Source organism: Myotis daubentonii, chromosome 16, assembly GCF_963259705.1.
Source record: "Myotis daubentonii chromosome 16, mMyoDau2.1, whole genome shotgun sequence".
Lineage (NCBI taxonomy): Eukaryota > Metazoa > Chordata > Mammalia > Chiroptera > Vespertilionidae > Myotis > Myotis daubentonii.
Genome location: NC_081855.1, coordinates 55,164,007 through 55,219,079, shown reverse-complemented (window position 1 = coordinate 55,219,079; position 55,073 = coordinate 55,164,007). Strand labels below are relative to the sequence as shown.

The 55,073-nt window shown below is 62.5% G+C and overlaps 1 protein-coding gene across 1 annotated transcript; it reads right to left on the bottom strand.

The window, feature by feature from the left end:
• Positions 1 to 9,903: 9,903 nt before the first annotated feature.
• Positions 9,904 to 45,259, bottom strand: MGAT5B (alpha-1,6-mannosylglycoprotein 6-beta-N-acetylglucosaminyltransferase B). The gene is given in 18 exon segments (XM_059671356.1): positions 9,904 to 11,212; positions 11,762 to 12,018; positions 12,464 to 12,538; positions 13,508 to 13,624; positions 13,774 to 13,920; positions 14,663 to 14,818; positions 15,412 to 15,542; positions 18,979 to 19,112; positions 20,266 to 20,397; positions 27,804 to 27,973; positions 28,983 to 29,147; positions 29,843 to 29,908; positions 29,910 to 30,014; positions 30,898 to 30,971; positions 31,989 to 32,104; positions 37,650 to 37,797; positions 41,424 to 41,536; positions 44,537 to 45,259. Coding segments are annotated over 18 exon segments (2,373 nt in total). The 5' UTR covers positions 44,605 to 45,259; the 3' UTR covers positions 9,904 to 11,013.
• Between the last annotated feature and the right edge of the window lie 9,814 nt (positions 45,260 to 55,073).

Sequence of the window (55,073 nt, the reverse complement as noted above, 5' to 3'; positions counted from 1 at the left end):
CTCTACACGCCCGCACACACGCACGCGCGCACACACACACACACACACGCCCAGGACACTGGGAACCATCAGAGTTACAGGGTTTACCTCTGAGGAGGAGACGGCCTCGCTGGGGAAGGGGAGCAGGAAGAGACACTTTTCCTGCGGAATGTTTGTACCTTTGGAATTTTGTGACATTTGCATGTCTTACTGAGCCCAACAAGCTAATTAATACAAGGTAAGTAGACACTGAGGGGAAAGGGCGCCCAGGACGGAAGGCAGTATTCCAGGTGAAACAGGGCAGGGCAAAGGGCTTGAGGCCCAGCCCCCAGGACCGGATTTCTCTAGACCAGTGGTTCTCACCCTTGGCTGCACATGAGAATCACCTGGGAATCCTTTTAAAATCCCGATTTCTGGGCCTCGTCCTCCGGAAATTCTGTTTCTTTGTGATGGGGAGGGGCCACAAACATTAGTAACAAAGAAACAGAATTTCTGGAGGATGAGGCCCGGAAATCAGGATTTTAAAAAGATTCCCAGGTGGTTCTCATGTGCAGCCAAGGTTGAGAACCGCTGCTCTAAAGGTTGGCCTAAGTCTCTGATGGCCCTTTTTCTAACCCTGATTGACGAGAATTAGATACAGTTCAAGCCACACTTTTTCTTTGTTGTTAATCCTCACCTGAGGCTATTTTTTCCATTGCTCTGCAGGGAGAGTAGAAGGGAGGGAGGGCAGGGAAGACAGAGAGAGAGTCACATCGATGTGAGAGAGACACCTCAAATGGTTGCCTCCCGCACATGCTCCGACCAGGGCTGAGCATCCAACCTGCAACCCAGGTAGGTGCCCTTGACTGGGAACCAAACCCCAGTGCGCAGGCCGGCGCTCTAACCACTGAGCCCACCAGCCAGGGCAAACTCACCCTTTTCACGTGTGCTGTTTCTTACGTTTCGACAAGTGTATGCAGTGCTGTAACCGCTATCAGGACACAGATATAGAGCGTGCGCGTCGGGGTTCACCCGTGTCACCGCGTGCACCGAGCGCACCCGTCTTCAGCGCAGACCGGACTCGCCTCCGCTGCCGGACGCAGCCGAGCTGGGCCCGCCCTTCGCCAGGATGGCATGCGAGTCGTTTCCAGTTTCGGGTGATTACGAGCAAAGCTGCCACAAGCCTCCTCCTCTAAGCCCCCTCCCATGTTTATCAGCTGCCCTCAGTGACGCCCCTGGGGACCCCCCTGCTCTGGTGGCCACTGGCGGGGAAGGTGAGAGGCTCCTGGCGGGGCAGGGACACCTGAGCCGGAGGCGGAGCCGCTCCTCACCCCGACCTGGTCTGCAGCTGCTGCCGGTGAGCCTGCCCGGCACGTGCGCTCAGTCCAGCGTCTCCGGTTCCCAGTGGCCTCCAGGGAGGGCGACCACCTCCGTGCTCACGGGGACGCTGAGGCTCGGGGGTTAAGAAACTTGTGAGCCCGGCCGGCGTGGCTCGGTGGTTGAGCGTCAGCCTGTGAACCAGGAGGTCGGGGTTGGATTCCCACTCAGGGCACGTGCGCGGGTTGCGGGCTCCATCCCTGGTGGGGGGCGTGCGGGAGGCAGCCGATCCATGAGTCTCTCTCATCATTGATGTTTCTCTCTCTCTCCTTCTCCCTTCCTCTCTGAAACCAATAAAAATATATATAAAAATTAAACTTGTGAGACAACCCGCTCGTCAGTGGCAGGGCTGGACTTTAGCTCGGGTCTGGAAGGTGCTCACAACAGCATCCCACCCACATGACGGGCTCCCACCTTCCCGAGGGCCAGCCACCCGCAAAGCCTGAGCCCAGGGCCTCTGGGCTGTGCTGCTCCCTTACCTGTCAGGGAGAAACAGCCAGCGTTGTCGGTCACGATCCTGGATCCTCCATCACCTGCCTGGCCCCTCGGCCTTGACCCCGAGCTGCTGCCCGGCCAGGGGTGTGGCCGCCAGCCCTCGCAGCCAGCTGGGCGTGATTCAGCGATTAATCACATTTGCAGAGCAGGAGGTGGGAAACATAACAAGCAAGGAAAGGGGGAAGGTGTGATGGGAAGGCAAAAACATAAACGGGAAGTAATGGCCCAGTTTTAAAGGGGAATTGTCCCCAGAATTGGGAGTCAGAGAGAGAACTTTTGAATAGCATTTAGCTCAGTGGTTCTCAACCTTCTGGCCCTTTAAATACAGTTCCTCATGTTGTGGCCCAACCATAACATTATTTTCGTGGCTACTTCATCACTGTCATGTTGCTACTGTTATGCATCGTCATGTAAATATCTGATATGCAGGATGGTCTTAGGCGACCCCTGTGAAAGGGTCGTTCGACCGCCAAAGGGGCCGTGACCCACAGGTTGAGAACGGCTGATTTTAGTTCAATGCCCGCTCCACCGCTTTCCCAGCAAAAGTGTGAGCCCCAGCGGGTCCCCGAGTCCAGAGTAGACACTGTGGGGCTGCAGGAAGGGGGCTGGGGTGCCGGGGGTTTCTGGGCGGGTAGATGGAAGCTGAAAGCTCCTGCTCCTGCCAGGCTGGGTGCCAGGCTGGGTGCCAGGCTGGGTGCCGGGTTCGGTGTCAGGCTGGGTGCCAGGCTGGGTGCCAGGCTGGGTGCCGGGTTCGGTGTCAGGCACCTGCAGGCCCAGCCCAGTAAACTCACCTCCGACCCCGGACCAGGCCTTCAGCCTCCACTTTACAGAGGAGGAGGGGCCCTCGCTTCAGGAAATTTCCATTCTCACCATCAAGGGGTGGTGTGGGCCTGGCGACGACCCTGCCCCCTGGGAAACCTGGTCTGGGAAGAAGAGAAGCAGAGGGCGGGAGTCTGCCTGCTGGCCCCCGGGGTCTCCTGGCCTCCCCGGCTTCCCCTGGCTTCTCTGGGCACCCCCTGGCGCCCCGTCCAGCTCCTCATGCATAAAACATGAGGGACCTTTTCCTCCGCAGCAGCTAATCCAAACCTCCAGCCATGCAGGCCCCCTCGTCATTTCCCTTGCAAATGCGGCCCCTGCTCCCCTGCTTCCCTGGCTAACACCTCCTCAGCTCAGCGGGGGGGGCCCCCAGGAGGGAGCCGGCTGCTCCCGCTGCTGCTCGCAGGCTCAGGCAGCACTTTGGCAAACAGAAGAGGCCTCCGGTGGGCACCTCCTCTCCCCCTCGCTGAGGCCGGGGCACTGGCGCTCCCGCCTCCCACGGTGGTTAGATTTTCCAGGCCCCAGAGCTCAGCCCAGCTGCAGAGGTCAGGGAGAGGTCAGCTGAGCGGGCGAGGCTGGGCCCACACCAGCCTCTCGGGTCCAGGGACTGAGCCTTCGTGGCAGGGGTGGGAACCCTGGGAGTGGGGTGAGGGCTGGGGAGCCCAGGGCACACACCCCAGATCTTTTTTTTCATGTATTTTTTTTAAAAATATATTTTATTGATTTTCCACAGAGAGGAAGGGAGAGAGACAGAGAGCTAGAAACATCGATGAGAGAGAAACATCGATCAGCCGCCTCCTGCACATCTCCCACTGGGGATATGCCCGCAACCCAGGCACATGCCCCCGACCGGAATCGAACCTGGGACCCTTCAGTCCGCAGGCCGACGCTCCATCCACTGAGCCAAACCGGTCCCGGCCTTTTTTCATGTATTTTTATTGATTTCAGAGAGGAAGGGAGAGGGAGAGATAAACATCAATGATGAGAGAGAATCATTGATCGGCTGCCTCCTGCACGCCCCACACTGGGGATCCAGTCCGCAACCTGGGCGTGTGCCCTGACCGTGACCGCCTGGTTCACAGGTCGATGCTCAACCACTGAGCCACACCAGATCTTTAGAAAGAGCCCTTGGGGGTGGGAGCGCTGATGGAGACACCTCAGCTTGCAGGGCTCAACTCCAAACAAACCAAGAGACGATGCGAGGCCCTGCGGTGCCTCCAGGGCCCGTCTATGGGCCCTGGTGAGGAGTGAATGAGATGACCCGGGTGTGACTGGCACCCAGGAAGCCACGTCTATGTTCACATTCTACCAGCGCCTCCCGCTGTGGGATCCGCAGCTTACCCGCAACCGGGGAGCTGGGCCAGTGCCCCAATCTCCCCATGCCTCCCAGGCCCCTCCCTAAGTACCGCCCCGATGTCATGAGGTTAGATAACAGGTCATAGAGCTCAAGTCCTCTTAGAACAGTGGTTCTCAACCTTGGCTGCACATGAGAATCACCTGGGAATCCTTTTAAAATCCTGATTTCTGGGCCTCATCCTCCGGAAATTCCGTTTCTTTGTCATGGGGTGGGGCCATAACATTAGTAACAAAGAAACAGAATTTCCGGAGGATGAGGCCCGGAAATCAGGATTTTAAAATGATTCCCAGGTGATTCTCATGTGCAGCCAAGGTTGAGAACCACCGTGTTAGAGGCTCTGGGACTCCAGAGCCAGTTCCCGGGTCCAAATCCTGGCCCCAGCCAGCTGTGTGACGTCAGCCAATGGCTTACCCTCTCTGTGCCTCCTGCTCTTCCCCTGTCGCAGGAGGGATGATCGCTGTGCCTGCCTCAGGGACTCAGACCTGCTAAAGAGGCTTTCATCAGGGTGAGACCACGGCTCCATCAGATATAAAGGGAACACGTGCGAAGGGGTCTTGCATTCACTAATTCGTGAGGGAACCAGCAGGGGTGACCAGCGGCTCGAAGGAGACGGCAGAGAGCACAGGTGCTCGGGTGGTCGGGATGCTGACATGAATGGTGGCCCGACGCAGGCCTGGCCTCCAGGTAACCGGTGCCGTCCTCCGGGCTCCATCACGTGCATGGCCATGGACAGGGACTGTGTGCCTCCTCTCACTTCTCTACCTTACAAAGTCGTAAACAACTCAAAGACAACAAAAGCAGCGATCATGGTGGGGGGGTCGGGGCGGGTGTGCTGGCAGGACACGTGGCGATAGCCTTTTGTGGGGCTTTTTGCCCGTGTCCAGGCCTTTCCCGCAAAATGAGTTCATCCACCCGCAGTGCCTGGCACAGAGCAAGTGCTACATAAGCTTTTGTAAAAGACAATGTGGAAATAATGAAATAGGCTAAGACTATTCAAGCGTGCTGTCCCCCCCTTCCCCCCCCCACACCTTTCCTTTGGCAGACTCTCAGGCAGGTGGAAAGCTTACCAGACCCGGGCAGGCTCTGGGTGGGTCGGTGCAGGAGGCTCCCTGCCCTGGGAAGCGCAGAGCCTGGCTGGGGGTGGGAGCAGGGTGGGGCCTTGGCCTTTCCGTTCACCCCCCCTCTCCTAGGCTCCACGTGATGCAGCTCTCCTGCCTTCCCCGCCCCTGCTGCTTAGAAAGGCTCCCGTGAGGTTCCTCTTACATTTTCATTAATTTCTATTGAATAATTAAAACCAGGAAATTAATACTTTCAACCTAAACCCAAATTGCAACATGTGCACTTTTCATAATCGTCATTCCGCTGGGGCATTAAACATGCGAGGGAGCCCTCCTTCTCCAGAGACAGAGGGGACGAAGCAATGTTCTGGGGCTCAGAGCCAGTGCTTGGCTCGGTTGTGCACTCTGTCGGGCTTTTGGATGGATGGGTGGTGGGTGGGTGGGTGGGTGGGTGGTGGGTAGATGGGTGGATGGGTGGTGGATGGATGGGTGGATGGATGGATGGATGGATGGATGGGTGGATGGGTGGGTTGGTGGGTGGGTGGGTGGATGGATGGGTGGGTGGGTGGGTTGGTGGGTGGGTGGGTGGATGGATGGGTGGGTGGGTGGTGGGTAGATGGGTGGATGGGTGGTGGATGGATGGGTAGATGGATGGGTGGATGGGTGGTGGGTGGATGGGTGGGTTGGTGGATGGGTGGGTGGATGGATGGGTGGGTGGGTGGTGGGTGGATGGTGGGTGGGTGGATGGTGGGTGGATGGATGGGTGGGTGGATGGATGGATGATGGGTGGATGGATGGATGGATGGATGGGTGGTTGGATGGATGGGTGGTGGGTGGTGGGTGGATGGTGGGTGGGTGGATGGGTGGATGGATGGATGGGTGGGTGGATGGGTGGATGGGTGGATGGGTGGATGGATGGGTGAATGGATGGGTGGATGGATGGATGGATGGATGGATGGGTGGGTGGATGGATGGATGAATGGATGGGTGGATGGATGGGTGGATGGGTGAATGGATGGGTGGATGGATGGATGGATGGATGGATGGGTGGGTGGATGGATGGATGAATGGATGGGTGGATGGATGGGTGGATGGGTGGGTGGATGGATGGGTGGATGGATGGATGGGTGGGTGGATGGATGGATGAATGGATGGGTGGGTGGATGGATGGATGGGTGGATGGATGGGTGGTGGATGGATGGGTGGATGGATGGGTAGATGGATGGGTGGGTGGGTGGGTGGGTGGATGGATGGGTGGTGGATGGATGCACAGGTAGGTGGGTGATCTTGGGCTGCACCCTAAGCCCCACGATGAGGCCCCTCTTCCCACCTTCCCAGGCCCCACCCGCAAAGTGGGGGTCAGAGGAAGGTGCGGGGAGGGGGGAGCCCTGCCCTGGGCCACAGCTTTGCGCTTCAAAGTTTAAAATGTGCCACTTTTAATTACGTCTGAGTGCCCTGTACCCTGAGGCTTTCTGTGTAAATGGCTCTCAATAAACACAGCTTATTCATTAATTATTATTAATTATTTCCTTGAGCAGCAGCGAGGGGAGGCAGGGCCCGCACAGCCCCAGTCCCAGTCAGCTGCCAAACCCAGGATGAGAGGGGCGCTGAGGGCCCGGGAGGGGGCGCAGAAAGGAAGCAGAGGGCGGGGTGAGGGCCACACTGTCAAACAGCAAGCCCTCCAGCGGGTGAGACGCCCCTGCGGAGGGCCCCCCATCGGTGGCAGGTCTCCCCAAAACACAATGCACATGAGGCATCAAAAGCCTGGATTTGTTGCACAGGCCAATTTCTGAGGCCCAAACACTCCCCCCACCCCCGTTCAAGACACCAACACTGTAACCCCCACTTATCAAAACTGGGAATCTAACGCGGGGCCTTGGGCCTGAGGTGGGAGCTGGACTCCTGCCTGGAGCCAGGCCTGTTCTGGACCCTGGCCTCGGGGACAGGATGGGGCAGGAAACACCCTTTGGCACAGAGACGAGAAGTACGAGGGGATCCTGGCTGGGCCGGTTCCAGGGTTGATGAAAAGCAAGCGTCACCAGACCCGGGAAGCCGGGGGTTCCCCACAGGCTCAGGCCCTGGACACTGGTGTTCAGGACACGGGCACCGGGGTGGGGGCGGGGGATTGAGACTGTGTACCTCGGCCAAGCGCTGCACCACGCGCTGTGCTGTGCGAGGGTTTGTGGGATGGACGAGGGGCCGTGGGGGAACACGATGGGACATGGGGAGCCCTGAATCCAGCTTTAGCCGAGGTCAGAGTTTGCCATCTGCCCCCCTCCACCTCCCCTGCTGAGGTCCCCGCAATGCACAGGCACGGGGAGCGGTTCTGAGGGACTAGGCGGGTCTAGGGTCAGAGGACAGAGCCTCCGGGTGTCTCATGCAGCCCCCAGCCGGAAGCACTCCCAGCGCTCCAAAACCCAAAGCCCAGCCCCCCCCAGCCCTGGGACCCCCACTGGAAAAGACCCCCCCCCTAAGGCTCTTGAAGGAAGAGGTGGCGGATGGTCAGGCTGGGCGGCCAGGGCAGCGGGGGAGCGGGGAATGACCCCAGGAGGGCAAGTGTCCTCTGTTGGGTTTGCTGCACAAACAAGTCAGCTGCCCTGTTTCTCCATATTCATGAGTCTCAAGCCCAATATGCAAATATATGCAGAAGTCAAGCCGGGGCTGGGCTATTTTTAGCAGAGGCAGAGGCGGTGATCAAGGCTGAATCCAGCGGGAGGTGTGTGGGGACCACCCCCTTCTGCTGGGAGCACCCCCTTCTCCTGGGATCACCTGGTGCTGTTCCCGGGTACCCCGAGGGCCCGTGCCTGGGAGGATATTTGGGGGGCAGGGGTGGGGTTACCGATGTGATCTCCAGTGGGTCTGAATCCCTGGGACCCAGCGTTCTGTCTCCTTGGGGGTTTTATTGAGAAGGCTCCACGTTTTTCTGGGAAAAGGTGGACTGAGCTGCGTGCAGGCCGGTGGCCTGGCCGGGGGCCACTGGGCTCTGGACTCCCTGGACACAGCTGCGCCCTGTGGGCTATTATCTTTAAAGGCAGGCGGCCCATGACCCCTGCATTAGTTCCTGTGGCTCCTGCAACAAACCATCACAAATCAGAGGGCTCGAAGTTACAGCTATGATTCTCTCACAGCTCTGGAGGCCAGACGTCTGAGATGGAGGGCGGGCCGTCTGAGCTCCCCAGTCTAGGGGAGGGGAGGCCCCTTCCCCCCAATTCCAGCTCCTGGTGCTGCCGGCATCCTTCCTGACCCCTGCCTGTGGCTGCACCCCTCCAAGCTCGGCCCGCGTCTCCACGTGGCCTCCTCCGCGTGTCTGTGCCCCACTTCCTCTCTTACCAGGACGCCAGTCATCGGGCTCCGGGTCCGCCCACACCCAGCGGCCCATCTTCACTGCGCCTGCAAAGGCTCTTCCATATCAGGTCACCGCAGGGGACACAGTTCAACCCGCAACCCCTGCCACCTCTGCTGCCCAAGGATAAGCCGCCCACCAGCCGCTCGGCTGGCGACGACCTCCGGCCCAGGGGTCAGGATGTCTGGTGTCCCGTCTGGGCAGCGACAGGCTGGGAACTGCTCTCCCCGGAGCCTCACTGTCCTCACCCACCAGGAAGGGCCAGGAGCCCTGGACCTAGAGGCACCCGGAGGCCACCTGGAGGCCCCTGGGGGCAGACCTGAGGTCCGCGGCCCGTAGCTCCATTACTGAACACTCACATCCCAGCTCACCACACTTCACACCTGACCTCGATGCACCCTCAGCCCCCGCGTGCCGGGATCACCTTCCTTATTTCACAGGAGAAACACAAGAACCACAGGGCGGGTCCCGCGGAGCAGGTTGGGGTTCTGAGGGGCCTTTGGAGTCAACCAAAGGGAGGGGCAGCTGCGGTGCCAGGCGGGAGGGAGGGCAAGTCGGCCAGGCCCAGCCCCAGCTAAGAGACAAAGCAGAGTTCGTCCGGCCGGCCGCCCAGCCTCCCAGCCTCCCGGCCTCCCAGGAGGCCCCGCGCCTCTGCAGCCCTCCCTCCCACCTCCCGGTTCTGGGAAGGGCGCTTGTCCACAGCCCCCGAAACCTCTCCTGCCCGTGAGCTCCCACAGAGCTGTGTGTGCGCGCGTGTTCCTTGCCCCAGGCCCAGCCAGCGCCCGCCTCTTCCCTCCTCATCCCCAGGCTCATCAGCAGCTGCGGCCTCCCCGCCTGGGCTGTGGGAGCAGCGCCTCTGGCCTGGGGCCTGAGTGGGAGTGGGAGGGACAGGCCTCAAAGGCCCCTGCAGCCGGTCCCCAGATCCCTGGGGTCAGAGGTGCTGCCAGGCGCTGCCCCTAGAGACCCCGGCGCCGTGCTTTTCAGAGCCTCTGATGCCCGGGCCCACGTGGACGCTGGCTGGACGGGTCAGGGCAGCGGGTGGGGGTGGCCGAGGCTCCCAGGTGTTTGCCATGGCTGTTCCCTCACCTGTAAGGGGGAGGGGGAGGCGCCTGGGCCTGTGGTTTCCTCGGTTTGCAGGGGTGGGGTGGGGGGGTGGTGCTGAAGTGAGGCGGCCGCTTGCGTTTCGGGAGGAAGGGCTGGAGGACCGCTCCCGCCACCCTCTGGCCTTGTATCTGGGCGCGGGTCAGACTCCTCTCTCTCCTGCTACCAGCCTGCTTCTGCCCCCTCCGCCCCTGCACCCCACTCACCTCATTAAGAGTCTAAGACAGGAGGCAGGGCCCTCCTCCGGGCAGCCTGAGGCGGAGCCCCAGCCTCGACGATGTGGAGCAGGGACCGTTCCCAGCCCCTCGCTTCCCCCCCCCCCCCGCCCCTCGCTCCCCCCGCCCCTCGCTCCCCCCGCCTCTCGGGTCCCAGAAAAGATGAGAAACAGCAGGCTCCTCCTCTGCACCTCACATCCCAATAAAATATTTATTATTTCAAGAAATAAATCTTTAAAAAAGAGAGAGAAGAGAGTCTCTATTGCTTTCCCCCGAAGGTCAGGTCCTTGGTGACTGGAGTGTCTGCGGCTGCAGGGCGGCCAGGCCGGGAGAGGGTCTGGACCGGAGGTACCAGCGGCAGCGGAGGCCGCTCCTCCCGACTCTCAGGGCTCCGGCCGCCTCCATGGCCGGTGGCGGGCAGCCCAGGAGGGCGGCCGGGTGGCCCAGGGAGGCAGGGGGCTATACACAGGATGGGGTGGCAGTGTTTCTGGGGGCCTGGGCGGGGGCAGGCATGCTGCACGGGGTGCACAGTTGATCCGAGATGGCTGGAAGCTGGAGGGACACGGACACAGCACTGATGGGTGGGGCCGGGGGCCGGGGGCCAGGGGCCTGGGCCAGGGGTGTGATGGGCAGTAGCTCGGCCCGGACCTGCGCCTGCAGTGGATGCTGGGAAGGGGCCAGCACCGTGCTCAGAGGCTGGGGGGGTGGGGAACAGGCCGGGGCCGGAATGGCAGTCATGCCAGGGGGGCTCAGGAGAAGCCCCAAGTGAAGAGAACAGAACAAGCAGGAGGGGGACGCCGTTCCACCCGCCCGAGGGGTCCCTGCGCCTCCAACGGTGGCCCGTGCAGCAGGGACAGGTGTGGGAGAGGGGAGGGGCAAGGACTGGGTCCCTCCGCCTGGCCTCCCCAGTCCCCTGCCCCTTCTGGCCACACCCCAAACTCCTCCACAGGGACAAGGCCGACGCCCCTCCCGGGACCCCTGCTCCCGACCTTGTGCAGCGAGGGCCCGTCCTGGGCCCAGGGCCCTCTCTCCACCTGTCAGGTCTGGCCTTGCACTCAGCGAGGGGCCCCTGCCCCTGCTCCTGGCCAGGGACCCTCTGGCAGCCCCACAGCCGGTTGGCCTCGCTGCCGCCATGAGCCCCTGGATGAGGAGGAGGGGCCGCCCGCCCTGCAGCCTGGCACTCGCCTGCTCTGCCCACTCCAGGCCAAGGGAGGAAGCCCAGCTTGGGGGGGGGGGGGCGGTCGCTGGAGCTCGGAATCTGCTGGTGCTTCTCGGCGAGGGGCCGCGGCGCCCTCACAGGCAGTCCCGGCACAGGGCCACCTGGCCCTTGCGGAAGTCCCGGCAGGGGCAGAGCCGCTGGTACTTGGCGCTGGCGCCCGCGCAGCTGAAGAGCAGCGGCTCCTTCTGCAGGAGGCACTCCTGGCCGGGCTGGGCGAAGGCCGGGTACAGGTGGTTCATCTCCCACTCGGTGCTGTCGCAGGGCACCTGCAGCCTGGTGGGCACCAGGGTGGCAGCACTCAGAGGGCAGGAGCAGAACGCCCAGCGGGTCCTGCCCACCTCCCCACCCCCGGCTGGCCCAGCCCAAACTGGGGAAGAATTTTCTAGGAGGTGCCAGGACAGACCTTGGCCCTCGGCTCCTTCTCCCACCTGCTCGGAGAGAGGAGGAGCGGGGCCAGGAGGGTGGGCCTGGCTGATCCATCAGGGAGAACCTGGGAAGATGCTGGGGGGGGGCGGGGGGGACTGGACAGGGAGCTTCCATCAGTGTCTTGGGGCTGAGGCTCTGCCAGGAGTGTGGGGCTTTGATGGACACCTGCCTGGAAAGTCCCTTGGGATCCTCCCTGACTCACTGAAGGTGTCCCCTTCACCCACTGCTGCCAGCTGGGCAGGACAGGGGTTCTGGGAGTGAGCCTGGCTGGGAGAGGGGGGTTCTGGGAGTGAGCCTGGCTGGGAGAGGGGGGTTCTGGGAGTGAGCCTGGCTGGGAGAGGGGGGTTCTGGGAGTGAGCCTGGCTGGGTGGAAGAAGGGGCTGGTGGCTCACTCACTTCTGGAAGGCGTCCTGGCTGTTGAGGAAGGGGAAGAAGGAGGGCTCGCAGACCAGCCCGCGGTCCAGGCAGGCGTCCGTGCAGGCCCTGCCCGCGGCAGCCAGCCAGGCCCGGAGGGAGTGCGCTGGGGGCCAGGCCCCGGGGGCCAGGCTGGAGTTCCGGGCCCATTCGAGGTGGGTGGCATTGGGGGCCAGGACCAAGGGGCTCTTCGGGACTCCAGCCCCTGCTGGGGCGGGGCCTGGGGCTGCACAGAAGTCCTGTCAGGAGAGAGCAGTGTGAGAGGGCAGCAGGCCACAGCGGCCACGGGAGCCACGGGCTGACACGTGGGTGCTGGCAAACCCATCATCATGCTCGCATCACCATCGGGGCTAGCTAATGCCGGTGGCCTTCCGGGCGTCATTTCATTTACCCGCGCAGCAGCCCCACTGGGTGGGCACTGATCTGTCTCCAGGGAGGGTGGGAGGGAGGCCCCAGAGGTCAGGGAACCCACCTGGGGCCTCAGGCCTGGCCTCTGACAGTAATACTGACCCCACCCCTCGGCCCCCCACCCCCACCGGCTGTGCCGGGAAGGAAGGAGACAGATGGATGGACTGGGGAAGGACAGGGAGTTAAATGGACGCAGCACCCTGGATGGGCGGCCTCCTCAGGCAGTGCTGGCCGGCGCCCTCCTCTGGTCGGGCGGAGAGAGCAGAGGCCCCCTACCTGGTGCTGGATGTAGGCGTGGATCCGCTCCAGCATCCCCTCACAGGTGTACTCATAGGGCAGGTAAGGGTCTACCTGTGGGATGGACAGGCAGACAGGGGGCAGGAGACCTGGTGCCAGGGCCCGGCCATGCTCAGCACTGGGAGCGGAGACCTGGCCCCTCTGCTCGGACTCCCTGCTCCTCAGGGCACCTCCCGGGGCTCCGGACCTAGGAGACCCAGGCCAGGCCCTCCCTCCCACGCTGGTCCCAGCCTCACTGAGCTTCCCCCTTCCAGTCATGCCAACGCTCCATCCGGTCACGGGCCCTGACGCCTCTTTCCAGGGCCAACCCAGCCCGTCCACCCTCCCCTCAGGCGACACCGCCTCCAGGAAGCCACCGAGCGCCACCCCACCTGGGACAGGCCCAGACCCACTGTCCTTCGTGACCCCCAGACCCCCAGCGCCTGGGTCCTCGTTTCTCTTCTTTCCTTTTTGGTTTGTTACTCCTCACCCACGGCTGTTTTTCCATTGATTTTTAGAGAAGGGATTCCCCCCCCACATGCTCTGCCTGCTCCCGGCAAACCCGGGCCACGTGGTGATGCAAAGGCCCCTGACAGCCGAGTCCCACCGGCCGCGGACCTCCCGCCAGGGGCGGCAACAGCCGGGGAGGGTCACCCATGGGGTGTAATTACAGGCGTGGCCGGCGCCGGTCCTGCCGGGAATATCGGCTGCAACAGTGAGAGGGGAGGCAGCAGGAGGCAGGCGCCCACACGGCTTCCCGTCCCCTCACCTTGAATGGCCTCATCTGGACGGACAGGTGCCAACGGGCAAACCCACTGAGGCCGAGAGGTGACTGAAGGGCCCCCCCCGGAGTGGGGGCCAGCGGGCTGGGGCCTCAGGTCTCCCTCACCCGTGCTCCTCACCCTCACACACGCCGGTGAGGGGGGCTCCGCGGTCACACCCGCCAACCCCGGCCTGGGAGTCGGAATTCACCAGGAGGGCATCGCTTCCCAATGACAGCGAAGACGGGCACGCGCTGGCGGTGCCGATGGGCCTGAGGCTCACCTGGGTCCTCATGATGGCCTTGAGGGCGGCCTCGAACTCCTCCGAGTTGTTGTAGTCCACGGTCCACACGTGGGGCCTGCCGATGAAGCTCTCGGCGTACGGGTGCTGCGAGAACACCTGGCGGGCAGGGGCAGCGGGTGTGCGGTGCCAGCGCCCCGCCCACCGGTCCCAGCGCCCCTTTGCTCCACGCCTCGGTCTCCCTCTTCCAGGACCTGCAGGCTCCCCATCTCAGACCCTCAGATGGGGGCCTGGGTCCCCCCACTCACCTCCCTGGAGGTGGGCTTGCCTCGGAAGAACTCGTGGTTGAGGGAGCTGTGGGGCGGGCTGAAGCGGGACTGCAGGAAGACACAGCCGTTGGCAATGGCCTCCAGGGGGGCGGGGCCCTCGTAGGGGAAGCCGAACCCGATGAAGAGCTGAAGAGCGAGGTGGTGCGGCGGTCAGGGAAGGCCAGGACCACACGCGGCCCGTTCACTCACTCTCAGGAGGCAATGGGGTGGGGACGGGGCGGGGGGGGCGGGGGGGAAGAGAGCTCAGCCCAGCAGGTGTGGCTCAGGGGCTGAGCATCGAAGGTCACGGTTCCATTCCTGGTCAGGGCACGTGCCCAGGTTACGGGTCTGATCCCGAGTGGAGCGTGCAGGAGGCAGCCGATCCATGATTCTCTCTCATCATTGATGCTTCTCTCTCTCTCCCTCTCCCTTCCTCTCTGAATTAAAAAAAAAGGACAGCCCAGCCCAGCTGGGTGCCGCCCCCCCCCCAGGCCTCGGTTTCCCCATCTGTGAAGCGAGGAGGCAGGTGAGGCAGTATCGGTGGCTCCGCTGCTCTGACAGCTGCTTCTGCAGGGAGGGGAAATGGCCCCGAGTCTAGGAGGCGTCAGACCCCACCTCAGCTGCCCCCAAAGGACCGTGACCATTCACCCCGCAAACAGGAACCCCGCACTCACTCCTCCTGCCAGGAGCGTGCCAGGCTGAGTCCCGCAGGCGCCGGAGGATGACTGAACCCACGGGGCTGCCCCGCGAGGCTGTCCAGGCTGCTCGCTGCACAAAGGCGCCCTTCCCCCAACAACACGTGTGCCCCCCGTGAGCACAGCCAGCTGGGCCCGTCCACGCTGGGGCCCCGCGGGGGGCCGGCACCTCCGGTGCCCGCGGCCGGGCTCACCTTCGCCTTGCGCAGCAGCTGCTGGAACTCGGGCTGCGGCAAGAGGCCGTGGTTCTTGACGAAGGCGGGGACCTCGGGGGGCCGCTGGCTCTCGTAGAACACGGTGCCATGGACCTCCATGTGCTCGCTCAGGATGCTCAGGACCTTCTCCTTCCCCTGGGGGGCGAGGGGGAGGTGGGGGCCCCGCCCTGCCCCCGGGAGGCGGGGCAGCAGGAGGGAGAGCCCTGGTCTAGCAGCAGGAGGTGTGGGCCAGTCTTCGGTCGGCGCTCACCAGCTGTGCGGCCCTGGCACAGCCCCTCTCCTCTCTGCCCTCAGCCCTCTGAGTCACTGTTCGCTGAACCTCATCCCAACCACCACCGTGTGAGGGTCGTCCCACAAAACAACCACGTGATACGCGGGAGGAGGAGGGAGCACGCGGCGCACAGTCCTACCTGGAGCTGCCTCACGGCCAGGGGGGCAGAGAAAAGAGGAGAGAGAGCAGGTCAGTGACGGGCGGGCAGGCAGCGCTTCTCCGGGACCCCGCCCTGAAAGTGGGGTGCCAATCCCTGGACCTCTCCCACCTTCTCCACGGCCTCCCGTCCCACAGCACCCCCGAGTCTCGCCTAAGCCCCCTTCGCCATCCCAGGGAGGGGGGAGGGGGAAGTTACAGGCCTCGGTCTGAGTTTGGGGCAGAGCAGGGACGGGGAGGGGGGCAAGGGGCCAGCCCCAGCCAGGCGGGGGCAGGTGGGAGCGGGTCCGGGGGGGCGCACCTTCCAGATGCTGGCCTCCTTGCCGTACACCACGGCCATGTTGCTGGCCTTGCCGGCCTTGATGAGCTGCTTCTCCGTCTCGTTCAGCTCCTCGGACACGAAGCCCATGAAGGAGTTGTCGGGGGTGTGAGCTGCAGTCAGAGCGCGGCCAGGAGGGCGTCACAGACGGCCAGGGACACGCCAGGGTCTCCCAGGGCCGCCCACGTGGCAGGGGTGGGAGGGGCTGGGGGTGGAAGGTCTTGTGGGGAGAGGGGGGAGGTCACCCATCCGCTGTCCCTCTGCCTGGGGTGCCCGCCTCCCCTTTCTGGGGTGAGGAATCCTACTCAGCCTTCAGGGCCCCACTCCCAGGAGCCTTCGTGGGGCCCTCCCTTCGAGGCCCGCTCCCTGGTCAGGTCTGTTAGAGCGAGGAGCGTGCTCTGACTTCCTTGTCCCCAAGCCCAGAGCCCAGAGCCCAGAGCCCAGGGCAGGCGACACGCTTGAGCTCCCGCCGCAATTCCTCGCCGCTGGAGCACATCCCTGACTGTGTCTGCGGCCAGGGGTGGCCATGTAGGCACAGCACCATGGTCCGCAAGGGCACGGCCCCTCCCTCCCGCACAGGGGAGCTTGAGCGGAACAGCTATGGAGCCCGTGAAATCCATGCTGCCCTCCAGGGCGGGGCTGTGGCCTCCCCACAACCCTGATGCCAAACACCCCATGTCGTAGTTTCAGATGCATGTTGGCACATGCTGGCCTGTCATCAAACGTGTAGATTGAATGTAGTGTTTCTAACCTCACCCCCGGCCCCACAAAAAGCCGTCATCAGCATCTGGTGCATCTGAGAGGAGGGGATGGTTTGCTGTCGAAGGGCCCAGAAAGCCCACGGACCCTGGGCTGACGCCCCGACCACTGTCCGGTGAGGCGCTTGCTGGTTACAGGACAACACAGCTGTCCCGGAGCGTCAGCCGCTACAAGGTGGGGTCTGGAGTCATTTCTGTGATGTCTCAGGAGGCTCTGCCCAATCAGGGAGAGGTCCCGGGAGGGTGGACCAGACCCTCCCCGGCCCCATTGGCCTGCCCAGCCCCCTCCTCTCTCCTTCCCCTCTGGCTCCAGCCGGGGCTGCCACCCAGGCCTCTCCCTGATCCACTCCTCCCTATTCTCTGAGCTGAAGACTCAATCCCTCATTCCGCCCCCTGCCCCAGGAGGGGCAGGTTTAGGACCCACGGGGCATGGGACAGGAAGTACTGCAACCAATGAAAATAACAGGGAGCTGTGGGGCGGGCAGGGGTGAGGCCAGGGCAAGGGGCAGGCGGGAAAGGGGGGGGGGGGGCAGCCAGCCTCCCAGCTAGCTCAGGGGGAACTGACCGGCCTGATGGGGAAGGAGGGAGGCTTGTGACTTGCTTCCTGCACTTGGTATGTCATTAAAGCCGCACGCCTCTCTGGTTTTTGTTTTTTTCTCTCTTTAATTTATTCAACCAATTAACATTTTTCTGAGGACCTCACAGGCTTTAGGGAAATAAAGATAAATTAGCCAGTGGCCCCTTTTTTAGTGATTCATAATCTATCAGCGGAAGTAAATGCATTTGCAAATAACTCTCATATAATTCAATAAAGGCTTTAACTGAATTAGGTGTATTTAAGAGTTCTAAAAACATTCTGCCTGGAATAGGAGACCAGGGGATCACTGAAAGTGATGGCAAAGAGGAAACATTTGACTTGGGGTTTTGGAGGATGAGTAGGAGTTTGCCAGGTCTGGACCTCCACATCCAGAGGGCTCCACCCCAGGACAAGTCCTTACTTTGTCCATGTAGGTTATGACAGAAGCCTCTTAACCCATCTCCTGCTTCCCTCTTGTGTGCCATGCTCCTCTGGTCATCGGAAGTCAGCCAGAATAATAATGTGCCTCAAAAAAACCTTTTCTCGCCCGGCCGGTGTGGCTCAGTGGTTGAGCACCGACTTATGAATCAGGAGGTCATGGTTCAATTCTGGTCAGGGCACATGCCAGGATTGTGGGCTCCATCCCCAGTGGGGGGTTGGGGGCGGCGTGCAGAAGGCAGCTGATCCATGATTCTCGCTCATCACTAATGTTCCTATCTCTCCCTCTCCCTTCCTCTCTCTGAATCAATTTTTAAAATTACTTCAATTTTTTTTTAATTAACAAAACCCAAAAACCTTTTCTCCAGGACATTTCCTAGCTCAAGAACCCGCAGTGAACCTGGGATTACAGGACCCAATGTGAACTAGGAACCTGTGCTCAAAGGCCCTCCCCTCCGCCCCCCGCCTCCCGGCCTCTTACCGGCCTCATGGCTCACAGCTCCCTTCGAAGGGAGGACAGGGCCCAGGGGTCTCCTTTCCCTCCAGCATCTGCTCCTCGGTCCCGCCCCACCCCCGTCACTCCCTCTCCTGGGAGCCCCCGTGCCCAGGTGGCCTGTGAGGACAGTCCCCCTCCTCTCGGGTGAGCCTTGCGACGGGCCTGGGGAGGCGTCTGTGTGCCCTCAGCTGGCACGCTCTGCCTCTCCCGGCCTCAGTTTCCTCATCGGGGCCCCAAGGAACATTCCTGCCTTCCAACCGCGTGGGATCCAATCAAACCAAGACATAGGGGCCCAGAAGCCACGCCTGCTCTGACAGCACAGCCTGGGACCCGGGGGCACGGCCCCGGAAGAGACGCGTGTGGACAGGAGAAATAAAGACCAGCTGCTTTCCTTCTGGCAACTTCCTCGGGACCCTGCTCAGAACCCGCCTGCTCTTAACTGAGACCAGTCCTGGCGAGGGCACTGCCGGGCTCTGACCCGGAGCCCCCACCGAGCCGCAAATCAGACTCGTGAGATGCTGCTGGAGGCAGGTACCCGCGCCCATTCCAGCGACAGCCAGTAGCCTCTGGACAAGAAGGAAGCGCCCCTTCCACAGCGCGGGAGGGGCCACACACACACACACACACACACACACACACACACACACACACACCCGGCCTGGGCAGGCAGAGAGCTGCCCTGAACTGCCAGGAACAGGTTCATTCGCTCCCACGCGCTGCGGTGAAGAGGGCAGTCAGGGCGTCCATGGCTTAGTCTCACTGAAAACAGCTCAGCTCAGCTCTCAGCGCCTTGGTTGCCTGACGCGCAGATCCGAGGGTTTCCACACACGGGGGGCCCCGCCGCTACCCACAGCCTCGCTGCCCATTGTGCCCTGGGCGGAGCTCTTGCATTCCAGAGCCTGCCAGTCCCTTCCACGTCCCTCTCAGTCCGTTTCACCACATCCGTTCCCTCCGCTGAGGGAAGCCTGGCGGTCCCGCCCGTCGCCGCCCAGGCCGCCCGTGGCCGAGCTCTGGAAGGCCCCGGAGGGCAAGGCCAGGCCCTGCTGGTGTCAGAAAAGTCCCCACGCTTCCCCAAATCCGGCTGCTCCCTCCCCGCTCCGTCTCTGGCTCACACATTTGCTGGAAGGGGAGCGAGGCTCTCCTGGAGGAGGCCGAGGCCTGGCATGTGCCCTGGCACCGGGGAAGGAGGAGAGCCCGCCCCCCGGATGCCACGGCAGGAACCGCGAGGGCCCCATCTCCCCCCACCCCCCGCACCGCCCCGCGGCCGGACGGACACTCACGGAACATGGTCATGAACTGCTTGGGGTTGAGGTTCCAGTAGCCCCAGTTGGTCCGGTAGCCGTGCAGCGTGGCGTACTCCTCGTGGTTGTACGCAGGTTCCGTTCCGAAGGTGTCGATGACCCGGATCCGGCACCTGCCCGGGGAGGGGGACCCAGAATCAGCAACCTCAGGCTCTCCCTGGGCCGGGGGTGCCCCAGCCCTGGGTGGTACCGTGTGAGGTGAGAGCCTGGGCTCAGACACAGAGCTGTGTGACCACGGGCAGGCCCCCTAACCTCTCTGGCCGCTTCCCCATCTGTCAAGTGGGGCTAACAACAGCCCAGTGCTCTCAGGGCCGCTGGACCGCTAACTCAGATTGTCACCTGTTACGGCTGCCCCTACGGGGCCTACAAGGGGAGGCACTGCCGGGGGTGGGGTCCCCCCACGGTCCCAGGGGTGCCCTGTACAATTTGCACTTTCCAGGGAGTTTGAGTCCACAGCCCTCTGCCCAGGAGCCTGCACCCCCAGGCTGTGCCTGGCCTATCCCAGCTGAGGTGCAGAGGGCGGGCCGGGACCAGCCGCTGGGGGCACGCCGTGGGGCAGGCAGCGCCGCAGGTCCCCCCTCCAGTCTGGCCGCGTCAGGGGGCCCTCCCAGCTGAACAGAGGCTCTGTCCCCACCTGAGGCTGCGCCCAGTGGCCGCAGCCCCTTTCCCTCTGGCCCCCCCCAGGAGTGGGCACCTGGGATTCACAGGCCTCCTTCCCGGGACCCAGGGTGGGCCACGGACTGCTGAGGCCGGCACTCCTCCCGGAGAAGGTGAGGGGGGCGGAGGAGCGGGTGTGTGGAGGGCACATTTATAATAAAAGCAATAACGCTGCCTGTCACTTTTTTCCCTAATGAAACCATGAGGGACCGTCCATGAGCCGGGAGCAGGCGTCATGCCTAGCCGGCTCCTGCGCTAAATTAAACCCGAGCCCACTGTCTGCAAGACGGAGCATGGACTGGCCTTCCTGCCGGGCAGGGGGTGCTGAGAGCCCCCCCTACAGAGGGCCCAGCACAGGGCACTGTCCCCTTCCCCGCCCCTCCCTGCACTTCCTCTCTGCCCCTCCCTCGGCCTGCCACGCAGCAGAGGGCCACCAGCCACGCGCGTGGTTCCGTGTCACTCGGGCAGCCAGGGCAGGGGGGGGGGTGGCAGGGCTCCTTGGAGAAGGGAGGGAGGAGGGGAGGACAGAGACAGGGAGACCAGGCCCAGGCGCTCCCCAGGGCGTGGAGGGGGTGCCGTGCAGGGGGTGCCGCCCCTCTCGCCCCTCACCGGTACTTCCTGAAGGACAGCCCCATGTGCTGCCTCATCTGCTGCAGGCCGTGGTAGTCGGTGTAGATGAGGTCGAAGGGCAGGGGCACGGTGAGCGGGCAGTTCCCGCGGCCCGGCGGCACCCCTAAGTTACTGAGAGAAGAGCCGGTCAGCGTCTGAGCCCCAGGGGACCCCCAGGCCGCAGAAACCCACCTTCCCAACCGGCCCTGTGTCTGCAGTACCTGAGCCCGCCCCCCCCAGATCCCACAGCCCAGGACAGGTGCGGGCAGGGAGGGCAGGGAGGGCGCCGCAGGAGACACGCTGGCACAGGGAGGGGGCAGGGCGGCCTGCACGGCCTGCAGGTTCTTCACCCCAACGAGGGGCAGGTGGGCCTGAGGAAGGGGCGCCTTGGCTAATTCCCACACGCGTGCTCCCTGCAGGCCTGTCCGCCAGAGCGGGCCTTCTCCTTCCCTAGGAGCCACCGCGCAGCCACAGGGTTTGGAGCCCTGCGGGCACCCGGCTGCCAGCTCGTTCACGTGAGCGTTTCCATCCGGGACGGAGCTGCCTCCGGGGCCGGAGCCTTGGGGTCGTCTCACTGGAGCCCGAAGGACATGGGCACAGCTGCCAGTGAAACTCCTGCCAGGACCCCCCTTGCCCACCATGCAGGGCCCCTGCCCAGCCTGCTGTCGCCCCCACCCTGCAGGGTGACAGGCTGAGACCCTCACTCAGAGTCTGTGCTGAGCCCTGAGCCAGGGGAGCGGTGTCTGCCCCTTGTGAAGCCCCCTCTCTCCTCCCCCCACAGCAGCTGCCCCCCCCCCCACAGCAGCTGCCCCCACGCCCCGTTCTGTGGTCCAGAAGCCTCGCTGGAAGGCGCATGAGAACCCCCAGAGCCCCTTTGGGGACCCGTGAGAAGCATTCCTGGGCCCAAGGGCCGGCGCGGACCTGCTGGCGGCCTTGACCGACCCCGAATGTCCCGTGTCCGCCTCCTCCCCGACGCGGTGCTCGGGCGGATCCCCCGGACCTCTCCCGGCTAAAAATCCTCGGGTTTATTTCTCCCTGGGCCTCTGGTCCGAGGCTGGAAATAACCTCTCCAGGCAGCGCTCCAAACTAGAACAAACGAGTCATCGCCCTCCCTCCGCTGTGGGAAGGACCTCATGGAAAAGCATTCTTACAAAGTGCGCCAGGATCGTCCGCTCCGGGTGCTCGCACGCCGAGGCCGGATCCATCTCATTTCGGGAGCCCATGGCGGACCCTCTGCCCCGCCCAGGCCCCCTGAGCACCAGGGCACCACCTGGCTCTCTCCCACGGCCGTGAGGACAGCAGGCCACTGCCTCTCCCCAAGCGGCCGCGGGGCTAACTGGGCATCCAACGAGCTGCTCTGGGAAGGGGGTGGGATCACCAACGAGGCCCTGAAATGCTGCCTAGGATTTTCCTATCCCTCGGCAATTTCACCGACACTTGAATTCCATTCTAAGTCCTGGGCCCATCACCCAGCCGCCTCCACGTGGGCACCTCTAATTCATCCTGGTCTGAGCCCAAATTCAAGGCCTTCCCCAGGCTTTCCTCTCTCCCGCCCTCAGAGAACGGCCGCCCGGCGCCCGGCGGCTGCTTGGGGCTGGCTCGTGCGACCTGGTTCCGGCCTGGTGAGCTGGTCCCGGCCACATCTGAGTGGGTTCAAACCCCAGGCCCGGCCCCGGCTGGCTCCTCAGAGAGTCTACCCGGAGGCGGCTCCGTCAAGCCGGGCTGGGCGGGATGGGGTCCCTGCCTTCGTCATTCTCTGGGGACTCCCATCGGGACTTCCCTTGGACAAACACGGAGCAACAAAAAGGCAGGACGCCGATTTCCACTGAGGCCGCGAGCGTGACAGCCCAGTTTCCGCTCCGTCCCCCTTCCTTCGACACCCTCCCCTCCAGGCCCATCGTCTGCCAGTTAAGTCAGCTAATTTCCCACTCAACCCAATCTCCCTCATGGGTGGAGGAAGAGCCTGGTAATTTTTCCTCGTGCCATGTCCTGTTAATGATGCTTGAAATTATGCAAATGAAATTGATGAGCACAGCCAATTCCGGGCAGGCGGGAAAGGGAAAGCTTCCTTTAAAATGCCCGCTGTGGCCCGGCCCGCGTGGCTCCGTGGTTGAGCGTCAACCCATGAACCAGGAGGTCACAGTTCCATTCCCGGTCAGGGCACAGGCCCGGGTTGCGGGCTCGATCCCCAGTAGGGGGCGTGCAGGAGGCAGCCCATCAATGATTCTCGTCATTGATGTTTCCAATTCATGAGGATAACTTGGGGTGCTGCCCAGGAGGGCTCTGGCTTCTCCCTCCTCCCCAGCGAGAGCGGGCGGCTCATGGGAGGGGCTGTCTGACATCACCTCTCTCGCCCCGGAAACCAGGTGCGGACTCTGCGTACTGCCCCCACCATCACTGCGATGAGCCGGTTAATTAAAACACCAGAGCGCGGGGAGCGGAGAACGCGGCTCGTCCCGCTGCTCGGCCGCGGCCAGACATCTGCCGTGAACATCTGTGCATGAGCTGCAGCGCATGTCCCCGCAGCGTCTGTCCCCGCGTCCCCGCACAGGCCATCTCCCAGCCCAGGGAGAGGCCTCTGTCGCAGGAGCCGAGCCGCAACGCTCAGAATTCAGATGACCTCACATCCCGCTGACCTATTTTCAAATTAACTCGGCGCCGCTCGCATGGAATGGCTCCCCGAGGCCGGGAGGCAAGGCTGCGGGGAAGCCCCCCTCCTCCTGCAGAACCCGCGGCAACGCCACGCATGTAGCCCACGCTATCTCCGTCCCAAACCTCTTTCCGCTCAAACGGTCACCATCTTGCTATGGGCTGCATTGTGCCCCCCCAAATCCATATGTTGGAGTCCTAACCCCCAGCACCCAGAAGGTGACCTTATGTGGAGGCAGGTCTTTACAGAGGTCACCAAGTTGACATGCGGTCACCAGGGTGGGCCCTCATCCGCCGTGACCGGCATCCTTATAAGGCACAGAAATCTGTCCGGCCGGCGCGGCTCAGTTGGTTGAGCGTCAACCCAGGCACCAGGAGGTCACCAGTTCGATTCCCGGGCAGGGCACATGCCTGGGTTGCGGCTCGATCCCCAGTGTGGGGCGTGCAGGAGACAGCTGATAAATGTTTCTCTCTCATCAACGTTTCTACCTCTCTCTCCCTTTCCCTTCCTCTCTGAAGTCAATTTTTTAAAAAAACGTATTTGTTTTTAAAAAAGAGGAAATTTGGATAGAGACACCGGCACAGGGAGAAGGCCATGTGAGGATGAAGGCAGAGTTCTCGGCGATGCTTCTACAAACCAGTGAACACCAAGGGCCCCGAAGCAGGGGAGAGGCCTGAGGCAGACCCCAGACCCCGCACAGCCCGGGAAGGACCCGCCCTGCCGACACCGGGGCGCTACACCCTCGTCGGGACTTCCCCTCCAGACGGAGACAATAAATGCTGCTGTTGGGTCCTCCAGCAACTCAGCAAACCTCCGCGTCTGTCCCGGAGTCCCCACGGGAGGAAAGGGCTGGCCCTGTACCTGAGGGTGGTCCTGGCCAAAATGAGCCTGAGGGGCTCACAGCCCCGGCCCACACCTGTCACAGGAAAAACGTACGACCAAGAGAGGGCGTGGCACAAAGCACAGGCTCCCACCTGATGCCCCCACCCCCACGATCCGGGCCACCTCCCAGGGTGCCTCCTCGGCCTGCCCCCTCCGCCTGGCTCCACCCCTGCGACCACAGGGATGGGGATCGGGAATGCTTTCGGGTGCAAACATGGGCGCGGAGGAATCTGCACTCTTTCTACACATCTTCTAGGACCTGAGCCCCCACGCCCACCCTGGGGACAGAGGACAGCTCTTTGCATAAGCCATGGGACTAGTTCACGCCTGTCAGTGTCCCAACCCCACAGCTATCCCCCCACTGACCGGGTATGGGGGGGGGTGCTTAGAGGAGCCACAGCCTGGACTTCCCCCATCTCAACCCTCACCGCTCACGAGGTCACCGGGTGCTTTGTAACTTGGTCCCCCCCAGACCCATGAAGTCAGGGGCACCAGGAGTGGGCCCCACCGCCGTGTTTTTCCGCAAGGCTCTGCTGCAGCTGGGCTGACTCCCCACGGAAACTGGCTCCGCCCCCAGCCCGGCTGTGACTCCTGCAGACATGACTGTCTAACGGCCTCTGGGGCCGTGGTTTTCTTTCTTTTTATTATTTGAGTTGTTTAAAAATGATATCTGATAACATATTCCAAAAACACCGTCCTGAGGCCGATTCCCGAGGGCGCTGAGCTGTTCACGCAACCCTGCCCTGTGTGAGCAAGGCGTGCGTTCGCACCTACACCCGCGAGGACCGGGCAGAGCCGCCCGGGTCAGCCCTGCGCCTGCCCGTCTCACAGACTGCGCGTCGGAGGCGGGAGCACCTCTCCCTGCAGCCCCTGCTTCTGGGAATTTCCGACCCACAAAAGGCCGGCAGGAAGCGATGCGACGGTGGGAAGATACGGATCTTCTGTGGGGTGTGCATGTGGGGGTGCCTGTGGGGGTGCGCACAGGCGCAGTGTGGTGCCTGTCATGCACAGGGGGTTGCATGTGTGTGGAGGTGTGCAGATGCATGTAGAAGTGTGCATGGGTGTGCCTGTGTGCACAAGCACAGGGTATGCACAGCATATACATACACACGTGAGCACATACATGGGTGTGTGTGGGTGTGCACAGTGGTATGCATGTGCACATGTGTGCGCACGTGGGTGCACGTGTGTAGAGGAAGAAATGGCGGCAGGGGCGTATTTCAGATCGTGGGACTTTTCAGCAGGGCCTCGCTGTCAGGGGCTCCCCATCTTCACGCTCTGGCCCTGTGATGGGCGGTGGCAGCCTGGCCCATGGCTGCCCACAGCTGCTGGCTGTGCCATCCATGGCTTCCTGGGCTGCCCACACACCGGTCCCTCTTCTCCCTCCTCCCCTCACGGTCGCCCATCTGACTCCCTGCAGGAGCGTCGAGGGCAGGGAAATGCCTCCTCTCAGGCCATTTCGCAGGGAGCTGGGCAGGCGTTAGCTGCCCTGCAGCGCTCGGCTCCAGAGGGAGGGGGTGGGCACAGCACTGAGCAGCACAGCATGCTGATGGGCGGCGAGTGGGCACGCCCGGCTCTGAAGTGGCCTACACGGTGTGAACAGCTTGGTATGGCAACAAAACGCCACCGGGGCAGGAGCCAGAGGGAGCGACGGGCTGGCTCCCTCTCCCAGCACCGGCCCTGGGGACAGCTCCCTGCCCAGTTCCTTCCAGCTCAGGTGTGTTCGGCCAGACGGGGCGGAGGTGCTATTTCAGGCGGCACCCTGTGCCCCAGAACCTGGGATGGTGCACCCCAGCGCTGGTCAGTCCCCTTCACCACCCTCACTTACATGTGCCTCCTGGCGCACACAGCCCCACTCTCTAACCACCAGTCTCCCGCCTCCCACTGCATCAGAGCAACCTGGAAAGGCAAGACCAGGGAAGGAGTGGGCGTCGCCAGCCCAGCTCACACCCTCCAGGGCTTACTGGCCTCCAGCCCCCAGACAGGCCCAGGAAGGAGCCCGGTTCCGGAAGAGAAACTGCATCTCCCCAAGACCAGCGGGCAGAGGGGACCCCACTTCCACGACACGGCTCCATCCCACCGGCCAGTATTAGTCCGCCCCTGAGCACAAACACCGGGCACCGGCCGGCCCAGAGATGGAGAACTCAACCGGAGAACTCAGCAGCGTGAGCAGCACAGCAAGAGCAGCGCAGTGTGAGCAGCACAGTGAGAGCAGCACCGTGTGAGCAGCAGCGTGAGCAGCACAGCGTGAGCAGCACAGTGAGAGCAGCACAGTGAGAGCAGCACAGTGTGAGCAGCAGCGTGAGCAGCACAGCGTGAGCAGCACAGTGAGAGCAGCACAGTGTGAGCAGCACAGTGTGAGCAGCAGCGTGAGCAGCACAGCGTGAGCAGCGCAGTGTGAGCAGCACAGTGAGAGCAGCACAGTGTGAGCAGCACAGTGAGAGCAGCACAGTGAGAGCAGCACAGTGTGAGCAGCACAGTGAGAGCAGCACAGTGTGAGCAGCACAGTGAGAGCAGCACAGTGTGAGCAGCAGTGTGAGCAGCACAGCGAGAGCAGCACAGTGTGAGCAGCACAGTGTGAGCAGCACAGCGTGAGCAGCACAGTGAGAGCAGCACAGTGAGAGCAGCACAGCGTGAGCAGCACAGTGAGAGCAGCACAGTGAGAGCAGCGCAGTGTGAGCAGCACAGTGAGAGCAGCACAGTGAGAGCAGCACAGTGTGAGCAGCACAGTGAGAGCAGCACAGTGTGAGCAGCACAGTGAGAGCAGCACAGTGAGAGCAGCACAGTGTGAGCAGCACAGTGAGAGCAGCACAGTGTGAGCAGCAGTGTGAGCAGCGCAGGGTGAGCAGCACCGTGTGAGCAGCGAAGCATGAGCAGTGCAGCGTGAGCAGCGCAGCGTGAGCAGTGCAGCGTGAGCAGCGCAGTGAGAGCAGCACAGCGTGAGCAGCAGTGAGAGCAGCGCAGTGAGAGCAGCACAGCGTGAGCAGCGCAGTGTGAGCAGCACAGCGTGAGCAGCAGTGAGAGCAGCACAGCGTGAGCAGCGCAGTGTGAGCAGCACAGCGTGAGCAGCAGTGAGAGCAGCACAGCGTGAGCAGCAGTGAGAGCAGCACAGTGTGAGCAGCACAGTGTGAGCAGCACAGCATGAGCAGCGTGAGCAGTGCAGTGAGAGCAGCACAGCGTGAGCAGCAGTGAGAGCAGCGCAGTGAGAGCAGCACAGCGTGAGCAGCGCAGTGAGAGCAGCACAGCGTGAGCAGCGCAGTGTGAGCAGCACAGCGTGAGCAGCAGTGAGAGCAGCACAGCGTGAGCAGCGCAGTGTGAGCAGCACAGCGTGAGCAGCGCAGTGTGAGCAGCACAGCGTGAGCAGCAGTGAGAGCAGCACAGCGTGAGCAGCACAGTGAGAGCAGCACAGCGTGAGCAGCACAGTGAGAGCAGCACAGCGTGAGCAGCACAGCGTGAGCAGCACAGTGTGAGCAGCAGTGAGAGCAGCACAGTGTGAGCAGCACAGTGTGAGCAGCACAGCGTGAGCAGCACAGCGTGAGCAGCACAGCGTGAGCAGTGCAGTGAGAGCAGCACAGTGTGAGCAGCGCAGCGTGAGCAGCGCAGCGAGAGCAGCGCAGCGTGAGCAGCGCAGCGTGAGCAGCGCAGCGTGAGCAGCGCAGCGAGAGCAGCGCAGCGTGAGCAGCGCAGCGTGAGCAGCGCAGCGTGAGCAGCGCAGCGTGAGCAGCGCAGCGAGAGCAGCGCAGCGTGAGCAGCGCAGCGAGAGCAGCGCAGCGAGAGCAGCACAGTGTGAGCAGCACAGTGAGAGCAGCACAGTGAGAGCAGCGCAGCGTGAGCAGCGCAGTGTGAGCAGCACAGTGTGAGCAGCGCAGTGAGAGCAGTGCAGTGTGAATACGCTTCCCTGGCGCATCCCAAACGTGGCCAGGGGCCCCGTCGGGAGGAGGAGGTGGGTGAGACTGAGCACGTGGAGGAGGGCTCTGGGGGACGGGCTCCCCTTCCAGGCACTCACCTCTGCAGCTCCTTCAGGGACACTGTGACCCTCAGGCCGTGGCCCAGGACGTAGAGAGCGGCCAGGATGTCCGCCCACTGCACCATCTCCCCCAGAGGCCCGCCCTTCAGCACCCTCGGGCTGAACACGTCCCCAGACTCCTCCGTCAGGAAGCCGATGTGGACGAGGATCTGGGGGGACACAGAGGGTCAGCATGGAGGAGAGACAGCCCTGCCACCCAGGGAGACCCAGCCAGCAGCAGACACCGTCTCCAAGCTGGGCCTGGGCACGTGGGGGAGCCAACGGGCAGAGTGACCGTGCTGGGCACTGGGGCTACAGTGAACAAGACAGTCACATCCTGCCCTCACGGCGCTTACGTTCCAGATGGAAGAGGAGACAACAGTGAACACAGACAAGAGAGAATTTCATGAAATGATAGGGACTCTGAAAGAAACAGACAGGATGATGGGAGTCAGGTAAGTATTTATTGGATGGATGATGGATGGATGGATGGATGGATGGATGGATGGATGATGGATGGTGGATGGATGGATGGATGGATGATGGATGGATGGATAATGGATGGTGGATGGATGGATGGACAATGGATGGTGGATGGATGGATGGATGGATGATGGATGGTGGATGGATGGATGGATAATGGATGGGTGATGGATAGATGGATGATGGATGGTGGATGGATGCATGCATGGATGATGGATGCATGGATGGATGGATGATAGATGGTGGATGGTGGATGGATAGATGGATGGGTGATGGATGGATGGATGGATGCATGGATGATGGGTGATGGATTCATGGATGATGGATAGATGGGTGATGGATGGATGGGTGATGGATGGATGGATGAACCAATGAACCCTCCCAAAACAGGCTACATCCTTCCCAACCTTCCAGACAAAGGCCACGACATTTCTGCCCAAAAGAACCAGATGTCTACAGAATGTAGGGCCTTCAAGGGGTAGGATCTTGACTTTCCCAAACCTGAAAAGGCCTCAGGCCACAATGTGCCTCTAACCTGCCTTTGCCTCCCCCTCCCCTTTCCGGCTCAAATTCAAATAAATTCTATAAAACTCTTTCGAGGGCACACCCAGTGTCCCCTTGGAGCCCTGGGGCCCTGTGCTCACTTCCTAAGCGCTCTGGGCTCAGCCCCCTGGACACGGACAGGGGGTCAGGTACCTGCTTCTGGTCCCTCTGGGCACCCCCCAACTTCCGCGCCAGGCGCTGGGCGGCCAGTGCCCACTGGGCCGTGAGCCGCCGGGTCCGTTTCTTCATGAAGATCAGAGACTCCTTCCCGCTGCCCATCAGGCCCAGGAGGTGGGACAGGTCGCTCCGGAAAACTGCCTGGAGGGGAGGCCAGTCCTCAGCTCTCACTCTCAGGCCCGCAGCCGCGCCATCACCAACCCCTGCTGCCCCGGGGACAGGGCTGGCACCTCCCGCAGGCTGGGCCTGCTCTGGCTTCTCCCGCCCTTTCGCCCTTCCGCCCTTTCTTAGCGGCCCACTAGCCTCACAGTGGGGGCCCCTGCTCCCCCTCCCCAGCCACGCAGGCCTGTCCGGAGCCTCAGGAGCTGCTTGGCTGTCACAGTCCCCAGGGACCCAGGCGCTGCCAGGAGGCAGGAAGGGCAGTGGTCAGGGCAGGGCCCGAAGGCCAGGGAGGCCGGGCTGCCTTCCCAGGGAACCAGATAACCGTGCCTTGAACTAGCTCAACTCTCTGGACCTCCGATCCATCATCTGCTAAACTCATCACATCAGGGCCCCGGAAGGTTCAAGTACAGAGTACCTGGCACACAGGAGGCCCTCAAGGAGGGCAGCTACTGTTACTGTTATTCTAGTCCATTAAGGGGGAGCCTCCAGGGCCCCAGGTTTGCGGCATCCCCAGAAGGTGGGCGGGCACTGTCAGGCTGGCTTCCCGTCCGGCAGGGCGAGCTGGGACCTGCCCACCCACCGGGCAGGGCACCAGGGGCCAAGGGTGTCCGGCCTAGAGAGGCCAGATGACCCCGCCACCAGGCCCTCACGAGCCCACCCACTCGCGGGCCTACCTGGGCCTTGGGGAGGGGCTTGGGGGCCGCCTGCGTGGCCGTCTGGTTCCTCCAGGGCAGCGGGGGGGCAGAACCACTCGACCTCGCTGAGGTAGATGAGGAAGGAGCACTCGGTGCCGTCCACCCCGAAGAAGGCGTAGCAGGGGTCAGACGTCCAGCGGGCGCGCATCCACTGCGAAGAGGCCAGCCTGGGTCCGGGAGCCGGGGGCCGCCCGCCCGCGCCCTCGCGCGCCCCCCTGCACACACGGCCCTGGGGATCCCGAGGGTCCCCCGGGCGGGGACGGGCCTCTGGGGCCCACCCTACAGATGCAGCGACGGGCAGAGCAGGGAAGAGAGGCTGAACCAGGCCCCCAGGGGCCTGGCCTGGCCCGGGAACCTCAGGGAGGGCCAGGCCAGACGGCCACCCTCCAGGTCCAGAGGGAGACCCCGGGGAAACAAAGCCAGGCCGGACACGGCGGGAGGGGCGGCAGCTGGGCCTCGCTGCGTCCACTGGGCCAAGGTCGGGAGCAGCCAAGGGCCGGGGCTGGGCAGGACACCCACAGTGCTCCCCGGGGAAGGGTCCGCGGTGCCGCCCCCACCCTCTCAGGGAGCCCAGAACCCGTGAGGAGCTGCTTTTACGGCCACACGCTGCCCCATGGACAGACTTCCTGCAGCCGTCGGTCCCGGGAGGTGGCCCCCGTGAGGGAGTCTCGGTGCAGCTGGTTAAACCCCGAGGGGTGAGGAGAGACCACGTCCACTCCTCGCGTGAATTTGCTGGGAATCGGGCTGCTGGAGGAGCACCCGTATATTTAACAGCTCGTTTGCTATAAAAAGGGCTAGAACGTGGCTCAGCCTGGGACTGGGGGGTGGGCCAGGCCGATGGCCCTCACAGAGACGCAGTTACCCCGAGGTTGGCCCTGCCCGCCAGCGCCAGGGTCAGGGCGGGGGCCTGGGCAGGGAGGCCCTAGCTAGCGGACAGCCCTGCCAGCGGATCCCAGAGCTCGTCTGGGGGCGGCCCCCTCGGAGGAGCCCCCTTCCTGGCCACCCCCACCCCCGGCCTCAGCCCCAGGCCTCACCTCCACCTTCCCCGAGCAGTCAGGAAACTTGGGGTCACTGGGCGCCTCACACTGGTCCCGCCGGCCTTCAGACACTGGGGAGGGAAGGCATCTTGCTGAGGACCCGGGCCTGGGCCTGAGCCGAGGGGAGAGGCGTGAGGAGCGGAGGGTCTGGGCGGGGAGGGGGGGCAGGAGCTGGCACAGCCTTCAGTCTGCGTTTTCTCACCTGAAGGCCACCCGCCAGGAGGCCCCCAGGCCTGGGCTGCCCCCTCCTTAGGGGGTTCAGACCCAGTGAGGAGCTGGCTATGCATCAGCCGCCTGGATGGGCAGACCTCATGCATCCAAATGTACCCCCACTTTTCTCAGGGGCAGAGGTGGGGCCTACAGCCCCCAATTGCTGCTCCCACATCGAGGGGAATGGAGGGGCCACCTGAGTCTCCAGGGACCTGTCCTCAGCACCCTCATGGCAGGTCAGGGGTGGGGACCCCATGTTGCCCTGCGGAGAACCTAGGGTGCCCTGCGGGAGAAGGCAGGGACCCCGAGGCCATCCCGGCCAGGTACACTGGCCCCGGGGAAGGGGTGCCCGGGCCCATCCTTGCTGTGCAGGACCAGGCTGTACGGCCCTGAGGGGAGGGGAGGGGAGGGATGGGGAGGAGAGGGGAGGGGGAGGAGAGGGGAGGGGGAGGAGAGGGGAGGGGGAGGAGAGGGGAGGGGGAGGTGAGGGGAAGGGGGAGGGGAGGAGAGGGGAGGGGGAAGGGAGGAGAGGGGAGGGGAGGGCGGGGCTCACCCTTGCTGTGCAGGACCAGGCTGTACGGCCCTGAGGGGAGGGGGAGGTGAGGAGAGTGAGAGGGGAGGAGAAGGCAGGGGATAGGGAGGGGTGGGGGGAGAGGGAGGGGAGGGAGGAGGGGGAGGGGGGGAGGGGGAGGGGAGGGGAGGGGGAGAGGGAGGGGAGGGAGGGGGAGGGGAGGGGGAGGGGGAGGGGAGGGGGCGGGGAGGGGGGAGGGGGGGAGGGGGAGGGGAGGGGCGGGGAGGGGGGAGGGGAGGGGGAGGGGAGGGGGAGAGGGAGGGGAGGGGGAGGGGGAGGGGAGGGGGAGTGGGGAGGGCGGGCTCACCCTTGCTGTGCAGGGCCAGGCTGTGTTGCAGGATCTGGTCCACTTTCACGGCGATGTGGGAGACGTTCTGCGCGATGGCCTGGATCCGCTCCATGAGGCCGGCCCCCGGGGGCAGCCTGCGGGGAGAAGCCAGGGCTGAGCGGGGAGCCTGCCGGGGTCCTGCCGGGACTCCCGGCTCCCGGCTCCCGGCTCCTGGCTCAGTCAGCGAGCACGGGGCACGGCTGCAGGCTGCCAGGCCGCCACCCCGCCATGCACGGAAAGGCAGTGACGGCAAAGCCGGGCCAGGACACGAAGGGGCCTCTGAGCACGCAGCGCGCAGACACCGTCACACGCCGAGCCCACCTGGCCAGGGTGTCTGCACGGGTGTCAGAGGGCAGTGCCCGAGGCCCAAGCAGCCTGAGAAATTCCTTCAAAAACCAGGAGGGTCAACCTATGAACCAGGAGGTCAAGGCCCGATTCCCGGTCAGGGCACAGGCCTGGGCTGCGGGCTCGATCCCCAGTGTGGGGCGTGCAGGAGGCAGTCGGTCCATGACCCTCTCTCATCATGAGGTCTCTCTCTCCCTCTCCCTCCTTTTCTCTCTCCCTCTCCCTTCCTCTCTCTCCCTCTCCTTCTCCCTTCCTCTCCCTCTCCCTCCCCCACCCCTCCCCCCCCATCCCTCTCTCTCCCTCTCCCTTCCTCTCTCTCCTTCCCCCTCTCTCTCCCTCTCTCTGAAATCAATGAAAACATATTTTAAAACAAACTAGGACAGCAGCAGTCCAGGGGCCTCCTGGGGGCACCCCCCCCCAGCACCCGCTGCCCTGAGTCTTCCCGCAGCTCCTCCCGGAAGGAAGGATGGTCTCCCACGATAAATCCCCCAAAGCAGCCGCGGCCTTGCCTGCTGTTAACCCTCCCGGAGGTCATTGTCAGGTTCCAGGAACGAACACTTCCCAGGGTCTGAGATGTATTTCCTGCCACAAACATCACGGCCCTCCACCCACCACCAAGACTTGTGTGGCCTGATCTGGGAGAGAATTTACTCCCTCGTGCTGATGACGACTGTGCTGTGAGGAGGGCGGACTGTGCTGTGAGGAGGGCGCTGGCCAGGGCGCAGTGTGTATCTCAGGGCCAGCGCTCCCGGGGGACAGCCCTCGCTCTGCCGGCCCGCCGGCCGCCTCGGTGCGGGGAGACCCCAGCCTCTCCCGGGGCGGCCTGCCACTCTGAGCCCATTAACTCCGCTCCCTTGGATTCTCGCCTTGTCCTCTGGCTCTGCAGGCCCCGCAGTTAAGCTCCTGTTTATCCTTTTACAGGAACTGGGTCTTTATTGCCCCACATAATGGAATTACCTGCGTCCATGAAGGAGGATTTGTCCGCCTGGGTAAACCCCCTCCCCTCCTCCTCTGGGCTGGAGACCTGCCTGGGTTGCAGGCTCGATCCTCAGTGCGGGGCATGCAGGAGGCAGCCAATCAATCATTCCCTCTCATCATTGATGTTTCTCTCTCTCTCCCTCTTCCTTCCTCTCTGAAATCAATAAAAATATAAAAACAAAAACAAAAATAAAAGAAATAAAGTGGTTTCTAATCCGTCACAAAAAGTGAGTTCAGGTTCCCCCTCCCACTCCCTCAGGATCTGCTCTCTGACCTGTGCCCCCCTCGTTGGAGAGAAATAACAGCTGGGGGGTGGGTGCCCTTGACTGCCAAGCCCTCGGTCAGTGACTCGCACGTTATCCGGGATGTACTGGAAAGAATGAGGGTCTCAGAGTCAGAGGTCCTGGATTCAAATCCTGGCTCCACCGGACAGCTGTGTGACCTTGGGCAAGTTACCTAACCTCTCTGAACTCAGGGGCCGGCTCCTATAAAACCTGAACAACCTCAACGACCTCGCAGGGCGGTGGTAAGGCTTAGCCCTCGGGCGGAATGTAAGATGCTCCGCATGCAGCAGGCACTCAATAGATGCTGCCTCGCCCGGCCTACAGCCCCCACCCCACCCCCGAGAGGCAGTGGCATAAATCCAGCCGCAGAGCCGAGCACTTTACTTTTTGGGGGGATTCAGCAGTTTTCCTTCGACAAGCGCCTCTGCATAAAGCACACCAGTGGCTCGGCTTTAAATAGTGCAGATGGCAGCTGTCTGCTTTAACAAGTTCAGCCCGTTCGACACAGAGCTCTCGGCGTGACTATTATTACACTGGCCTGAGCACGCAGGCAGCTTTCTATTTCCAAATACAGTAAGATTAGGCTCCGTCTCAGAGAAGCTTTAAAAAAAAAAAAAAAGAATAAAAGTCGATGCCGTGAGACCTGGGCCCTTCCGCTGCTGGAGCCCCGTCCTTCCTCTGGGAACGCAGACCTGGGTAGGGCCCTCGCTCCCCTAAAGGTGCCCCCCGTGGCCCAAATCAGACTGAGAGACGGCGGCCCACACACAGCCCGGGCTGGGTGCGAGGGGGAGCGCCACGGCTGGCACCTGCTGAGGAGGCCACCCCGCCCTGCCCCACCCCTCGCTGTGCCCGAACCCTTCCCATTGCCCTCCGTGGGGCACGGGAGAGAGCCCGCCCAAACCCCAGGAGCTCTGAGCTGGACGGGACCTCAGTACCTGCAGGCCCCGCCGCCCCTTCTTTGAGGAGGGAACTGGCCCGAGAAGGCGGAAGCCAGCCCCACTGGGCCTGCCTTGCTCCGTCCACTGCAGCTGCACCACACGCAGTTCTGTGTTCTCGGCGCACGAGGCCTGGCCTGCCCACCTACCAAGCACCAGAAATCCCCCCGCCAGGATCCCTTCTTACTTGGAAAGTAAAGAAAGCCAGCAGGCCAGGCTCTGGCCAGCCCGCGAGGCAATCAGCAAGCCAGCCGGCCTTCCCCTGGCCCCTGAGGAGCTGGCGCCCAGGACGCCCGGGGAAGGAGGGTTCATCTCCAGCTCCTCCCATGATGTGTGAGGGTTACATTCAATTAACTGGGGATCGATTTTTGCACAGCTGGCCACCGTGCTTGCTGGGAGTTATTTTATTATGAAACTGAGCGCTTTCCTTTAAAAACACGGAGACTCCCGCACCAGGTGCCCACAGACACAGGAACCCCCTCCCTATGTTTTCACTGCTCCCTTCTCGGCCCACCTTCACCCCCATCCAGAGCCCCCAGTGCTGTGGGGGCTCCGAACAGATGACCACGGGCCTGCCAGCCCTTCCTCCAGCGAGAACCCAGATGACTCCTCTGTCCGCACCAGGAAATATACATACACACATGCCTACATGTGCCAGGTAGATAGATAGATCATAGACAGATAATAGATAGATAATAGATAGGTGATAGATAATAAATGATAGATAGGTGATAGATGATAAATGATAGATGATAGACAGGTAATAGATAGTTGATAGATAGATGATAGATGATAAATGATAGATAGATGATAGATGATAAATGATAAATAGATGATAGACAGGTAATAGATAGTTGATAGATAGATGATAGATAATAAATGATAGATGATAGATAATAGATAGTTGATAGATAAATGATAGATAGATGATAGATGATAGGTAATAGATAGTTGATAAATGATAGATGATAAATGATAGGTAGATAATAGGTGATAGATTATAGACAATAAATAACAGATAGATAGATGAGAGATGATAGATAATAGATAGATGATAGATATCTTCCCACTTTTGATGGGAACAGAGCTGGAGTTGGGCTGGGGGTGTTTAGAAGCATTTTCTAGTTTTTAAATAAAGCTTCTTTTCAGAACAAAATTTTTTTGGGGGGAAACGCCTGATCTCATTCTCCTCAGACAGGAATTCTGACATGTCCACTTTCTGCTGTCTTTTCTGCGTGTTTATTTTTATTCAGTTTTACACACTACGTAACCCAACCCTATAATTGCTAGGTACGTAACTGCTTTCTTCACATTTTCCCTCCCATTAAAATCCCCGCATCTCTGCCCTGGCCGGTGGCTCAGCTGGTTGGAGCATCGTCCCCGTACACCAACAGGTTGAGGGTTCGGTTCCCAGTCAGGGCACATACGTAGGTTGCAGGTTTGATCCCCGGACGGGCACTTACAGAGGCAACCGATCGATGTTTCTCTCTCACATCAATGTTTCTCTCTCTCTCCCTTACCCTCTCTCTACCGTAAAATCAACAAAAACATGTCCTCTGGTGAGGATTAAAAAAGGAAAAAGTCCCTGCATTTCCCCATCAACACGCTTGTCTGCGGATGGCTGCCCACTGAGCTGAGCGGAGGTGCCGTCCGTCCGTGTCTCACCGCCCCCTCACCACGGGCACTGAAATCGCGGCTCGCACTTCCTGACTCTATTGAAAACGCCACAGTGAGCACCAGGGAAAGAACTGGCCCTGAGGGGAAGAGTCTTCCTAAGACGGAGTCCCGGGTGAACTGCCAGGTCAGGGGGTGACCGTGTTTCCGAGTCTGGCCCACAGCAGCGGGCGCCCGGGTGGAGGCGCCCAGGATCCCAGAGGCAGCCCAGCAACAACATGGGGAGGAGGGAGCAAGCCCGGGACACTCCCGCTGTCTCTCCGGAGCCAGAAGCAACCGTCCCTGAAATCATGGCTCTGCAGGTGGGCGCCATGGGCTCTGTTGGTCATAATGGACGGTCGCTATTTCCCCGGACTGGAGCTGGGAGGTGGTGTGTGCTCCCCGCCCCCCAGGAGAGGGAGGGCAGGGCAGGGAGGGAGGGGCAGGCCAGCCAGGAAGAAACCCAGAGACACACTGAATGTGCCTCTACACAAACTTCTAAGATTCTGGCGGGCCTGTCAGCGTGGCTCAGTGGTTGAGCATCGACCTATGAACCAGGAGGTCACGGTTCGATTCCCGGTCAGGGCACAGGCCCGGGTTGCGGGCTCCATCCCTGTAGGGGGGCGAGCAGGAGGCAGATGTTTCTGTCTCCCTCTCCCTTCCCGCCTCTCTCTTCGGAAAGGCCTGGGGCTTTGGCTTTTACATCACACGCGCTGGCCGTTGGCCGAGACAGAGCTTTGCTGCAAATTGCCTCCAAGTGCGGATTTCAAACAGTGTCAGCAGATCACCCTGGCTGAGGGACAGCCTTTCCCAAAGGGCGTCCAGGGCAGGTGAGAACGCACAGCGAACCACCTCCCAAGGGGCCCCAGGGTCCGAAAGGTCGGGCGCAGCTCATCTCCCGGGGTGGTGGGGCCCAGTACCTCCCCGACAGCCCCGCCGGGGGGAGGGAGGGCAGGACTCCCAGTCGTGATGTTTCTCTCTCTCCCTCTCTCTCTCTCTCTCCCTCTCTCTCTCTCTCTCTCTCTCTCTCTCCCCCTTCCCCTCTGAAATCAATAAAACACTTAAAAAAAGGAAAAAACGGACAGAGCTCCAAACTGCCACGCTGGGGGGAAAGCGCAGGTGGGACGCCGCCTGTGGCCTGCGACCCTGCGAAGGCGAGGTGTTGGAAACGCAGGTGTGACGCACTGAGAAGGCCCTGGAAGCCTTGCTCCAAGGCCAGGAAAGGGCCCTGCAGCTTCCACCCGGGATGTTTTATTAAAAAGGAGGAAAGACGGGCCACCGACCTGACAGTGTTAACGCTGTCGAACCCGGGGACGCAGAAGGCGCTCGGGGTTGCATGACCGTGAGGCTCTCGGTATTCTTACAGTTTCCCCCGCTGAGCTCTAGGAGTGCGCTTCGAGGCTGCCCACCTGGGCCCACCCCTCCCCCGCTCCGTGCCCCCTCACCTGTCCAGGGCCGAGTGCCCGTGCCCGGGAGCGCGGTGCAGCTCGCTGCTGTTCTCCAGCCTGGCCAGCGCGTCCATGCGCTTCACCATCAGCTCCAGCAGGTCGCTCATCTTGCGGAGGGCACCGCGGGACTCCAGCCCGCCCGTCACTGCGGGCAGAGGGTGGTCAGTCAGAGGAGGCCGCCTGGTCTCTGGGCTGGGGTGGCTCAGACCCCAGCCCCACTCCTGTCTCCCCAGGAAGAGGAGGGGTCAGGGAAGGGAGCCTGCCGCGCCCGTCACCTGCAGGGCTGGCGCCCTCCCTGCTGTGTGGCACTGGGAAAATCTCTACCTCTCTGGGCCTGTTTGGCCTCAGCAGAATCGAGCTGTAGACGTAACCTCAGGCCCAGTAGTGGGACAGGTACCTCCAAGGCCCCCGGCGGCCAGCTCCGGACAGAACTTCTGGATCCGGCCTCCATGCGCCCCGCACCTGAACCTCCTGGCCGGACTCGGAGCCCACGTTCCCGGGCCTGGTCCTGACCTGCCATCGAATCTCCAGGACGTGGAGCCCAGGACCTGCACTTCCCTTGCTGCCCACGTGCCTCAGATGCACAGGAGAGGTTGCGAACCCGGGTTCGAGGGCTCCAGGGCCCTGGTCTCCTGCCGGCCTCGGCCGACCGCATCCCTCCCCGACCCCTGCTCCCTGACCCCCTGTAGAAACCATCGAGAACGAGTCCTGACTCTCAGGCTGGTCTCCAGGTTCCCAAAGACCAAGTCCAAGGCCGAGGGGCAGGGAGACCGTGCGAAGAATAAAGTGAATGAAAACGAGGTGCTTCAGCCAAGATCGCATCGACCAGCCCAGCCGGACATTCTCCGCACTTTCCTTTCTGATCACCCCGTCGCCAGCGCCACACGGCCCGGGAGCACAGTCCTCGCCTCCTTTCCAGTGAAATCTCCCGGAGGTTTGAAACCGCCCCTCCACGCGGCCCACAGGCGCCCATTCCAGGCACGGCTCCCAGCTCGGCTCCCTGCGGCCCCACGGACCCAGCTCTGAATCTCTCAAGAAAAATGAGCTGTCAGGAACTCCCCAAAGCTTCTGGGGTTTCCGGGGAGGGGTGGGGGCACCTCAGGCTGGGGTCCTCAGAAGGAGACCCCAAAACAAAGGTCATTTATTTGGGGGTGAAGGAAACCCGGTTGGGGAGTGGGGAGGTGACACAGGGCAGGGGAGACAGCCCAGAGAGGGTGTGTCACCAAGCCGGGTGAACCAGCAGGTGTAGACCCCGGCTCAGAGTGCCCCCCTGGCAGGCGAGGGAGCTGGGCCACGTGCACCCCATCTCCACCGGTCACTGCTCCAGGGCTGCTCCAGGACAGCCATGTTCTGGTCCTTCCCAGCAGGAAAGGCCCCAAGAGCCGCAGGGCCGCCCACGGGAGGGCAGAGGGGCGTGAGCACCAACAGCCTCTGCTTCTCTGGAAGAGCGTGGCCCAGCAGGCCCGGAGGAGCTGGGAGGCCTTGGGGTCGGGACTGCCCCTCCGAGGAGGGATTCAGCCAGTTCTTAAACATGCCAACAGCGCAAAGACTGGGGGGCTGTGGGTGAGAGAGGAGACAGGCCCCCTCTCCTGCCGCTGGGTCCGCCAGGCCACTTCCATCAACAACGGGACCAAGACCCAAGACCCCTCCCCAGCTGCTGGGGCCCAGGGGCCGCCCGCCGCCCGCTGATGGTGCAGGACCCCAGGAACTCCAGAGACCTCAGAAGGCAGCCAGGGGGAGCCAGCTTCATGCAGCCGGGCCCGGCGCCCTCCCCGCCCACGTGGTCGCTCCCTGGACGCCAGCACCAGGGGACCAGCAGAGCGAGCCCTGCCACGCGGGCCTGGAGTCGCCTCGCTGCGCTTGGCGTCAGTTAAATTGAAACGTTTAACGTGAGGCCCCAGGACACAGCGCAGAGCCCACACATGGTCCCCCCACATTTCCATGTAAATGAGCAGCTGGGATGCGAGGTACACACGGCCCCTCGCACTTACACACGGAGTTCACGGCCCACACGGCCCTCTCCTCTCCAGACACGAGCTCTGTTCCTGTCTCTCCCGTCCTCCCTCGCCCTCCCTTCCCGTCCCCCACCCTTCCCCAGTGCCCCCTGGAAACTGAAGGAGCCCCCCCACCCCCATCAGCAGGTAAGACAAGGGCCTCAGACACAGAAGCGAATTCCTTAGGAGGGGAGAAGCGGGGAGGCAGGAGGCAGGGAGGAGGGCTGGCCAGGCAGGGAGCACACGCCCTGGGCCCCAGCCAGGCCCGGCTGCGGAGGGAATTAGGTTAGACTCCTCCTCCCTGTGCTCCCGCAGCCTCCTCCCTGCGTCCGGACAGGCGTGCGGAACATGGGATGAGGCGTCTGTCACATTCTGCCCCGGACAAAAGAACGTGTCAACAGCACGAGGGACTCTGTGTATTAGAGTCGGGGTCCTGGGGGGGGTGGATGAGCGGGAGGAGGCATGAGGGCCCTTCTGGGGGGACCCGGTGACCTCCAGTGTCCCCCCACGCGCCCCCCCAGGGCACCCTCACAACTGGCCCAGCGCCCTTCCGCCCGGATCCTGGCATCTCCTACATAGAAACCCCGCACCCCCTGGGTCCCTCGTCTGCACTGTCCCACCTCGCACTCAGCACCACCCAGTGTTCACGGAGCTGCTGCTGGTGCAGCGGCCGCGCTGGGCCGTGTCCTCTGACGGTCCCGGTCCTGGGAAGCGGACGTGTCACCCGCCTACCGCCTATCAGGGGAGGGAAGGCGGCCGGGGGCTCGGAGGCGGGATGAACTCACTGCCCGCGGCTTGGATGGCCGACACCCTGACCTTCCTGCCGGGCCTGGGGCCTCTGCAGGTTTAAAGAGGTGGATGTGAAGGCGAGGGGGTGAGTGTAACGGGGCACAGACGGCACAGTGAGTGCCCCCCAGAGCACCCCCTCGATGACAGGACAGGGAGCCAGTCAGCTGAGCCGGGGGGTGGGGGGTCTTGAGAGGATGCACTTCAAAGAGAGACGTCCGAGAGGGGCAGGGAAAGCCCACTTGCCTCAGTTTCCCCCCCGGCTCTGCTCCCCTTTCCCATGACTGAGCGGAGGCCGCCGTGGCGCACTGAGCCAGCGGCACTGCCTGCACCTCCCCCACCCCCCCCACCCCCGGGCGGGAGGAAGGAGCAGCCCCCACATGGGAGGAGGCCGCCGGGCCACCACCCAGCGCACCATGGGCGAGCTCTCCCACCCACCCGAACACGGCCATGGCTCTCCTCCTCCAGCGGCAGACAGCTGGCCGACGGGGGAGCCGGTACAAGCGGGGCCGCCCGTCCCCCAGGCCCATGCTCTGAACCTCCGTCCACTGCCTTGCAAGCAGCACGCAGGCAAAGCCGTGAGACCCTGACTGTGCCCGGGAGCTCAGAGATCGGCCTGCCCTCTGCCCCTGCTGTGGCCACAGCCTGGGCCACAGGCACAGAGAGCCTGGATCTCCGACGCAGGGGTCACATTCAGACCCCCCCACCCCCCACTAACGAAGCGACACCGGTAGCTTCTCCGGCCACGTGGCTCAGAGCCCCTCCCCTGCTGAGAGCCCAGGCGAGAGGAACGGGGTGACCACAGCCAGGACCAGGTCCAGGCGGCAGAGGGTCCCACAGCCCAAGCCGAGGCCCCTCTGCCCCCACGTCCACGCGCGAGGCAGGATGCCTGGAACAGGGCTCCGGGCCGCCCTCCGCGCTGCTGGCTCGCAGGCCTCCGTCCTCACCCACAGACACGCACTCCGACCCCACACCCTCCCCCCAGCGATACCTTCTGTGCGGATGGTGAACGGGGAGTCCCCCGGGCGCCGCGCGGAGAGCTGGCCGCCCAGCGACGTCATCAGGAAGCAGAGCGAGAAGAAGCCGATGCCCAGGACGAAGAGCCTGCGGGGGGCAACGGGGTCACGGGGGGCAACGGGGTCACGGGGGCAACGGGGTCACGGGGGGCAACGGGGTCACGGGGGGCAACGGGGTCACGGCGGCCAACACGCCCGCCCTCCCTGAGGCCCGCCACTGGCTGCGTGACAGTGAAAGGGGGTGGTGGCCGGGAGAGGGGACGGTCAGGGGCCGAGCTCGGCCAGGCCTCCCATCGGCACAGGAGGAGCGCTGAGCGGCCACACGGCCGTGCGGGGCGAGATGCCCACCGAGGCCTGAGCTCTGGCCCCTCAGCAAAGGCCCTCTGAGCGTGGCCCCCAGACCACGGCCGCGGCCTGGAGATGTGGGAGGCACAGTTCCTGAGCCCACCCTGGGGTTACTGAGTCAGACATTCCGGGGGGGGGGGCGGGGAGCACTGAGCTTTCTGAGCTCTCGGCAACGCTGAGACCCGCTGACGTTTGAGAACCGTTCGTGTAGACGGTTCAGCAGGGCCGAGGCCGAAACCCACCCGCTCGGCCCTGTGCACAGGCCCGGCCGCAGCCGTCTGTCCTGGGTGTGCGACCACCTCCTTATCCCGTTCAAGGGTTTGGGTGTGCTCCCCCCGCCCCCCCCCCCCGTCACTACCGAACGGTAAGATCTAGAAGGGCAGGGCCGTGTGGCTGCCTTCTGTGCCCAGACTCTCCCTAACCCGCATCTTCACCAGGCAGGCACGCGGTCGGTGGTCAGCCTGTGCCGTGGCCTGGTCAGTGAACTGGGCCACGTTGACCGGGCTGCTCTGGGGCTTTCAATCGATCCAAGAACTGGATGAACCAACAGAGCTGAAAGGGGATCCCTCCCCGCCCCTCAGGTCAGGCTGAGGAACCCCATCTCACATGGAGCCATGCTCACCATGCGGAGCTCCCCAATCACCCCAGAGGCCTCCAGCCCTCTCACTGCCCCCCCATCCTCAAGCCCCACTTTGTCTGTCTCTCCGTGCAGGACTGGCGTCATGCATTTGAATCTTCATTGTCGGAAGCTGGCAGAGCAGTATTTAATTAAAACCTGGCCCATTAAAGAAAACACATCGTTGCCGAAGAAAATAAAAGCACCACAAGATCCCCACCCGTGTTGAAAGGAAGGCACCAAATCGGAGAAGGGGCGGGACCCGAAAGCCGAGAGGGGCCGGGGGCTTCCTCCCGGAGACAACGGCACAGGACGCGGCTCCCCCACTGTCCACCCCCCGGCCCCGGGGGGGCCAGGCCCTGGGATCCCACAGACGAGAGCCGAGAGCCGGCTGGTCTCAGGCCAGCAGCCAGAGGGACCGTGTGAGAGGACGTGGTCACACACCCAGGAAGGTCCTCCCAGCCTGAGGACTAGATTGGAGTTCCTCGGCCCTCCCCCCCTCCCTCCCCCTCCCTCCCCCAGCCATGGGGCTGCCCTGAGAGCTGGGGGCCTGAGCTGCCAGGGCCCCAAGACCGGCATGAGCAGGTGTCTAGCCTGGAGCCCAGAACCTGAAGTGCCCACACACCCCACCTGCCTCTCTCCCCGCTGGACCGTCCTGAGGCCAGTGCCGCCTGCCCGTGAGGACTGCAGGAGGGACATGGCTGGAGGCTGCCCCCATCTTTAGGGACACAGAGACCCACTGAGACCCTGAGGTGAAGGCACACATCTTGGGGGGAGGGAAGCCTGTGCACCCCCAGAGTTTGAAAGAACCAGGGCAGGACCCCAGGGATGCAACGGGGAGATGGGGTTCCTCAGCCTGGCCTGGGGGTGGGGAGGGATCCCCTTTCAGCTCTGCCAGCTCAAGCTCGGGTCAGCGGCTGGGCTCCTGCAGCCTGGACGGCAGGGCGGGGGGTGGGGGGGCAGGTTGAGACAGGGTGAGGACCCTCCCAACAGCCCGGGTCAGCTGGAGGTCAGAGGGTGTCCTGAGGAGCAAGACCCCTTCCCCAGGCACCCGCTTCCCTTGGAAACCTATGTCGGGGCACCTGAATCTCTCCCCTTTGCCCGCTCAGGCCCTGCCTCTGAGTCCCCCAGCCTCATGGTCCTCCCGCACCCCGGGACAGTGGGGTACCGCATGGCTCCTGCCTTCCCGGGGGCTGTCTCTGGGATGGAGGGAAACCTGCAGGAGAGGCGGGAGCCCCAAGAAGCAAGGTCTCCTCCTCACAGGAGGCCTCAGGGGAGGGGCTCAAACTCGGCCCCTCCCAGAGCCCAAGCCTCAGGCTCCTGTACCCTCTCCAGTGGCCGAGGCCAGAGTGCGTGCCCCCCTGACCGCCTCTCCTCTGCCGGCATTGGGGGTTGAATCCCCATTAGAGAGGGTCCTTGCCCCAACCTCGGGGCCCCTGTTGGAGACTGCCCGCACCCCACTTGGAGAAGGGGCGTGCTCGCTGAAGGGGGAGGGGAGGGGGGCCCAGGAGGAGGGGGAGCGCGGACCCAGGGCTGCAGGGCCAGGGAGGTGCAGGGCCAAGAACTTTGACGCCAGGGTGGGGTCTGCCAGGAGGGGTGGGACCCAGAGGGGAGGGAGGGGCGCCCAGCTGGGCGCTCACAGAGGCCAGGACCACAACCCGGTGCTCCCGGCCCCATCCCCGCCCTCGCATCTGGAGTCCTCTCCAAACCAGACCCACTCGGGACACATCTCAGAATTGCACACCCCTCCCCGCCGGAGCCGGAACCCCAGCGCCACCGGCCGCCTCCAGGGGGGACGCACAGACCGCCCCTCTGCCACCGGCACGCACCCCTGCGGGGACTGACCCTGTGCCCCAGGCCCGGGCACTGCTACCCCGCACGACCCTACCCCGCGCACCGCCACCCCGCGCACCCCTACCCCGCGCACCGCCACCCCGCGCACCCCTACCCCGCGCACCCCTACCCCGCGCACCGCCACCCCGCGCACCGCCACCCTGCGCACCCCTACCCCGCGCACCCCTACCCCGCGCACCGCTACCCCGCGCACCCCTACCCCGCGCACCGCCACCCCGCGCACCCCTACCCTCGGGGAAAAGCCCCCCCCCCTCCCGCCACCGAGAACTTTACCGAAACGGTCTCAGGGTGACCAGGCATCGCCTGACCATTATCTTCCCCTCGGCGTTGACTGCGATCATCGTTCAAACCGTCCGGCGGGGAGCGAGGAGCCCAGGCGAGGCCGCGCGCCCCGTCCCGGGCCTGTCCCGCCGCGTCCGGGCCGCGAACCCGCTGCGGCCGAAGCCGAGTCCGAGCGAGGCGGGGCCGGGGGCGCTGGGGCCGGGGGCGCGGGGCTGCGCTGCGGCGCGGCGGGGAAGGGGAAGGGGAGCGCGGCTGCCGGGGCGGCGAGGGCGCCCGGCCGGGCGTCTCTGCGTCTCCGCTCTCCCCGCTTCACATCTTGGGAGCCGGGAGGCGGCGCGCCCCCAGACCGCCGGCCGCGCGTGTGCCCGCTCGGGCTCGCTCGCTGGGCGGGACGGCGCCGCGCGCAGACGGGCTCCCCGCCGCGGGCGCCCTCATCCCGGGCCCGCGCCCTCGGTGCCGGCTACAGGCGGCCCCCGGCCCGCGCCCCGGCGCCCCGCGCCGCCGGCCCGCGCCGCTGCCCGACCCGGCGCCCCTCAGCGCCCATGGCTCTCGGCGCCGGCGCCCTGCCCGCCCGCCGCCCGTGCGCCCGGGAGTCTGCGTCCCGCCCGCGCCGCGCTACGCGGGGAGGCGCCGCATTGTTTCCTCGGCGGCGGCTCCGCACCGCGGCCCGGCTTCCCCGGCGCGTCGGCGCCACCTCGTGGCGGAGGCCCCGCAGCGCGCCCTCCCGGCCTGGGCGGGGCGAGAGGACCGGCGGCCGGGATCACCGAGCCTGAGCCTCCCCCAGCGGTATTTCACCGCCCCCGCCCCCCAACCCTACCCCCAGCCCCAACCCTAACCGCCCCCCGCAACCCTGCCGTCGGCAGCACCGGGCGCTGCCAGCCCCGAGTACCCCGGGCTGCAGGCTCCGCGGAGGCAGCGCTGGGCAGGGACGCCCTCCACGCCGGTGCCGGGGCCTCCCTCCGCTCGGCCTCTGGCCCCCGGTGGCTTCTGCGCTGCACACCGCGCTGGTTTTGCTTTGCATCCTTCGCCCACCCTCTGGCCCTCTCTGCTCAGACACTGCTCGCCTCCCCTTGGCTTTCTGATCCAAGTTCAAACTCGCCTGTGACCACAAGTTCTTCCAGAAGCGGGGCGGCTGCGCGGGCCCCAGTTCTAACCTCAGACCCTCCAGTAACCAGGGTGGGTGTCCGTGCAAGCCCTCGGGTTCCCCGCTGTGACATGGGAGCGACGGGAGTGCGCGAAGGCCCCTCCATCTCTGTAAAGCCCTGTGTGCCCTCCTCCCAGCCCCCCTCCCCTCCCCCCCCCCCCCCCCCCCCCGCTGCTTCTAATGTGGAGACTGGGAAACCCCGCGCTGGGAGGAGCCCCAGGCCCAGGGATGACCCTGAGGGCCTTTCGGCCCAGAGGGACCCTGCAGCCTGGCGTAGGGGAGGAGAAAGCCTGTACTCTCGCCCACCCGGCCCTGGTCCCCTCCCACCGGGCCCTGAGCTGCCCCCTAGCCCACCACCAGCTCCATCGGTGACTCATGCTCCTGCTTTTCCTGCTTCTTCTCCATCAAAACCCACCCGGCCCTGCTCCATGATCTCATCGCCTCGCTCCCTGCGAACGCGAAGACCGATGATGAACGGGTGTTGGCGGCCTAACGAGCTGCTCCAGGAGGGAACAGATTGGCGCTGGGCAAGGACACGCTGACCGGGCCTCGTGCGGAAGAGTGCCGAGTGGTGGCGGGAGAAGTGAGAGTCAGGGCAGGCTGGCCAAGGAGCCAGAGGGCAGGGTCCCTGCCGGGCTCCGCATCGTACCTCGCGCCTGGGCATCTGCCACAAAATCGTCCCGTCCCCGGGGGTCAAGGCCCAAGCCCCTCTACACTGAGGCTGAACGGCCCTTCCAGTTGTGTGTGTCGCTCACGAACGCTCAGGGGGGCGCATGTACACCTGGATGGCTGGCATTTTAGCCCAAAGGGAGGGGAGAGACGGGTCTCCCCCAAGGAGAGCCTTCTGCAGGGGGTCGTCCGAGAGGTGGCCTTCCCTCCGTCCGAAGCCAGAATTCAGAAGGTGAGCCCGGCCGGCGCGGCTCAGTGGTTGAGCGTGGACCTCCGAACCAGGAGGTCATGGTTCGGTTCCTGGTCAGGGCACGTGCAACCCGGGCATTGCCCTTGGCCGGAATCGAACCTGGGACCCTTCAGTGAATGTGGGTGCAACTATTTCAAGAGTCGGAAAGCTAGGCTTCTCATGTGGAGTCGGATGATTTTAAAATGTAGGCTCCGTTTTTAAAAACGTTGTGCAAGGTAATAAAATCCAGTGGCAAGTGAGCCACCTGGTCCCCTGTGGGTGTCAGGAGGGCAGAGCCGGGAGTCTACCAGCCCCACCCACCAAGCAAGTCCTGGCTTTCCTGAAACCCCCCCTCCCCACCGCCCCCTTCCACCTCACAGGCACCCCCCTGCCCCCGGGGGGAGGTCAGCACTCTGGGTGTGCTCTGGGGTCTCCCTGTGGACTCCTGGTCCCTCACTGTCTCCCCTCACGGGAACCCTGGCTGCGGCCTCCACCTTCCCAAGGCGTCAAGGTTGCTTCTGGGGAGGGAAGAGGCAAGAAAGAAGCCGTTGACTGCTGTCACCTCGGCAGCAGACACACATTAAGAGGCGACAGGCCACCGTCCTTTGCTGGCATGCTGAGCGTTAATAATGTCATAACAGCCTTTGCTGACACCGCACACAGATCACCCGCGGGCAACCAGCGGCCCCCCGCGGAGCTGTGGCGGCAGCCTGAAGGGCGCGCTCTCCGTCTCACGGCTTTAGGCTAATCCTCCCCTTGGAAAGCAGCTCGGGCGTTTGTTGTTATTTACGCCAGAGGGCCATCCGCTGCACAGCATGTGGACGCCGGGAACGCGGCCACTGTACTTTCCTGTGCTGCAGGCCGTTAGCTGCTGTGCATGTGCGTGTGTGCACGCGTGTGCATGTGTGCGTGGGTTCATGGAGTGGCCAGGGAAGCCAGGACAGAACAGACGGGGGTCCCTCCCAGTGGACCCCATCCCAGCACCAGAGAGACACAGGCCAGGTCTTCCTTTAACAAGACCCTGAGGTTCCATTTATTGAGCACCTACTACGTGCCAGGAAATGACCCGGGGACTCCATGTTGCCATGTTTACTTTGCTACTTTATTTCAATGTGCTTTAGCAAGGCAACATTTTTTTTTTTTTTATCCTCACCCGAGGATTTTTTTCCCATTGATTTTTAGAGAGAGTGGAAAGGTGAGAGAGAAACAGAGAAACACCGATGTGAGAGAGACACATCAATTGGTGGCCTCCCGCATGCCTCTGACCAGGGCCAGGAGTCTGCAACCGAGGTAGGTGCCCTTGACTGGAATCGAACCCAGGACCCTTCAGTCCGCAGGTGTCATGACGCTCTATCTACTGAGCCAAACCAGCTAGGGTGCAACTTTTTAAAAAAATGTTTTTATTGATTTAAGAGAGTAAGGGAGGGAGAGAGAGAGAGAGAGAGAGAGAGAGAGAGAGAGAGGAACATCAATGATGAGAGAGAATCATGGATCGGCTGCCTCCTGCACGCCCCGCACTGGGGATCGAGCCCACAACCCGGCATGTGCCCTTGACCGGGAATTGAACTGTGACCTCCTGGTTCATAGGTCAACGCTCAACCACTGAGCCCCACTGGCCGGCTGACCTCAATCCTATGAAATGTCCAGAATGGGCAGTTCCATACAGACAGGAAGTGGGCTGGCGGCTGCCAGGGGCTGGGGAGTGGGAGTGGCTGCTCTCGTGGGCGGGGCTTCTTTCCGGGCTGATGAAAATGTCTAAGACGGGATAATGGGGATGTTTGCACAATCTTCTGAATATTCTAAAAACCGCTGGATTGGCCCTAGCCGTTTTGGCTCAGTGGATAGAGCGTCGGCCTGCAGGCTGAAGGGTCCCTGGTTCAAGTCCGGCCAAGGGCACATGCCTGGGTTGCGGCCTTGATCCCCCCCCAGTAGGGGGCGTGCAGGAGGCAGCCAATCCATGATTCTCTCTCATCATTGATGTTTCTATCTCTCTCTCTCCCTTCCTCTCTGAAATCAATAAAAAATATTTAAAAAACAATAACAAAAAACTCGCTGGATTATACACGGGAAAGGGGCAAACTTTATCGAATTCTGTCTCAACAATGAAGACGCTTGCCCACGGGTACTTGTCAGTGCAGAGGAGAGTGGGTTTGAACCCAGGCCCTGCCTCCGAGCATGCCCCCCCCCCCGCCCACCTCCCCCACCCGCCACCGCCGCCCTGTTGCTCTGGCTCTTACGGATTTGCACACGCAGCACCCAGGGCGCCCATGGACCAGGCGCTGAGTAAGCGCTGCTTTGCTGACTGGCAGAGGCTTAGAGGAGAGACAGCGCTTAAGGGGCAGAGGATGGGGCCCGGCCCAGGGCTCCCAGAGGGAAGATGCCCCTTATTCCAGCCTGTGGCCCGCTGCGCCCCCTGCAGGCCTCTAGAGTGTTATTTCGGGCATTTAAAACTCCCACCTCCACAGCCCGGCCAGCGTGGCTCAATGGTTGATCACCCCTCTGCACCAGGAGATCACGGTTCGATTCCCAGTTGGGGCACAGGCCCAGATTGTGGGCTCAATCCCCCGTGTGGGGCGAGCAGGAGGCAGCCGATCCATGATTCTCTCTCATCACTGATGTTTCTCCCTCTCCCTCTCCTTTCCTCCTCTCTGAAGTCAATAAGAACACATTTAAAAAATAAAAAAACTTCCCTGCTAGGGCAGGTGCAGGCCAGAAGGGGTCAGTGTGGGGAAAGGGGGATGGATGCAATACTTTCAACAATAAAGATTAAAAAAAAAACCCTTCCCCATAGAACACAGTCACCAGCCCTTTCTCTCCCCATCTTCTCTCCTCCGACTGAGAAGGAGGAATCTTAAAGTGGCCCTGGCTGCTGGTCTAATTTGATAAATACACAATTGAAGCTGCTAATAAAGCCATCCGTCATCCCGGGTCTCGGCAGTGCTGAGCTGAGGCCTCTCTTTTTAAATCAATTTTTAGGAGGATAATGAATTGGGTCTCGTTTGGGAATATCAGCAAAAGCAGCGGCTCGGTGAGGTGCCACCGAGGGAAAGGGGACGCCTCCAGGGACGTGTCACCTCGGCACGAGCTCTCCTACAGGACCCCATCCCCTCGCCTGTCTCTCCCACCTCTGGGGCGGGGAGGGAGGGCGCCTGAACTGCACCCGCTCGCTCCCCCACTTCCTGGAGCAGGAGGTGTTTTGTGTAACTGTCCAGGAACCCAGTGGGAAGCCGGGAGAATCCTGGCCTGCTCCTCGGGCCCTGGCACCTGCCGTCGCCCCGCCATGGGCGCCGGGTGGGCCTCCCAGGACTGCCGAGCAAAGCCCCCGTGGGCAGGCGGCGCTGGAGCCGCAGAAACCCGCTTTCTTGGCCCAGAGACCGGAAGTCCGAGGCCCAGGTGTGGGCAGGGCCGGTGCCTTCTGAGGCCTCGCCCCTCGACGGGTGGGGCCTTCCCATCGCGTGGTCGTCCTCAGCATCTGCCTGGGTCCTGGTTCCCTCCTCCTGGCACGGCTTGCTGGGTCGGGCTCTCCCCCGCCCCCACCCGATGACCTGGTATCAGCGTACTTACCTCTGCAAAGACCTGTCCCCCAACGGTCACATCCGGAGTGAAGGTCGGGGGCGAAGGCTTCAACCTGTGAACCTGGGAGGCGGCACAATTCAGCCCAAACAGGTGCCCACGCAGAACTGCCCTCGAGGCCCCGGCCGGCAGCTCGGGCGGTTAGAGCGTCGCCGGGATAAGCCAAGGTTGCAGGTTCGGTCCCCGTCAGGGCGCATACCAGGACCAACCCACGGCCCTGACCAGTTTGGATCCCTGGTTAGAGTGTCGGCCACAGACTGAAGGGTCTCAGGTTCAATTCCCGGCCAAGATCATGTACTTCAGCCCGGCCAGCGTGGCTCCGCGGTGGAGCGTCCGCCTACGAACAGGAGGTCACGGTTTGATTCCCCGTCAGGGCACAGGCCCGGGTTGTGGGCTCGGTCCCCAGTGTGGGGCGTGCAGGAGGCAGCCGATCAGTGATTCTCCCTCATCGCTGATGTTTCTATCTTCCTCTCCCTTTCTCTCTGAAATCAATAAAATTACATTTACAAAAAAGAAAAGATCACCTACCTCCGACCTCAGTTGCAGGGTCAATCTGCAGGCCCACTCAGGGCGCGGGGGAGGCAGCCAGTCCATGCCCCTCTCACATCGATGTTTCTTCCCCTCCTCCCTCCCTTCCACTCTCTCTAAAGATCGATGGAAAAAATATCCTTGGGTGAGGATTAAAAAAAGAAACAAAGGAATGCATAAATAAGTGGAACAACAAACTGATCTCTTTTTCCCGCTCATCAATCAAAAAAATTTTTTTTACAAGAAAGAAAACCTCACCCCAGCAGCAGAGAGCGAGTTAGAAGCCAGGGAGCCGGGGAGTGTGTGTCTGCATTAAGCTGATTAGGGGGAAGGCCTGCTGGGGCCTCAGCTCTAAGTAGGGAAGCTGAAGGCGGGCTGGGAGAGGTGCTCCTGCCTGGTAATCGGGGGGCTGTGCTCTGCGGGCAGGGACCCGCTCCTGCTCAGTGATGGGGGGTGGGGGGTCTGAGGGCAAGAGAGGCTCCAGGTGCTCAGCTCCCTACAGCTGGCATCTACCTTGGCCAGGACCAGCTGCGATGGCCAAGGAGCCCGGGCCTGCCACTGACCACTCAGTGAGAGGAATCCGTGGACCCTGAAAGCACACACCTGGAGGGCTGATGAATATTCTGCGGGAACCCTCCCCATTCGCCTTTTGTGTGTTAATCCTCACCTAAGGATATGTTTCCCATTGCTTTCCAGGGAGAGTGGACAGGAGGGAGGGGGTTGGAGGGATGGAAGGGAGGGTGCTCTAATCACTGAGCAAACCAGCCAGCCCCCCTCCCATTTTTCTTTTTAATATATTTTATTGATTTTGTACAGAGAGGAAGGGAGAGGGATAGAGAGTTAGAAACATCGATGAGAGAGAAACATCGATCGGCTGCCTCCTGCACACTCCGCACCGGGGACGTGCCCGCAACCAAGGCACATGCCCCCGAACGGAATCGAGCCTGGGACCCCTGAGTTCTCAGGCTGACGCTCTATCCACTGAGCCAAACCGGTCAGGGCCCCCCATTTTTCTTTGCATAAAATGATATTCACTCTGCAGGCCCCGAGGTCATTTTCGTCTCTTCACCCCCAGGACACTGGCCCTTCTGCGGCAGCTCTATCCTTTCCCAGTCCCCAGCTAAGTGTTCCTATTTGCAGGCTCGACTGGGTTTAAATTGGCTTTACTGCGGACACCTTGCAGCTTCCAATAGCACAGAGACAAGTGGTAAAAAAAAAAAAAAACTGCACAGAAGAGCGTAATTCTGCAGAGAGGGACGAACGAGGCTGAGTCAGCAGACGCGGGGCCTGTGGCCACCTTGCCCGGCGCTGGGCTCCGCCCCCGGCTAAGCCAGCAGCACTGGCCGCGCCCACAGTGGACTCCCTCCTGGATGCTTCCGAATCGTCCTCACCTGCCCCCCTCTTGGCCGATGAACATCCCAAAGTCTACCGGCCCTTGGGCCAAACCTCACCACGGGGAGACGCTCCCCCCGGCGTGCCCGGCACTCTCTTCTCCCGGGCCAGATCCCAGGGAAAGACTCCAAGGGCTCTCCATGCGACGCCTAAAATCCTACCCAGCCCAACAATCGAGTGAGCACCGGGGCGAGGCCGTGGCCAGACCCCCGGGCCGCGTGCGTGTGGGGAAGTCTGTTCTGAGCTGGCGGAGCCGCCTCCCATTTCTCTGCTCCGTCCTGAGCCTTAGGCGGGGCTAATCCCTCCCAACCTCTGTGCTCTCTCGGGAGGCCCGAGTGAAATGCACCCACAAGGGCTCTGCGAAGTCGGGTTATACAACCCGAGGCCTTGTCCTCTGACCCCGGAACCAGGAGGGGGCTCGCCCCAACCTCAGTTCGCCCACCAGAGGCCTCGCTGCAGTTTCCCACCTGCTCTCAACTTGGGTGACGGTCTGTGTCCTCCCGCGGCGGCTGCTGGGTGAGGTTAGAGCGCTGCCCCGTGTGCGTCCCTCCTCTTTCCTGGCCAGACCCCAGTCTTGCTCATCTTGTCGTGTGGGTGTGAGCCCTCCTCTCTCTCCCCCTCTTTTTTTTTTTTTTTAAGTGTATATGTTTTTATTTATTTCAGAGAGGGAGAGGGAGAGAGAAACATCAATGATGACAGAGAATCATCGATGGGCTGCCTCCTGCACACCCCCCACCGGGGATTGAGCCCACAACCCGGGCATGGGCCCTGGACCTGAATCGAACTGGGGACCCTTCAGGCCGCCGGCCAAGGCTCTATCCACTGAGCCAAGCCGGCCAGGGCCCCTCCGCTCTCTTCATCCCCACATCCATGCATCATGAGTCAGTGCTGACGCCCACGGTTCCCCAGGTTATTCTGGGTTTGGCTCGGGAATCGCTGCCTGTTTACAAGTCTGGGATTAACCTGCCAGAGAGCAGAGCAGCCCGCAGCTGTCCTCAGGGCTGGGGAGAGTGCGATAGTGAAACCAGGCCCATCTGCGTTCACAGATAAGTATTTAAGGGCCCAGCACGGAAATCCACCAATTCCATGGGCAGATGCAGTGTGCCCTCACTCCCCTCCGCGGGGAATCCTCCTGGGGCCCCAAGTTCCATTGCCTGTAACATCCTAACAAACAGGGCAGAGAAGTACTTGTTTAGGACAATCTATCGGAGGCAGTCATGACAGTATCTCTAATACAGCTCCTCCTTTTTAAAACTTTTAAGTTGATTTTGAGAGAGAGGGGAAAGGGAGACATCTATCTAAGAGCCTAACATGGGTTGGCTGCCGCCTGCATGCCCCCTCCCTGGCACCAAGCCCCCGGCAACCCAGGCACGTCCTCTGACCAGGAATCCAACCTACAGCTTTGGTAGAGCATCCATCTATAAACCAGGAGGTCACGGTTCAACTCCCGGTCAGGGCACATGCCCGGGTTACGGGCTGCAGAAGGCAGCTGATCAATGATTCTCTCACCACGGATGTTTCTCTCTCCTTCTCCGAAATAAATAAACACATACATATTTTTAAAAAGGGCCGGCTGCTGCCAAGGCAATGACATCCTGTCCCAAGCAAGGGCTGGACCCAAAGCAGATGTGTCCCGCAGGCCAGCTCGCAGGGAGCTGTGGGCCCGGCCGCCCGGAGGCTCCCCCACAGCACCATCCTGGCAGAGGACTGACCCAGCCCCCACGGGGAGCGCTGTGCTCATTTATTGAAATGCCTGTGAGCACACAGGAGAGAGAGACACACCTGCCTTTCCCTCTGTGTCCAGGGCTTTGCTTTCCCTTCCTGTGACAATGAGCCCCAAGATCCTCTTAGAATGTAAAATGGAGAGCAATAAACCAATTAAATCATAAAGGCAAGCAGGCTTAGAATATAATAAGGAAGGCTGACAAATCCACACTGAAACAATTTCAGGAAGGGAAGGGAAAAGGAGGATTATGAATTGAAGTTAAAAAAAAAAAAACAGCTCAAATGAGCCTTTTTTGGATCTGAAGTCTCTGAAACTGATCAGCTTTTTCTTTCTCTTTCTTGGTTCACACAGAATTGGGGCCGTTAAAGACCAAAATTCAACCGAGTAAATTGGGAGATCTGATTGGTTTTAAGCGATTCATGCACCGGCAGCATCCTATCCGCCAGCTAGGAGCTCTGAGGGGTCGAGGGGTCGAACAAATGGAAGGTCTTTATAGACAGAGGGTGGGGCAGGGGAGTCACTAGCAAAAGGAAAGAATTCTTAGAACAGGGCATCTTTGGGGGCTGCGGGGATGGCAACATGTTTGTCATGGGGCTTGCCTCTTGCCGATGGGGGTGCAGAGAGGGCCCACATGACTAGCTCACTGGTGCCGAGCGGACACTCCCACGCCAGGTGATTAGCAGTGGGGCAGGTATTAAATCCAGGCTTGGGGTCACAGGCTGTTAGCTGGAGTGACCCCACTTGGGGTCTGGGGCTTTTCTCTTGAACAACGTCTCCCTTGTGGTCCTACTCTCAGCTTAACTGGGAGATGTGGTCGAACATCAGGGACCAGCGTCGCCCTCAGCTCCGTCGGCGGCTGTGGGGGCAGCGCTGCGGACCCTCGGTTTTGCTGGATCCCTGTGACCTTCACAGGTCACGGCTCCAGGTTCCTAATCCCCACAGCCCGTCCCTCTCCTCCTTCCCGGCGGGGCTTCCCGGTCTCAGGAAGAGCCTTTGCGTGGCTGTCAGCAGGTGCAGACACGGACATAAGCTTTCAAGCGAATCCAGCGCCGGGGATGTTATGACGACGTGGACGGAAGGCACGTCCGACCTGCAGGGAATTTCTGAGCGTTTGGAACCAAAGTGACGACGACGGCCAGGAAGCAAAACCTCAGCGGACGGAGACAATGCTCCGGTCAGCAGCGCCGCCGCCTCCTTCAGACGGAGACTCAGAGGAGGGCAACACTTTAAACAATGAAGCATTTAAGTTAAAAAAGAAAGAAGCAGA